At 38.7% G+C, this 60,948-nt stretch overlaps 4 protein-coding genes across 4 annotated transcripts; 3 read left to right on the top strand and 1 right to left on the bottom strand.

The window, feature by feature from the left end:
- The first annotated feature begins 1,155 nt into the window (after positions 1–1,155).
- Positions 1,156–18,462, top strand: HK2 (histidine kinase 2). The gene is made up of 15 exons (XM_088964330.1): positions 1,156–1,580; positions 1,721–2,129; positions 2,732–3,010; positions 4,617–5,102; positions 5,594–5,866; positions 9,723–9,892; positions 10,123–10,335; positions 10,425–10,611; positions 13,443–13,494; positions 13,623–13,852; positions 13,947–14,045; positions 14,374–15,038; positions 15,415–15,906; positions 17,001–17,409; positions 18,043–18,462. Exons 2-14 carry the CDS (start codon positions 1,734–1,736, stop codon positions 17,248–17,250), a joined length of 3,792 nt encoding a protein of 1,263 aa, XP_088820456.1. The 5' UTR covers positions 1,156–1,580; positions 1,721–1,733; the 3' UTR covers positions 17,251–17,409; positions 18,043–18,462.
- Positions 18,463–20,646: 2,184 nt separating this feature from the next.
- Positions 20,647–21,976, top strand: LOC148875096 (glucan endo-1,3-beta-glucosidase 4-like). Its single transcript, XM_088964162.1, has 4 exons — positions 20,647–20,719; positions 21,011–21,262; positions 21,638–21,679; positions 21,878–21,976. The coding sequence occupies exons 1-3, from the start codon at positions 20,653–20,655 to the stop codon at positions 21,670–21,672; spliced, it is 354 nt and encodes a 117-aa protein (XP_088820288.1). The 5' UTR covers positions 20,647–20,652; the 3' UTR covers positions 21,673–21,679; positions 21,878–21,976.
- A 5,224-nt stretch (positions 21,977–27,200) lies between these two features.
- Positions 27,201–30,546, bottom strand: LOC148875095 (uncharacterized). The gene is made up of 5 exons (XM_088964161.1): positions 30,366–30,546; positions 30,200–30,270; positions 29,918–29,998; positions 29,731–29,774; positions 27,201–27,697 (listed from the first exon to the last, which is right to left on the bottom strand). Exons 1-5 carry the CDS (start codon positions 30,403–30,405, stop codon positions 27,598–27,600), a joined length of 336 nt encoding a protein of 111 aa, XP_088820287.1. The 5' UTR covers positions 30,406–30,546; the 3' UTR covers positions 27,201–27,597.
- A 25,441-nt stretch (positions 30,547–55,987) lies between these two features.
- Positions 55,988–58,843, top strand: LOC148875094 (CASP-like protein 2B1). Its single transcript, XM_088984094.1, has 3 exons — positions 55,988–56,617; positions 56,835–56,967; positions 58,457–58,843. The coding sequence occupies exons 1-3, from the start codon at positions 56,391–56,393 to the stop codon at positions 58,706–58,708; spliced, it is 612 nt and encodes a 203-aa protein (XP_088840220.1). The 5' UTR covers positions 55,988–56,390; the 3' UTR covers positions 58,709–58,843.
- The last annotated feature ends 2,105 nt before the right edge of the window (positions 58,844–60,948 follow it).

The raw sequence follows: 60,948 nt of genomic DNA, 5'->3' as shown, positions 1-60,948 counted from the left end.
TTACAAGGATTGCTTGTGTTAGAGAGTAAGAGAAGTTCAATACAGAGAGATTAATATATGTATATGCTTACGTAGGTTTAATTACAAGTTGCATGTAGACATTGAGATTTGCGTTACAGAAACTAATAAATGCAGTAGCTTAGTTAGTAGTTACTACATTTTAACAATCATAATCAAGCAGTTCAGATCATTAATTAATTAAAACTACACGCTTATGCTTCTTGAATCTTGATCCATTATGGGTTATTATTTGGAACTAAAATTGTTTCCTGAAAAGAAAAGATTATATATGTAAACACATTAATTAGTTTATAATCAACCCATTTAATAATACTAAAGTAACAACCAACAAAAATTAATTAAGATCCAAATCACCTGGATGTGTAGTTTTTTCTTGATGCCGACCCATCAACCAACCCTCCTCTCTCTCTCTCTTTCTCTCTATCTATCTATTGTTATTGTTTCTGGGTTGAGGCTGCATGTGTTTTGCTGCCCCATTTGATAGGACAGCTGGGTTTGGCTTGATGCTTCTCGTTCTGAACGTTTGATCAATTTCGGTCCTAATTAAACCCTAGTAACCGTGTCCCAGCCGCGTTGCCCGCTCTCTATGAAGCTCAATTTTGTTTTATGCATCAACCAACCCTATTGTAGTGTGTTGATAAATTTGGAGAGTCAGCAGACTTAGTACCGTTTGAATTGGGCTCGTGTCTGGTTAAGAAACCGCCAGACAACTCGCAAATGCATGAAGGTTGAGGAAGACATATGGGTCGGGTCATGGGTCAAGCCCCATGTACCGATGAAATGGCGATGTTTTGCCGTAATGGTTTAGATGCAGCTGTGTCCCTTTTATTCACTGACTGCTGAACTGAATACTGCCCCTTCACGATACCTCTTCTTTTAACCTCTCTCCCCCTCTCTCTCTCTCCCCGTATTTCTGCACAGCAGACAGAAAACAAATAACCATCTTTAAACGCGAATGGTGCAGTCTCTTTCATGTCCTCAAAAGCAAAAGACGAAGAGGGAAGAAAAGATGAGAAAAATAATAATAAAAAGAAAGAATCGGGATTTTTGTTTTTTAAAAAATTCTAGCTTTCGTTCCTCGTTTTTGTTTTCTTTTCCTATAACCTTCCCCACCAGATGATGAGATAATGATGCAGCCACCCTCAAAAACAAATGCTCGACACCAAACAGAGAGAGAGAGAGGGTCAAAACCTCTCTTTTATCTCGCTCTGATCATTGATTCCAGTTGGGTTTGCAGAGAAACCAACTGGGTTTCGTCCAATATCTTTTGTTGATGCAGTTCACAAGTGGGTCTTTTATTTTATAAAAAAAAGTCTGGTCTTTGATGAGTTTTTTCGGGTGGTAGGAGGAGCGAAAGAAGCAGAAAAAAATAAAGTAGAGACCATTAGAGAAACAATCTCTTCTTCTTCCCATCAATATTTCAGTCCAGATTGCGTGGTATCAAGTGGGTCTTCTCCAGTTTCGCCCCTGCCAAGATTTATCTCAACTTCATTTCTTGTATGATCTGAAAGTTGGTGCTGTTTGTGAACTTGATTGCCAGACATACTGAGGAATAAAAAGTAAGAAAAATAGAAAACAAGACAACGGCAAGTGAAATTTAACTGTTCTACTTTTCGATGAATAATTCCTTTCCGTGTTGCTGAAATATCAGCTGGGCTATATGCAATTTCATTATTGAATTTCCATCTGGGTTTCGTAGTGGGGCGATCTTAATGAGTTTCTCGGCCATCGCTGGTGTTTTTCTCAAGCTTCCGAGGATCTTCTTGAAGATATGTCGCTGGGTTTTAGTTGGAATGGCTTTGAATTGCAAGTTCTCTGGCTTTAATTGCCGGCTTTCGGTTAATATAAAGCCAAGGAAAGTGAAGGGGCGACTGCTATGTTCTAATGGCGGTTGGAAGTGGAGGAGGAAGCTTCTCCTTCTCTGGGCTTTAGGGGGTATTTTAGGATCTATATGGTTTTTCTATGATATGAAACATGATAGCGTCTCAAAGAGGAACGCCAAGATTTCTGACATGTGGCAAGAGAAAGCCCAAATCTTGCAAGAGAGATTTAATGTCAGTAGAAATCATCTTCATGCTTTAGCTTCTTTGTCTTCAAAATCAGAAGAGGTACTGTCTTTTAAGTTCCTTTTTGTTATTTGTGATCTGGGTTGTAATACTGTTTTCATGTTTAGATGGAAATCGTGGCTATCAATTGATAGCTACTTTATTCTTTTTCTTGTTCTGATTTGAACGATTGCAAGTGATCACAAATGATGGACAGTGTTATAGAGTCGGTGGCTGGTCTCTGTTTACTGAACTTAATCTACACTCTAACTCAACAGAGCCTTTTTATTTGTTGTTAGCTACACCAATCCTGTTTCAACATCTCAGTTTATCAGGGGCCATATCCTGTGTAATTATGAGTCCTCAGGTCTTTCCCGACTACCTCAAACCACGTGCTTTTGGCCTTCCCCTACTTACGCCCTATCAGACCTTCTTACTGATGCATTTGGTGATCTTTCCCTCGCATACCCAAATCATCTCAGTCTACTTTCCCTCATTTTGACGATGCCTCATACTGATAGAATGATATGAGAAAGGAAAAACTAACAACATTAGCAAACAATAATAAAACAAGTCATTGGAAAACCGATGTGGATTATATTGGGAACAATTAACCTTCAATGTTTACTTTCCGTGCTGACTGCAATTAATGTTTTCTTTCACAGATATCACCTTCCAAATGTATGGGAGAACCAGGATTTGAAGAGCCAGCAAGCAATAATTTTGCTTGTCTGCAGAAAGAACTTTGTTCAGAGACGGAGAGGTTTCAAAAGCAGAATGGATGGATGTTGCATGGCATTGAAGTGAAATACCAATACCATGATCAACATGAATACACTCCCACAAAATTTAGCTTGACATCTTTGGGTGACAAACTTGTACCAGTTGTTTTATCTCAAGATACCATGTGCTCTGCTTCACCTGATGATCTAGTCTTTGGAAAGGTAAATTCCATGCAACTGACATCCATGTCTTTTTTTTATCTTTCCAATCTCCAAAAGATGTTTCATATTAGTTAAACCTTATTTTATGTCAATTGTTTCTCTTACCTGGGAGGAGGCATTGTCTAGCATGAAAATGCTAGTAATGTGCTATATCTATGTTCTAAAAATGGTATTTGTTATTTGGTGACTGATTCCAATCCTTATAATTGTTGTCTTTTTCCACTTTTATCCAATTTTAGGATATTCTGGACAAAAGGATCGTATATAATTGTATTGGTTGTACAAGGGACAATGCCCATTTACAGATTGTGCTGACATGCTGTACAATAAGTGTGACTAACCTAAGAATGAAATGCATTAATTTGTTATAGTCAAATAAGATAAAAACACTTTCCAAGTAAGGTTGCAAAAAATGCATTGTGGTTGATCTTAAATTTCTTAAGCACTATCATAGATATTATTACCTGAAGATAACAATGGTCACTATTATTCATCATACAATATTCTTGTCTTCTGCTCCTTCATTTTGATTTGTTCTAAACCGTTTAAATTATTTGGTTTCTTAGAACTTGCAACCTCATAAAAATCACATAGAAGGACATCTTTGCTGTGTGCCTTCCTATACAGAATATGAATATTAAGCCATTAGGAATTTTTTATGCCTTTTATGTGCAAACTCCAAAGCTATATTACACCTGGATGTTGGTTCCATATCTGGGTTAAATGGTTACCACCCTAATCTTCATGCTATCTTTCCAAGGAGTCAGAATCATTTGCCTATGAATTAATCTTAATGGCCTTCATCCCCTTCACGTGCAACTCTTCTGCAAGTCAGTTTAGTTACAGTTTCATTCCAAAAAATTATTAATATCATGTCATCCATGATTTGATTTATCCATTTATACCTCTGATTTCCAACCTCAGCAATTTCTATGCTCCAATGCTGATGTAGTTCTTCATAAATTCTTATATAGTAGTGACTTCCTCGGTTTCTCTCGATGACAGATGATGATATTAATTTTGTAGACTTGGAAGGTTAGATAACATGTGCCTGTGGCATATAGGATCAGAGTATTTGATTATACATCAATCAAACTTCAACATTATCGAGTAATGCTGTTTTCAGCATTATTATAAGAATTTTGCTGCTTGGTTCTCTTTCTTTCGCTATAACTTTATTTACTATAAGAAAGATATGTACTATTTTGAGAACCAACCATTGGTAACCTGAGCTCTATTAAGCAAATTGTTCAGTTTGCCACTTCTGTCTGGTTTACGGTGTAATTCAATTAGTTACTCAAGCAGAATTGCATAGGGGTCTGATGATTCTGTATGCCTGACTTTAAAAACATTGGTTTTTAGCCTTAAGTAATTAAAGAAAGATATAAAATTACTAGGCTGTCATACGCAACTTATTATATATATGCTCATTCTTAATAGACTTCAGAAATTGGCTATTTTGTTTTTAATAGCAAAAGTGAATCCCCCCATAGTTAAGAAAAACAAAACAGAGGATAAAGAACTTTGGAACAATGATCATTCAGTGGCTCCAGCGGGCATATCGAAGGTAGAAAATTTATGCTTTTGGTTGTTTTGACATTGACAGAGCATCTCACAGACAGAGGTATTTGGGAACTACAAACAAGAGAAATGTGTGAGCCAGTCCAGTTGTTTGTTGAAGATATGTTGGTTGGTCCTTGTTGGGATATTTGTGGGCTGGAAGATTTCCAGTTTTTGTGGGCAACTGTGGAGCAATATAAAGCAGGAGGTTCAGCAGCAGCAGCCACATGTTCAGTTACATCAGCGACAGAAGCAGCAACATCACTCCCATGGCTCTTCTAAATATGCCGGGATGTGGAGGAGGAAGCTCCTAGTTATTTTGGTCTTGGCTGGGATTGCTGGGTCTGTCTGGTTATTTTGGTACCTGAACAAGAATATCAATCTGAGGAGGGAAGAGATGCTTGCCAACATGTGTGATGAGCGTGCTCGTATGTTGCAGGACCAGTTCAATGTGAGCATGAATCATGTCCATGCCTTGGCAATCCTCATCTCAACATTTCATCATGGGAAGCAACCTTCTGCTATTGATCAAGTACACTTTCTTTAAAACTTGATGTCCATCTTGTTTTTCATTTGGTAATCTCAAATTTGTTAAAAGGAAATTCAGGATTGACATTTTGGTAGTATCTGATGATATATTGCCTTAATCTGTCCATGTAATTTGGAAATACTGATGTCAGGATCGGAACTTCATCTTTCCTACTCTGCAATGTGCATGTCATATTTGCTGGGTAGGGCTGATATTTTGGTTCTACTTATGATACTATCAAGGCCAAAAGTTGACTGGAGAATTACGATCCTTACTGTCCAATTTATTACATTCTTTCAGACTGTTAAAATAAAACATAGGAAGGAATTACAATGAAGTCCAGATTGTCAGGTTTATGTTTATCCATTTTAGTCAAATTTTAGTTCTAGTTGATCTTGTTGGCAGGGCCATCAAAAGCATGCTGGTAAGTTTGTACATGAAATATGTTTGGGCATGTTGTGGTGATGCTGACTTGATGTTTCTTTCCTTCCTAGAAAACATTTGCAGAATACGCAGAGAGAACATCTTTTGAAAGGCCGCTTACTAGTGGTGTTGCCTATGCTTTGAAAGTGTTGCATTCTGAGAGGGAGCAATTTGAGAAGCAGCATGGTTGGACAATAAAGAAAATGGAGGAAGACCAGGCCCTCGTTGAAGATTATATTCTTGAGAATCTAGACCCTGCTCCCATTCAAGATGAATATGCTCCTGTTATATTCTCCCAAGAATCTCTTTCCCATATCATCTCTATTGACATGATGTCTGGAAAGGTGTGGTTTGTTTGCCTTGTGGTGTTTATTTGTTTAGTTTATTTTTTCCTTTTCCTTATTTCTTTCTAATTCTTTCGGGTTGTAGAATGACTGAAAGTATATCAATGAGTAAATACAAAGGTAGAGATGGAGGATACAGTAGGTGGATTATAGCATTGTCTTTCCTCTTGTGTACTCATCTTTTTCTTGTTAATAGCAATAAACAAGTATCTTTCAGAAAAGGGAAAAGTAAAAAGATATATCCCCAACAATAGATAAGAGAGTTGTTGCTGCGAATTGCTAGGTGAGGCCTAATACATTTCATAGACTAAAAAGTTGAGTTAGTCAGATGTGGAATTCACCTCACCAAGGATTCCATCCCAGATTTCTTCTTCCATACATTGTTGCAATCAAGAATCAACTGCTTCCATAAGCTGCCATTTTGTTCGTTAAACCTCTAGAACCACTTCTTTTTATCGGTAAAACAGAGAGCTTTTATTGATATAGAAAAAAAATACAATGGAGAGCAGCCTCAGCTACCCTTGTAACAACATCAAGAAAAACAGTACACAACCCTAGAGTTTTCCTATTTGAAATTACAACCGTGCCCAAGAAGTCTGTTCTCTTCTAACCCCTTGTTTTGCAATTGATCTGCTAAATTGTTTACTGACCTTGGAATCCATTGGATTTAGGAATGGCAACGGGGTGGGGATCATATTCCCCATCCCTATCCCTGATCCCCAATGGGGATGGGTTCCCTGTGGGGATCCGAATCCCCGAAATGTTTTTAGATAATATTTTTTTTTGAAAAATAAATAAAAATTTTAAATTATAAATAATGTTTTAAATATGTTTTGATATATATATATATATATATAATATAAAATATATATTTAATATAAATAACATTTAATATATATATATACCCCATCGGGTCAGGGAAGTCGGGTCCCCGTCGGGGATAGGGAAATTTTCCATCCCTAATTGGATTGATATTTGCGTATCTTTTGACAGTTTTCTGAATTTTTTTATCTCATTTCTGAACCACCAAGGACTCTTTTCCTCTCTTTTCAACCAGCTTAGGATCACTTCAGAGTCCCCTTTGGTTATCAATTTCTGAATGCCCAAGTCCATTGCTTTTTGTAAGCCATTCGAAACTGCCTCCAACTCTGCTCTTGTGGAATTCCCTTCCCCCATTGGTCCTGAGAACAACCCCAAAATTTCTCCCTTATCATTTCTTATCACTCCTATTCTAGAAGGGCCTGGATTACCAACATTGTTACCGTTGACGTTCAGCTTAAGGAAATCAGGTATTGGTGGATCCCACTGTTGCACAAGTTTTTTCTTGGAAGAAGAGGAACCTGCAATCACCCTCCAGTTTTTGAGCAAGTCATCAACAGTAAATTCAGAGAACAAATTCTCTGTTTTTATGCAATGCACTACTTTCACCAGCATGCAGTCAAACGCAAGCTCTACACTTCTTTCCTTCTCTTTGAATATTCTTAGATTTCTTTCTTCCCAAATCGTCCATAGTACAACAGCCCTTGTACATCTCCACAGTATCCTCCCCCCTTTTCTTGGCCACCTAAAGGTAGATGACTCAAATAGCCTATCCAAACTTCCTGGAATATCCCAAACCTCTAGAACCACTTGCCTAGGAGGGCTATGTTCACTGCCTTCATCTTCCTTATACCCTAGCGTCCATCCTTCATTGACATGCCAATTCGCTAGATGTATCTTTAATTCTTGCTTCCAACTTTCCTATAAGAAATCTCTCAATTCTCTTTACAAGTCACCCAGCTACACTTGAAGGAATTGGAAAAAGAGATTCATAATAGGTTGGAAAAGTGTAATACACTTTGATAAGTGTGAGTTTACCTCCTTCAGAAAGATGGTTTGTCTTCCATTATGCCAGTCTTTTATCACACTGGTCCAAAATTTGGTCCCAAACAGTTTTGGAGATGCACCTCACCCCAAAGGTAATTCAAAATGCTTTGTTGGTAGTTTGCTCACCTTTCAGCCTACTTACTCCACCATCAGTTCGTTAACCCTAATTTTTATCACTGCCATCATCTCACTTTTATTTAGATTGATGTATAATCCCATCACCACCTCAAACTATCTCAGTATTCCTCTAAGATACTCCACTTGAGGAGAAAATGCATTGCAACAAAAGAGGGCGTTATATGCAAACTAAAGAATAGCAGCATCCCCATGTTCCTCTCTCACTTTAAACCTTCTAGGATGCCTCCTTCAACAGATTGAGCTACCATTCTACTAAGAACCTCCATAATTCATATAAATATGAAGGGTAATAGTGGGGCCTCTTGCCTTTTACCTCTGGAGCTAAAATATCTTCCATCAGACTCTCCATTTATGACAGAGAATGAAGGTGAGTTTATGTACGTTTTAATCCAACTTCTCTAGAGCTAAAAAAAAACCTTCCATATTACTGACTCTCCATTCATAATGACAGAAAATGAAGGTGAGGTAACAAATTAAACCAGACATCCAGCTGACCAGCTCATCCTTGAATCATTTAGTTCATTTACCACCAGTAGCCCATGAAGGATTTGTCTGCCTTCCTCAAATTCCACTTGAAACTCTGAGATTATAAAATTCGTAACTTTCCTAGTTTTTTCCATCACTTTGGACAAGATTTTGTAGATGCTTCCAATGAGGCTGATGGGCTTATAATCTTTTAGTTCCAACACATCCTTGTTTGGATCAAAGTAACAGAAGTAAAATAAAGGCTTATTGACCAAGCCCCATTAGCATGGAATTCCTCAAACACTTTAATCAGGTATTTAATCATGTGCCAAAATTTTTTATGACTTTGTAAAGCCATCAGAGCCCAGTGCTTTTTGTCACCAACCATCTTATTAATCACCTCATGAACTTCTGAAAGTAGCTTTCTTTGGCTGGACTGCAGCTTTGGAGAAATGTATAATAGTGGACACTAGACAGTCCAATGATTAGGGGTATTGTGCTGGAAACTACATGCATCATTTGCTCTTTTGAAGCTGAAATGGCAAACCATATTTTCTTGTATTGCTGTTATACCAGGGACATCTGGGCATTGGTATTGGGAGTTTTCAGCTGGAAAGTTTGCTTCATGGACACAACTGTGCAGGTCTGTCTTGCCTGGCAGCTGAAAGGCCTTAGTGAGAAAGGCAAAGTGATAGTTGGGATAATGCCATTGGCTACTTTTGGTGCCTTTGGTTAGAAAGAAATGGATGTATTCTTGAGAACAAAGCAAACTCTATGGAGGTGCCACAAAACAGAATCAAAGCACCTCGTGCTTTTTGCTTCTCAATTCACAGGCTATTTAGGGGAATACCTTCTAGCAGATTTTTTAATCAGGACATTTTGTTTACTTAGTGAAATCATACAAGAAAAAAGATGTTGGAAATCTTGAGGTGCTCCACTCCTGGTTGTGGTCTCCACCTCTCAGTGTGTAATGAGTTCTTTGATTTGTGGTCCATAAAGCCCTAGCATGGAGATTTGTTTTATGCAATATCTATGTTCACTACTTGTAATCTTTCTGTAGCATGAGATCTATTCTCAGATATCTCCTGCTACATGCATGTGCCCATGCAATTGTGCTGAAATGCCTATAGTTAAACTCTATACCAATGGAAATGATGGATGTTCTTCTCAAGACGTTGTGTAGAATTAAAATGGGACCTATATGTGCATTAAAGTGCAGCACAATGCTATGATGCCCGTACTTACATTCAAGTATACACGCTTATGTTTTATAGAATTTGGCTTGTCATATTTCTATTAATTAATATGTTGGAAGTTCTTTAGAGGGAGGGGCATGCTATCTATTCTAGGATCAAGATGCCCAGTTACAAATTTGACTGATGTGTAGGAAGACCGTGAAAACATACTGCGAGCAAGAGCATCTGGAAAAGGAGTCCTGACATCTCCCTTCAAGCTATTGAAATCCAATAACCTTGGGGTGGTGCTCACATTTGCTGTGTATAAAACTGAACTCCCATCCAATGCTACACCTCAGCAACGTATTGAAGCAACTGAGGGGTAAGTTGTTTGATGTATTTCAATCCATTATTCATCATCATCATCCATGCCTTATCCCAACTATATGGTGTTGGCTACATAAATCCTGTTTCACCAATCTTTTCTATTCAACGCCATATCTACTGTTAAGGTATTAGTGCATTCCAATCCATTATTACAGAATGTTTCATAGATAGAATGACTTGGATCAAGCCTTTGAGTTACAGACTAGGGTTTTACTTCTTGAACAGGTATCTGGGTGCATCTTATGATATTCAATCCTTGGTGGAAAAGCTTCTTCACCAGCTTGCCAGTAAACAAACCATTGAAGTTAATGTGTATGATACAACTAATACTTCAGCACCCATCAACATGTATGGTCCTAATGTCACTGAGACAGGCCTGTTTCATGTTAGCAACCTAGATTTTGGGGATCCATTTCGGAAGCACAAAATGCATTGCAGGTTAGCTGTTGTGGCTCATGGATTTTACATATGATGATTTTGTATGAAAAAAAAAAAAACTGCTGTAGTCTAAGTTGTTTCCATTGCAGATTTAAACAGAAACCGCCTCCACCTTGGACGGCAATAACATCATCAGTAGGAGCCCTGGTGATCACATTGCTTGTGGGTCATATATTTCATGCAGCAATAAACCGAATAGAGAAGGTGGAGGATGACTATCGTGAGATGATGGAGCTCAAAGTCCGAGCTGAAGCTGCTGATGTGGCAAAATCTCAGGTGACTTTCATTTCTACAAGGCCTTCAAAATCGGGCAATGATTCGAAATAGTGGGTTTAAAATTTTTAGTTATCAGATATTGGCTTAGAGCTCTCAAATATTAGTCTCATCCCCCTATCCCTGCATAATTTTGCTTCATGTCCTGAAAAGGAAAAAGGTATTTGAGGCATGAACCTTGAAATGTGCCTTCATGTGAGGCATGACTGAATCACATGAAGCCAACAGTCTGAAACACTAGGTATAAGTAAGGTGTTTAGGGTATAAGTGAGGTGTTCTTCTTCAGTGAGGTGCATGCCTTTCTTTAAATCAATAACAACTATAAAAAGGAATTTATTAATAGCAGAAATAAAAGATAAATAGGCTCCTACATCAAAGACATGCTTGGAATATAGGAGACCAACTGGCCCAATGAAATGATGCACTGAGATCAACAAGTTATCCACTTGCAACTTCGACCCCTTCTCAGGTAAGCTTGTCTGCTAAAACATTGCTGATCTAGGAATCTGCCTGAACAATTTGTTCATCCTGCAAGGCAATGTTCTAGCTTCCTTTATGAAGTGTGTCAAGACTTGGTAAGTCTTGACCTAGTTAAAACCTGGCAATCTCCTCCGCTTGCTGTCTCTTTGGTTGCAAAGAGAAACCAATCCTTAATCCTTGTAGTAGAGAGAAAACTTTTTCTCTAATGAGTTCCCTTATCTCTTAGCCCTGAAAAGGATGCTCATTAGCTCACTCAATTCTCCTCTGGGAGAACCTCCCATAATAGAGGGTCCTGAACCGTTTACCCCATGTAATTCTTATATGTTCAGAACTGGGTCTGGGCCAAAAACAGGTATTGTTTACCCCCCCCCAAATAATGGAATCTATAGAGACACTTTGAAATTCTCCTTATCAAGACCCAATTGGCACCTTTACTAGATCCATGAGTGTATTGGTGTCTTCTTTTTTCCCTTGAAGATTATTGAGTTCTTTTTATTTCAGTCCATAATAGTTCTCCTTTCTTGGTGCATGGCCTTTCTCACAACTGAAGTAGGGTGCCACAAATTTCAGATCTGGTGGTGGGCTTTGTGGGGGTTAAGGAAGAGCTTTAAATGATCAAGGATGAAGAGCAGAGATGAAAAAGCAAGTGGACAGCTTACTGTCCACCAAAAAATGAGCAAGATATTAGAAAGAAAAAAAAACACTTGTTGTAGGGTAAGTGGCAAAGAGATGGATCACTTAGATGAAAAAATGGGTAAGAGAGAGGAAAAGAAGAGAGAAAATTCCTGGCAACAATCAAAATTCAGTAAAAAAGACTTTATTTCCTGAAAACTTTTTTTAAGTTGGATATAGCACTGAACCGAATGGAACAGTGAAACAGGATTTATGTACCCAACCAATGATGATGATGATGATCAGATGATGATAAATCCATAGGTAACCCATAAGGACACTTAAATTAGATACTCCTAAAACAACTCTCATAACACTTTCCTAATCTTACTAAAATTGACTTTAAAGATACCAGGAATTATTAAAAATAGTAAATCTTGAATTTTGTATAAATAGTAAGTGCTAAAGCTACCATAAATATCAATTTCAAAATAACAATAAATTTCTGGAAAAATTAAACAACACCAATATCCTATCAACCAAAAATTCTAAAATTGACATTTCATCTAGGTGGTACGAATTAGAAAAGTGATGTATTTCCCTAGGGATTCTTTAATTGCTTCCCTATAAGCCTCATAAGCATGTCAAATGGATTTGAGACAAATATGAAAATTGAAAACCCCAAATTGCCTGTACTTGCTCTTAAATTTAAGTTGATTTTATTTAATAAATAAATAAGGGAAAAAGCACAGGACTTGTTTAATAAACAAATTAGGAGCACCATACTTCTATTGGACCATAATGCTAGCACTGCTTGTATAATTATTACTAGGGGTTTTTCAGTGAGGCTCATGCTTCATACTTTAGGCATTTAAAATGCCTAACCTCATGCTTTAGGCATTTTAGGGCATATCAATGGATTCTAACTGGGGCGTGGCAGGCGGTAGCAGGTCATGCAAAACAAAGAATATATTTTATTCAGGATTAGTTTTTTGATGGTTGTGCTATTTGCCTTTTTTTTTTCTTTATTCCTTGATAAAGCAGGAGGGGGGTAACTTTTAGAAATTATAATGGGAACATATCACCAAGTTTCTCAGGCCCTGTTGATGAAGGTAATGTGCAGAGCTGTTAGCTCTCTTACAAGGCGTAAAGCTAGTCCACTCTTCTGGTTGGACTGGACTGATAATCAAAGGAGACTTTTTTTTTTTTTTATCAATAACACTTTCATTAATTCATCAATAGAAGATTTACAAAAGGAAGACAAACACGCTTATCTTCCAAGAGCAACAAAGAACCTCAAGAAAAGGAAAAAAGAAAGAGAAAAGAAAGAAAACACACTAAAGTTACAGCTTGGCCCAAAAAAGTGAAGTTATAGATTGGACGTTTTCAGATGCTGGTCCATGTACTCTCAGATTCTTACTTTAGGAGGCAAGGGCATTAATTTCTTATGGTAGCTTTGTTCAGGTTGGTTCATAGATTAGCTAATATCTGATTACCATGCTAGAGGAGGATTTGAGAGATCAAATGTTGTTTTTAGGGGCACCAGGCCCAGGGGCTGAGCAGTAGATCTTAGAGCATCTTTATTCCAGCTGTTTATGTTCCCTACTTTTACTTTTCTTTATTAGCAGGTGTTTCATTTCCATCATTAACAAATTCATTTCTGATCATTGCTGATGAAGAATCACTTATTTGTTGTTTTCTGTCAATATCCTGCTGATCTAAACAGTGTCTTTGTATTGTAGTTCCTGGCAACTGTTTCTCACGAGATAAGGACTCCAATGGTTGGTGTTTTAGGTGTGTAAAGGATTTCAAGTTTCATAAAGGATTTCAAGATATAAATTTATAATGCAGTGCTCAGCTGTCTTTGAGTTGATTTAAACATGGAGAAAAGTTACAATTAGGGACATGTATTCGTATTTCAGGCATGCTGCAGATGCTGATAGACACAGAGCTTGATGCAACTCAGCTGGACTATGCACAGACTGCTCATGCCAGCGGGAAAGATCTAATATCATTAATTAATGAGGTCCTTGACCAGGCTAAGATAGAATCAGGCAGGCTTGAGCTTGAAGCTGTTCCATTTGATCTGCGTCCAATCCTTGATAGTGTAATGTCGCTTTTCTCTGACAAGTCACATGTCAAAGGCATTGAGGTCTCTCTCTCTCTCTCTCTCTCTCTCTCTCTCTCTCTCATACACATGATGATGCCTTTTCTAAAATAAACTTGATTTTTTTGGGCAAATGAAGTTGGCTGTTTACATCTCTAATCGGGTGCCTGAAGTTGTCAACGGGGACCCTAGAAGGCTTGGGCAGATAATTACAAATCTGGTTGGGAACTCAATCAAGGTTGGTAGCATTTTTTTGTTGTTTTAGTGAATGTTAAGAATAGTCTATATAAAATGTGAAAATGCTAGGATGCACCATAAGTAAAAGTTCCCGCATGATTGACCTGCACCAGAAATTAATCCAATCAGATGACACTAACAGTTTTGCCACCCACACCTACATATACGTTCCTTGTTTCCAATTGCTTTGTTGTCTGCCTACTTACATATACGATCCTTGTTTCTGATTGCTTTGTTGTCTGCCTACTTACATATGCAATCCCTGTATCTGATTGCTTTGTTGTCTGCCTACTTTTAGCACTCCATTTAAGTAACTATTTAATTTGCAGTTCACAGAGAAAGGGCATATATTTGTCTCGGTGCATCTAGCAGAAGAATTGAGAGAGCCACCAGAATTTATGGATGAAGTACTGAAGCAACAGTTGGGGCTGGATCAAAATGTTATAGACACATCTTATAATACATTGAGTGGATTTCCTGTAGTTGCCAGGTGGAAGAGCTGGGAGAATTTTAAGTCATTACGTGGCGTTAATTCAACAGAAGCAAGTGAGACAACCAGATTACTAATAACAGTAGAAGATACAGGTGTGGGAATCCCACAAGAGGCACAGAGCCGCATTTTCATGCCTTTCATGCAGGCTGACAGTTCCACCTCACGAACATATGGTGGGACAGGTATAGGCTTGAGCATTAGCAAGCGTTTGGTGGATATGATGGATGGCGAAATTGGATTTGTGAGTGAACCTAGGACTGGTAGTACATTTGCATTTACTGTGGCTTTGACAAAGGGACAGACAAGCTCCGTAGATACAAAACACCATCAGGTTGAATCAACCATCTCAGAATTACATGGACTGAGAGCATTGGTGGTTGATGGAAGAAGTATCCGTGCTGAGGTCACAAGGTATCATTTGCAGAGACTTGGAATATATGTGGATGTTGCTCTTAGTCTGGAATCTGCATGTTCCTATTTATCAAATTCTCGCAATGGAAGGTAATTTTTATTTGTCTTGGTTTACTTATTTAGAAGGAAAAGCTTTAATTTGGAACAAGTTTTCAATGAACCGGTTCAAGATGCAGGACCTTAACCTGCAGAGTAACCTGAAGCCAACTTTAAGCTGAGAGAGGGCTCGATTTAAATTCTCTTTAACCATTTATACAAGAGAATATTTCGTTATAGTCTTTCTGACATCACAATAGATTAAAATACTTAATTTGAAAATTTGACCAGTCTACATTATATTGTGTTTTCAATCTCAAAATAGAGATGATTGATGTACTTGTCAAATTTCATTGGTTGTATAGAACTTTTAGTATATCTTGCCTTGGGCTGATTTAGCTGATAATATTGTTAACTGTTTTGTGCTCAGTTGGTCAAGCCATTTAGACATGGTGCTTATTGATGAAGACGCTTGGGGTAAGGGGACAGGTTTTGCACTCCTTTGTTTGCTCAAAGAACTGAAGCAAAGCAAGAGACACAAGGCCCCAAAGATATTCTTGGCTACATCCACTAGTCCTACTGCACTTAATGAGTTTAAATTTGCCACTTGCGTAGATGGTGTGATAATAAAGCCCCTACGTTTAAGTATGATGACTGCATGTTTCCAACAAACCCTTGGAATAGGACACCGGAAGCAGCAGGATAGAGGGAAGGTTGATTCTCTTTGGAGCCTACTAAGTGGAAAGCAGATACTGGTTGTGGATGACAATATTGTTAACCGCAGGGTGGCAGAAGCTGCCCTTAAGAAGTATGGAGCTGTTGTTACATGTGTGGAGAGTGGGAAGGCTGCTCTAGGGATGCTTCAACCACCGCACAAGTTTGATGCTTGCTTCATGGATCTCCAAATGCCAGAGATGGATGGGTAATTAATTGCCATCACTTTCCAATTCCTTTTTTAAGTTCTGATTTCTGAATAGACTACTGCTAGGTAGACACACCCACCCACTTAACCCTCAGCCCCAAAAGAGGAAAAAAAATGCTGATGAGACAAAATGTGAGTTGTTCAGCAGGAATTGTATACTTGTTTTAACATATTCCCACCAACTTTAGTCTTCTTTATTTATTTTGGTTGGGCTCATATCTCTGTTATTTGACACAAATTAACCATGAAACCAACCAGGAACTAACCAATTGAGAGACAATTGAACAATTTCTTGTGATAATAGAATTTCTTTTACCAATCAAAGATTAGAAACAAAATATATACATGATACATGCACAACCATAATGATAACGTTGTTAGAAATACTCAATAACACCCCTCTCTTCCCATAAGAATGGTCATTACTCAATACAGGTCCCATTTATCTTGGGTCTAGGGATGGATGGATTAGATACTTACCTGATCTCAGGTATTTTAGCATGAAGTGGTCACTCTCAGACTGAACCTGTATTCTCACATTTGTCAGCCTGAGGTTTTGCCAATGTTGCATCAAGCAATGACTCCTACCGTTCTCCACATCTCTCACATATACATATATACAACACATACACATGCCAGTATATACAAGTGAAACATTGGGTTAAGGTGGGTTGGATTGCCTAAGGCATTAACTTCTCTTAAGTCTAACTCAATGTCTAATGCTCAGCTCTAACTCAATTTTTAATGCTCTTAGTCCAAACATTTTGGAATCAGAGGGCCAGGCATTCTTTTGAATATTTTGGTGATCTAATTTAAGTGGATCCCAACAATGCAAAATTGCACATTATTCATACACAAAGGGGAAACCTCTCTCTTGGTAAGCTCAGCTTGAAATATCTATGTCAAATAGTTGGCCCGATTGGTTTATCCCAACTATCCAACCCAGTGTACTTGTGGGACGATGGATAAACATGGCAAATAGTCTTGGTGGGGTAATTGGGGAGTCATGTATACATGGGTTCTTTTCTGTCTGATCTCTTTTAATTTGTATGTATATTCTTGCTTACTCCCCGCGCCCCCCATAATTTGTGCAGGTTTGAATCTACAAGGCAAATTCGCTGTATGGAGGACAAGGTCAATGAGCAGATTAAATCAGGGGATGCATCAATTGAGATGTTTGGGAATCTGGAACATTGGCACACACCAATACTAGCTATGACGGCTGATGTTATTCAAGCAACGCAAGAAGAGTGCATGAAATGTGGGATGGATGGCTATGTTTCAAAGCCATTTGAAGAAGAACAGCTTTACTCAGCAGTGACACGGTTCTTTGAATCTGGTTGATAGAGCAGGACTAACATGATGGCAGTTTTTCCATTGGTGGTCAGCACTGAAATGTCAGAACAACTGCAAATATAGTCAGGGTGTTTGCTGAGCAACATACCTCTCAGCTATGAGGTGCTGCCCTAAGTTGGACATTTTCTTGTGGTCCTCTCTGTTAGGGTAATGTCCTCTTATACTTTTGCTGATCTGCGTTAGAAAGTAGAAACTGACATTTATGAGGATAACTTTTCTGCCAAATCTTTCGTCTTCATTCCGAAAGTGCAAAATGTTTAGTTTTTCTTTTTTGCACCAACATTCCTTCCCTGCCATTTTCAGGTGAAGAGAAGAGGAATCCTAGTTTATAAACCCAGTTTCTGGCGTGTTTTTTCTAACGTATTTTGCAGTGTTCATTTATAGAGACAATATTTGAAGTTTCTTTTATATATGGAGCTACTTTTTTCATTTCTCTACATAACATTACAAAACCTGTTTCTTAAATCAATGTCTTACACAATCCCATGTTATTTGCTATTGTGTGTTCCATTGACGCTTTTCATTGTTATAGTATATTTGAATTCAACTACTTAGCTGTCCCCGTGTGTATGTTTATATTTCCTCTTTCAGTATTGGTTTTCCTTGCACTAAAAATGGTTAGCAGCACTTTCTTAATACACATTTGGATTGCTATTGGATGCTAAGATTAGATATTCATCCAAAATGTGCAAGACTTTCCCAAGTTTCAATTTTCTTCTTTAAGCTATGAAGACTGGGATGTATTTAGCTTGGTCTTGATGATTGATTATTCATTTACAGGAATGCTGCTCTAGTGACCGTAACTCCCAGGTTCTGTGATTATGAAGAAGAGATGCCTGTTTGCAAGGGGAGAATGATCAATAGATGGCTGCCCATTTCCTAGTGTATATAATTACGGCATACAACTGCACAGAAACAAAACAAAGAAGACAAACAGAGGACCAATGTGACTTGCTCGGTGGTGTGCCCAAGTCTGGCCCAAATATGCTTTTTGTTGGAAAATTGATACTCATTCTAATCTGCCTGCCTGAGTGGCTCTGTATTTAAGGAGAACGTTGAAGATTTTGTTGCTGATCTCTTTGTAATATGTCATGAATAAGATCTGGGTTAAATTCTTGTAAGCTTCTTTGCCAAATCACAATGTAACATATTTTTTGGGCATCAAATAATAGCTTCGCCAGTTCATATTTTTTGAAGAAATTCATTTGTTCGGTATATCATTTATGATATAAGATGGTGTTCTAAGTCAAATTACTTCCGTGTTCATATTGATAATCACTGTGCCCATCCACCAATCCACCATTGTGTTGGTGCGTTCTGGCACCTACCCCCAGTACAGCAGGTTTGGAGTGAATCACGGTGCTAGCTTGTATGATGGTGATCAAGACTCGAGAAAAGGAAACAAGACATTAATAGTTTTGAACAGCCAGTCTTTCAACTGCATTGTCAAGGTTGCCAGGAGCAGGAGGATCATCGGTAAACTTCTGCACCACGGTTTTTCTCACAGGTCACTTGAATATGGATATGGTTGCCTTCTTAGTGGGGGCTTCAAGGTAGAATTGTAGAAGAAATAGACAAGATTGGATGATCAATCTCAGGTTATCATTTGTCAAGCATGAATGAGGTTTCATCCAATTAATCACAATTCAATGGGATCATGCATCAAGCCCTGATTTTCACGAGCAAGGTTTAGCTGAACGTTTTAGCTGTGAAACCAATGATAAAGTTCTACGTCAGTATTAAATATATGGGGCCTGCATCTTTTAGAGTGGGGTCCATGAATTTATTACTGACGTGGAACCTCATCATTGGTTCCATAGCTTGCTGAACAGTTAAAGCGTTCAGCTAATCCGAATTAGATTTTCACCTTGTGAGCCTCTTGCTGAACAGTTAAAGCGTTCAGCTAACCCTTCCCCTGCATCTACAGTGTGAGAGTGCACCAGATTGGAGTTCAAATTGGTGGCCCACATGTACATCTCAGCATGTATTGGGAACATCTCCCATACTTGTCTTGTCATGATACACGGGCGTACGTGTGCCCCACATTACATCTCAATCATGTATTGAGAACATTTTATTCCTAATGATGGTGAGATGTGCAGGTGAGGCGCATTCGGTGGGGTGCCAATCTGAACTCTCCCGTGTGGGATGCACTCTTTAGGGTTTCCATGCAAATTCACCAGATTGTATTGCAATTTGCAACCATACGTGACATTTGTTGCATTCCTAAGGATGGTTTTGCCTTGCCTTGTCCGTGTCCCTAAAAATGCCTTGGTTAACTAAGCTTAGTCATCCCCATATAAAGACATCAAACAAATAGACTAGTTTAATATATAAAATTAAAAAGAGTTTGATTTAAGGTTGGTGGGATGGCCACCGGCGGTCTAGTCCTAATTTCCTATAATCCTGAGCACCTAACTCCTTTTGTTTTCTTCCCCTTTTTCTCATTGAATCCAGATTCTTCCATTAGTGAAACTATTATTTTTCTTTTTGTAAGGCTAGCTAAAAGTTAAGAAACTCCCTTCACTCATTTGATAAAATATGAAGAAATGAGCTGCTGCTGCTGATGATGGGTCACTTTGGACACCGAATATTTTTCTTTGTAACTTTTTTTCTCTTTTGGAGTTTTCTTCCTGTAGGGGGTGACTTTGATGCTTTCACAACTCACGTGCCATGACTTAATTGAGTCATGACAGAGTAACCTTCATCTTCATCTTCATCTTTTACTTGATATAACAGTGAAAGAAAAAAAGAAGATTCCTTCAGGAAGATGTTATTTGTCTGATGCTTTTTTTTTTAATCATGAAAAATAACTTCTCTGGAACTTAAAGTTGTTTTCTGGGCATTAATATCTTTTATCTGATCGCTTAACATTCTTATGTGTTGATTGATTGGAGCCATCTGTAGAACCTAGCTGATCAATTTACTTGCTCAATCAAGAAAAACAAACAGTTGAGATGTTGAAAGGCATCTGATAACTGCAACTTTCACAAACTGAGGTATTCAGTGTTGCTTTTCATTCATAACACTTTGGTGCAGCATCCTCTTTTTCATTTTCAGAAACCCAAAATGAAAATCAAAATCCTCTTCTTTAATTAGATATATGTATCAGTAAGGGCACTATGGTCACACAGAAAAACCAATCCTCCAATCCAAACGTTGTCTTAAAATGGAAGGAACACATATATATATATATATATATATATATATATATATATATATATATATATATATATATATATATATATATATATACCAAAACTTTTTCAAAAGCTGCAAAGTCCTCTTTATTTTCTTTTCCAACTTCATTTGTGGATTTATATATAACTGTTTGGGGTGGTGAGGGTGCACAATTAGAAAGAAGTTTCCAGGAAGTGACAAGGAAGAGCAATGTCCTCTGTTTTGCCAAGAATTTTGGTTGCTCTGCTATTTTTGGTGATAACTACACACAAATCAGGTATGGTATCTACCACCCATTGGAATTCTTTTTCATTCTCTTACTACCCATGAAGAATCTGGAGTTATAAGGCTTTATGCACACAACAAGAAATCTATATAATTCAATGTCGTTTCCCTATTTGATTGATATCAAAAGCCATCCTTTAAAATAAATTTGAATCATCAACATCATCATATAAGCCTGTACAACATACAACTGCAGAAATAATAATAACAGGAATACTTGTTCTATCAAACTGGATTACTTGTCAACTGTTTCAGTCACCCTGTTGTGTTTTGAGAATATCAGGTGCACAGTTTGAGCAATGGTGCATCGCTGACGAACAGACACCGGATGAAGAGCTGCAGAAGGCTCTTGATTGGGCCTGTGGGAAGGGTGGTGCTGACTGCAGAAAGATACAGCTGAATCAGCCATGCTATCTTCCAAACACTGTGAAGGACCATGCCTCCTATGCTTTCAATAACTACTACCAGAAGTTGAAGAACAAAGGGGGAACTTGCTACTTCAATGGTGCTGCCATGATCACAGAACTTGACCCAAGTAAGCAGGAAATTCACTCTCAGCTCTTTCCAGCTAGATTGGTAGCACCGATCTCATGTTTATTTCTTTCGTCAGAGAAGTGACGAAAAGAAATCTGACCCACTATACGTTAAACACAGAGTACAGACCCATGCATCTGGGACCCGCTATTTTACAGGTCCCACTTAGGATGCGAATCAGATGGTTACGACATCTTTTGGCTTAGATTATCAGTTAATGTGGGATCCATCTAGCTCGGATGTGTAGCAAGTAGTTGCTCTGCATATCACATAATGGGTTCTGGATGTAACGATCCGGAGATGATGACCGTTGATCTAACATGCAAACATCGTATGTGATGGACTGCAGATCGTAACTTTTTATCTTATTTTGCAGGTCATAAATCATGTCAGTTCGAGTACATTCCCTGATTCAGAGGTGAGCTGAGCTACGAAATTCTGTTTCGTCTTGATATATTGAGTTTCGATTTTCCCTTCTGGAGATATTCATTGCCATGTTACTCTTACGGAAATTCCTCTTTCTCTTTTTTTTTTTTCTTTTTCATTGTAATGAGTTTGGATGCTAACCTTATACAAATAATTTTATTCATACATCCTTTATTTTTTTTTTCTTTAGGTTTAAGGAAATTTTGTCTTAATCACCAGAGAGCAAAAGTTTGTTATCAAGGTTGCCTTGTGGTGGATAAATATGAATAAGATACAAATTTTGCATCTATATGTTTGTGACTATGATTTGTACTCCTATTCAGATACAAAATTTGTACTTTTTCTCTCTACTCTCTAATAGTGTTAATTTTGCATCTAAAAAATTGATGTAAAATTCGCATCACCTTCCTCTCATCTCAATTCTCCTTAATATGAAGTGGAGACCAGACCAGATCATCTTGCTTCCTACAGTACTCTCAATTCCCAAACAAATAACTCTCCTCCTACCTTCATTCTCTTACATATAAAAAGAGTGATTCAAGGTTTAAAATATCGATGCATATCATGCCAATAGCTTTCCGATATGCCTTTGCAAGAGCTGTTTCGGGTCAGACCATAGTTCAAAGGATAGCGGGAACTTAAACCAATTCCTCTAAACTAATTTTGAAAAAAATTAAATAAAACATATAAAAAAAATACCAATACAGATCGATACACCCTACCCTGAGTGGGAGGGATTACACCATTTTACTAAATATGTTACTTTTCAGTTTCACAAACAAACAAGAGAAGGTTAAGTCTTATTTTTTGGGGGGTAAGAGAAAAGGTGAAGTCTGAAGCAAAAGTGAACCGAAATTTACATTCAGCCTATTTTCACTCCCATGAGCCTAATAGAATATAGAACTATTAGAAATACAATAATAACCGAAACACCGCATGGAGAATACACTTGTCAATCAGGCTACAAGCTCCTTGATTCCCCTCTCTCTCTCTCTCTCGTGTTGATTCAAATTCATGCTATTCCTGTGGGATCAGTCTTAGTTGAAAGATTCAAACACACATCCTACCCGTCCTTCGTGCAAATATACAAGGAGCCTGTTTTGTTGGGAAAAACTAAGTTTATCCACAAATTATTTCTCTCAAAAAAAAAAAAAACTTGTAGATATTCAGCTATCATAATTCCAAGCAAGATATCGATAAAAACAATCATAAGCTAAGCAGAGAGACACACGATATTTAATGTGAAAAGCCCCTCCAATGTGAAGGGTAAAAAACCACGGGGCCAAGGAAAACCAATAAAAAATCTCCAATAATAACTTGAGGTAACAATTACAGTAACTCAAACACCACAATATGTTCACAAACTTATAACAAATACAGATTCTCAAACATACAAACGAGAATACCAAAAGCGATGAAAAAGAACAGTCAGAAAAACTCACAAACGCGACTACTATTCAGGCCACAACATGGAGACCTTCATTACTTCAAATCAGATCTCCACCGTTCAGGTCGTAGGTCTGTGAGTTGAACAATCCTACCAAATTTCAGCCAAATCGAACCACAAATGTCCCTTGATCAGAGTAATTGATGAAGACTGCCGCGAGATGTTTTCTTTTCCCGAACAACTACAAGTTGCTTCTGTTCGACCTCAAATAACCGGCGATTCAGAGTTCCGATCAAAGATCCGACCGTTCGGAATAAAGAAAAATGAGTCATCCACTTACTTTCCAAATTTCTGTTCGATCGGAAAGTTCTGGCCGTTTGATGAATTATTCGCACTGAGAAATTTGCACAGTATTTTGATTTCTCTCTTTTCCTCTCTCTCTTCAACACGTTGCGCACAAAAAAATCTAACCCTAGTTTTTGTTTTTCTTTTTGAAAAACGAAAAAAACAGTTGGCTGAAGGAGAGTGAGATATAATATAGGTCAATATCCCATAATGGGTTGGGCCCAACATGTTTGGGAGGGATGAGGTAAGATTCAGTTAAGTTGGTAAGCTGCTTTGAAGCATTCAAGGTACAAATGGACAGCCGATTTGGGCTCTCCAGACTTTTCACCAAAAAATTGCTTATAAGCTGCCTGTGTGAGAGCTACCTGAGAAAGCCAGATGCCACTGTGCTTCGGCCTTCAGCCCTCCCAAACTAGAACGCATTCTGTGCCTCTGGGAACTGATTTATTTTCCTTGCAAATCTATTGACATCTAAGTTAACCATACGGGAGGATGCTGGTTGCAACGACTCTGGTTCATTGTCTTTATTGATCAGATGCGGTGATACCTGCCTGCATATATAAACAGAGTGCTATTTCATGGAGATAAACCAAATCCCCTTCAGATTGTGTTGTACTCTGCTCAGGCTGGTTTATCGTCGATCTTCCATATTTTTACTTTGGTAGAAGCCTAGAAGATGATGAGATTTGGTGTCTGAGGTCGATCTGATTGCAAGTTGTTTGAAGCCGATAAAACTTCTTATGCAAGTTGTAAATGAGGTTGCTACATGTAAAGATTCTCATGCCTCGGTTTGGTCATAGCTAGAGTTCAACTCTTTAATGGCCACTTCTTAAAAAAAAAAAAAACAAAAAAAAAAACAAAAAGACTTGCCGCCGCCCAAGCCCAAGCCCAAGCCCGGCCCTAATATAAAGTCCAAAGCCTAGACCCAACGCAGAAGCCTGGTGTACATTATGCAATATTTTATTTTTAGGCTAAATTGCTAAAATCTTCACTGAAGTTTTCGAACGTTGTTGAAACTTTTCTGAAGTTTGGTAATTACAATTATCTCCCCCGAATTTTCTAGCACAGTTGCAAGTAGACCCCCTTCTCTTAGAATTCTCTAAGAGGCATGAAAATGCCCAAAATACCTATACAGTTACCTTTTGAATAAAATATTTATTTTTCAATTTTTTTTTTCATATCAATATTGCCACAAACCCTTCCAATCTTTTTTCTGAAATTGATTTATTTTCTAAATTTTTACTTGATATCAATCGATCAATAGATCAAAGGTAAAAGTGTTACGAACCCGGTTAGGGACGTAATGTGAATTTCGTCTGCTTCGAGGGAGACGAACCATGACACTCTCCCACTGCTAACTGACCCATAAATAAGGAACAAGCTACTAACAAATTTCACAGCCGGGCCACGTGGCTCTCCACTACATGCATAATCCAACAACTAACATAAAAAAAAAAAAAAAAAAAAAAAAACCCACTACTTAATTCTTTTAATTTAAACCACATTCAATAAGTGGGCCGACTAATGGCCCCATCAGTGGGTCCGTGACATTCCCACCCCCCTTAAAATGGACCTTGTCCTCAAGGTCAGAACCTTCAACAAGCCCAATGAAGCCCAGTAATATGTGCAGGCCTTCACCAGCTTGATATCAGCTTTTCTGGCAAGAAGAATGACTTTAAAAAACCCATTATCAGTTTTCATGTATGCGAGTAACTCAATAAAGATCGTGAGATCGAAGGAAACGCCTTTACGGATGGGCATTTTCGATGTAGGCTCCAGCTTAATCACTTGTGGGCCCCAGGGGGGGAAGATGACACTTGTTGTTCACGCAAGACTCATGGAACCACCACCTACTCAAAGTCCTTTCACCATTTTTAGCCTTCGTCAACAAGTAATGGACTATGTGCGCTTCATCATTCAAACTGGATCTGAACTCAGGAAGGTAGTTGAAGGGACCGGTGTTAAATCCTATACGCTTCAGACTTAGACTGCAAGTAACGGAAGTAGCATTGAGGACATTATGCTCACCACCAGTGAAGGTGACGTTGGAAGCACCAACCAATTTTACATGAGAGTACGCCTCTGCATCCTGTTTCTCACTCTCTGCTATGCAATCAAGCACAACGTCAATGGTGGCATTGGAGGAAACCGGTGTACAAATGAATGGAGATTGAACCGTTTCCCATTGTCCAAGGTGGGTCCCAGGGAATGCTCCCCTCCTCCATCATCTTTGCTTGATAGCGTAGAACTAAGTTTCTGTCCCTTGAAGCTTCTACCAACTTCATTCCTTTCCCTGTCTCGAAAGTTTTGGAGATGATCACGCCAGCTCTATGTTCATTTTCGTCTCCGGCAATGATGTCGGCATTCAAGAATTTGATAAGCTCTCGTTGTAGATCAATGCCTTGGTTCATGTGGTAATGAGAGGTGATGTCGAACCCGGTTGTGACTTCATAAGGGTCGGTTCCTTTAGAGGACTGAGCTGAAACCCAAGCAGTATTCTCCAACTCACAGAGCTTACTGCTCCCTTGGGATTTTTCTTCAGATAAGAAGGGAGAGAGAGGAGGTGAACGATCTGGTTTTGAGCTCCACTGATTGCTGGTAATCGTTGTAGTAGCATCTTCTTTAGTTGCCATGGCAGAAACAAACTGTTCACTATTGCAGCAATGGTGTGTGACTTCGCCCTTCTCCTTTGAGTGCAAAGACTCCAAGTGGTCCAATCTTACTGACAAGCCTTCGAACATGTGATTCATCAGCTCCATCATCCGTTGTTGGTTAATGGCCAACAATCGGATTTTTCCTTACAGTTGTGCAAGCCGGTGCTCAAAACTGGGATACATGCCTAGCTCTGATACCAATTGTTACCAACCCGGTTAGGGGCGTAAAGTGAGTTTCGTCTGCTTCGAGGGAGACGAGAAACTTCCAATAAAAACCAAATGGTTCTAAGGAAAATTCTTCAATTGATATCCTTTCAAAGAGCAAAAGGAAGTTTAAATACAGACTTCTCTAACAGACTCATACAAGTACCCATAACCCATTTCACAGCCGGGCCACGTGGCTCTCCACTACATGCATAACCCAACAACTAACATAAAAAAAAAAAAAAAAACCCACTACTTAATTCTTCTAATTTAAACCACATTCAATAAGTGGGCCTACTAATAACCCATTAATGGGTCCGTGACAAGCTACAACCTTAAACTCTCTTTTTTGTTTTTATTTTTATTTTTTGTTATTTATAAAGTAAGTATTGTATTTTATAAAAACCAGCTTAGATAGTAAATGCATGGGTATTTTATACATTTTTGTGCCTCTTATTATATGGTTTTAACTAAGGGGACCTAATTGCAACTATTTCAAAAAGTTCAGGAGAGGTGCCTGCCTGTGATTGTTTCAAGAATTTGGGCAGGAAGGTGATGCCCTGCAGATTATGAAGCTTCTTTGTGCTCCTATTGATTCACCGTGGGTATTTATAGTATTATCATGGATGATGGGACCCTTTCGCCCCAGTTCAGTTCCTATTCTGTCTCTTTTGTTAGAACGTCAAGAAATGTTTTTGCTCACTTGGTTGCAGAGACACCTATTTGATGGTTCATGATTATGTTTGGGATTCAATCCCCAATTTCCTTATGAACCCTGTTGGTGAGGACTTGTACTGAGACTGGATGAATGAAATAACCAAAAATCAAAATAAGTAAACAAAGAAACTTAGGCATATTTTACTCATAGGCTTGCAACTTTATACATCAAAATGGGTCCTGAATAGAGAATTTGTTGGACGCTATTTATCAAACTCAACGCGATTTTACTAGTTGTGATTATTCCGATGTGATTTACATTAGAACTGGAAGTTCCATAATGAAACCTACCAAATATTAATAATAACTTGAACATGTTCCTAGTACCTTGTATAACTCTTTTTCTTTTTAACATAGGATCTTGGACTCAAATATCCACTCTTTACCATGTAATGACTCTTCCCACCAATCAATACAGATAAGAATTTCTGTAGTTTCTGGTCAAAGTGAGATATACACATTACATTGTATGTCCTTTATAACACAAAAGGGATCTATCAAATAAAGTTGCATGAACAACCGTCTCACTCCAAATCCAATATGAAGAGCTTACACTGTAAGACTTGACCCAGTTGATTATCTTCTGTATCCAGCACTAAAGCCTTAGAAAAGCAGACTTGCCCAACCACCTATAAATGCAAATCCACCAAATGGAGCTAACGTTGAGTACTTTCTGTCTTCAAGAAACGCTACAGTGTAACATCTGCAAAATCTCAACAAAGTTATGGTACATCCTTGTTTGTTTCTCTATCTTTGTGCCTTGAGCAAATAAATAGTGTCAAAAACAAATGACTAGAACGAAAAAAGTGAAGCTTTGATTTACTTTGTTAAGAAATTCCACCCCATTTGGTTCGCAGGAATAGGGGTCTGGAATCGTTATCGGAATGGGCTCCAGCTGTTTGGTTGGGCAGAATCGGAATCGCATTCCCATTCCTACTGGAATGGCAATCCCCCATTTGAGGGAATGGTCATTCCTTGCCCCCTTGGGAATGAAATCTCATTCCTGTTGATTCCAATTCCCATTCTCATTCCTGTCTGAACCAAACAGACTATGGTAATAGGCCATTCTGATTCCAATCCCGAAGGATTTTGATTCCGATTCCAACTTTGAACCAATTCTATGGATTTTATTGACTTTTTGGGAAAAATAAAACTGAAAGGAAACAAAGACAATTTAGGTGAACACTCGGTTTTCTGGAGCTGAAGCTACTTCTAAATCAGAACTCTGTATTGGGACCTTAAATTTGATAGCATGAAAAGAGATAGAAGTTTCTTTCTAAGCTAGAATTATTGAGTGGAAAGTTATGCAACATTAAGAAAATAAAATAGATAAATGGCATAACACAATTATTAATACCATGGTTTAAAACATCAACACGTTTTCTACTATTTCCACAACATATTTCCATTTCAATGGATACCAACATGAAATATTATTTGAAACAACATATTCCCCAGTGCTTTAATATCTTTTATATTATTTTCAACATATTTTAGCTTTTCAATTTAAATGTACATAGACATTATCTAGAGATTTTGATTCAATATGATCCTTTTATCTTAAACCCATTCTTCACTTAAGTTTATCTCATTTGGGATCAAATTGGTGTACTGGTAAAAAAAAAGATCCAAAGGTTAGGTTTGTATCCAATCCATCCCTCCCAATACCCTAGATAGCTGGGACAAATATTGTGTAACAGCCACTTTTATTATAGTTGAGTCATTCCTTCTCATTTTCCATTATGAAATATTTCTAACCATACAACATACGAAGTATATATTCATATGTAAATCGTAACTTTTAATTAAATAAAACATAATAAAATAATATTTTAACTAAACTTGAATAAAAAGATACTATATAATAATTTTGAACCCTTAAAATTAATTCTACATAAACGAATAATAGCCCATCTTGAAAAGGTAGAATCATTTTAAAAAGGGAACTTGATATTAACCTGCAAGCAACGGGAAACTAAGCCAGAAGAATAGTCAAAACACCTATTACTTAAAGTAAGCAAAGGCTAGTTTAGATTAGAAAACAAACCATGTTGGTGGCAATTTTAGTAGATGGAGACTAAGGCAATATTTTGAATATGGCCTTGAGGGGTTATCAAACATGCATGCCATACAATCAAAAGATCTTTCTAGAAGATCTCTTAGACTGATTAGGTGATTTGAACATTCCATTTCCTTTTGTAGAAACAAGCTCTCAAGAAAAATCTCTGTTCATGGCATGCATAGGATTGTTTGATGAGGTTACATCGGTTTAATCTTCCAATTGAGGCACAATGAAGAGCAAAAGCCTAAAGAACTCGCATAAAAATACTACATTTCTATTTGGCGCACAAGCTGTTTATAGCCATAAGAGAACTCGGAAAGGAAGTCTCCCACTAAACACCAGAAAAAGAGCTCCAAGGAGAGCAATTAATACTCAACCACCATTTACCAGAAGAAGCTTGAAAACTAAACAGAAGTGGCAACAGAGAACAAGAGGAACTTGAGCTAAGAAAACAAGTTTGTGAGACACGCATCAATTAAAAGTATGGCAGCCTTAATATCCAAGTTTAAAAAGCGAGTAAGCTTATCGAATTTGTTTATGTTAAAATTCAATTTTTACCTTCGGTCATCACAAATCCAAAGGATCAGACAATCGCAAATTTGCAAGAGAAAAAAACAGTGAAAACTAAACTTGTTTACTGATGCATTTAGAAAGAAGGAAAAATTGGCACTTACGTCCCCGAAAAAGCTAGGATTCCAGAGGTCAAAAGTCCTCCAAACTGCATAACAGGATGAGGGAAAGAGCTTAAGAGAAATGAAAACACGGATTTGCCATTTCTACATAACCTATGGTTAAAATGTTGCCGGGATTTCACAAACTATTGAAGAAAATTAGGCAGTAAAATGAAAGGGTACTACTCACAATGTTGGGGTGTTTGGTGATAGGAGCTGCAACTAAGGCCGCTGTGTGAACCAAGTGGTACAGAGATGCCGTATGCCAAACCTTCCATTATTAACAATAAAAATGTTATCAAACAAAAAAAAAAGAAGGAGAAATCATATTTCGAATTTGAGATAAGTTTGATATTAGTTCAAGGGAAATCTAATTTCACGGGATTTAACTATTGCTTTTTTGCAAGCAAACGAATTCAGCAAGGGAATAATTAAACAAAGAATTGAAAAAAGAAAAGAAAATAAACAGTACTTCCTTGTAAGCTGGGTTTTGGGGCTTGAAGACATGGGATCCATAGGTACCGAGACCAAGAGCTGCAACTCCTGCAATTACATCTTGGGTGGTAAAAGGAATTCTGAAAGATCAAAAGCAAGAAGAACGACATAATAGAGAGAGAGAGAGAGAGAGAGAGAGGAACCAGAGAGAGCAGCAACTTTGTGCCAAAGACGAGGATCCATTGTTCGACCACTCTGATACGATCGATGCAGGATAGCAGATTGATGAGCTTGTTGGCTTAGTCATGAGACCGAAATAAGGGGCATTCATGTTAGCGTAAATTACATCTCAATCCCTGTAGTTCCGATCAATCTCTAAAACTCCCCTGGGTTTCTTTGTTAATTTATTCACCCCTTTAAGTTGGGGGTATGTTTGGTATCATGGCCTTTTCTCAGCCATGTTTATACCTTGAAAATTGTAGAAAAAATTGTGATGGTTTCTATATTCACGGGTTAGAGGTTCAACTGGGTTGAATAGGAGGTCGAACCGTTGATGTAATAATATATACATATATATAATAAAAGTTAAAAATAATAGTGAATATGAAGGAAAATTAATCCAAAATAGGGTAAATTTCTTAAACTACCGTTACTATTTAGATAATTGACAAACTATACCCTTACTTTTTAACAATTGTCTTAAACCACTCCTATTTTTGACAATTGTTATTGTCGTTAAATCATAACGAAAAAGATGAAATGTCCTTTTAGCCCTTGGTCTCTTTCACATTTAACCTAATTCGAAAAACCTATTGTTCATTCTCCCCTTCCTCTTTACATACAGTGGCAAACCGAAAGAGACGGGTGGCAAGGCTCTCTCTCTCTCTCTCTCTCTCTCTCTCTCTCTCTCCTTTGTTCTCTTTCATTCCCTTCCCTGTTTCATCACCACCACTACAACTCGTTGCAACAATAGATTTAAACTCAACAACAGAAAAGGCCAATTGATTGATGGGGATTGGTCCATGCATTATAAGGCCTATTCTCGTAAGAAGAAGGCCAACAAACATGTTCTGATTTGGCATGTAGACTCTTAGAACTTGGACTGATATGGTCAGGGGCATTTTCATCATTTTGACCAGCCCAATGTGGACTTGGGATATAGCATCTTGTTCCTATAGATTAGTAGTGCTTGTCTTTCAATTTTTAGTTTATTTGCATTAGTAAATAGAAAGTGATTGTGTTTCTTGATGCACAAGACAAAGAGTGGCACATTTTGTAATTATGGTGAACAGTGTTTTGGGCCGCACAAGTCACTCTATAAATAGATGTATTCTCTTCCTTTTGAAGCTAATGAATGAATGAAGATTTCTTAAGAGCTCTCTTGTTGTATGGAGTGATTCCTACAAACCCTAGAGTGATTCTATGACCCCTTGAAGTGATTCCTTGGAATTTCTCTCTTTTCTCTTTCTCTATCCTTTCTATCATCTCTTCCTATCTCGTGTTAGCTTGTTCCAGTCCTGTTGCATCAGTTTTGGTATCAAAGCATCAGGTTTCAAATGGCTCATTACCATGGTAGAAATATGAGAGGAAGGTTATGTGAACAAGCTAAAGAAGAGTTATTGCTTGCACTTATTAATTGAGTGGACACCCTAGAAGCTCAAGTCAAAGTGTTGATGGAAGAACAAGAAGAGAAAAACAACACCAGTGTTCCACAAGGAGGAGCTGAAGCAGAGGGTTCTAACACCAATAACTCTACCGGTTCACATGTGAACCACCCACTAAGAACTACCATCAAGCCACTAAGGTCTCGAACTCTACAAACTCAAGGTACTTTAAATGATTTATATGATGATTTGGTGGAACATTCTAAGACTAATATAGATGACTATCAGGATGATATTACTAGTAAAGTGAAGATAGAAGTTCCTAGTTTTAGAGGTGATATCAATCCACGAGTTTTCTACAATTGGTTTGTAGAATTAAAGGAATAATTTGATTGGTTTGATATGTCAAATGAAATACAGGTTAGATTTGCTAAACTTAAACTTGTAGACCATGCAAAAGTATGGTGGAGTGTGGAGAGTAGATTACAAAATATGGGTAAGTGTCCTATCACAAGTTGGGAAGATATGAAGCTTACTTGGAAGAGAAATATTTGCCTAATGACTTCCAAGATGCTCTCCATGATGAGATGATGACATTGAGGCAAAGCAGCTTATCTGTGTCTAAGTACATGCAAAAGTTTGATGAGCTTACTATTAGATGTCAGTCTACAGAAAGTGAGAAGCAAAAATTAGCCCGATTTCGAAATGGTTTAAGAGTTGATATTCAAAGGGAAATGATGACTGCACGAGTTTATGATGTAGATGATGCTTTTCAGATGGCTCTTAAAATAGAGAAGAGCTTGAAGCAAGTGAATAGTAGGAGGTTTGGTGTTCAAGCTAGGGAGGTAGAAGCGCATAAGAGTTTAGATGAGGGTAGGGTCACTAGACCTACATCTCATAATGCAGTTCTAGTAAGGTCTAATGGTTCCAAGTATCAAGGAGTTGATAATAAGGGAAAGAACATCATGATTGATGCTAATAAAAGAGGAACAATAGAAAATACTTGTTTCAAGTGTGGTGGAAAGGGCCACTATGCATTTCAATGCCCTAATAAAAATCTACACATAGAGTGTGAGAAGGAAGGGCAAGTGGAAGACGATGAAGGAGGCCTTGGTGAGGAGGTGTACACTGGGTCTGAACATGAAGAATAAGATGACAACAATTTTGTTGGAGTTGTTAGACGCATTTTAGCATCCTCTAAAGAAGAAAAGAAGGAATATTGGCTTCGTACAATGATCTTCCTCACCTTTGTCAAGAGCAGAGACAAGCTTTGCAAGCTAATAATTTATGATGGTAGTAGCATGAATGTGATTTTTACAACAATTGTTGAAAGGCTCAATCTAATTGCACAACCTCATCCTCAACCATACAAGATTGCTTTGTTAAAAAGATGACACTTTAGGTAGAACAAAGAACTCTTGTTTCTATTTCCGGTGGGTCTTATGTTGATGAATGTTACACATATCTTATTAAGCCAACCATGGCTTTACGATAGGGATGTATATCATTGCGGGAGAGAGAATGCATATTACTTTCTATTTAATGGAAAGAGAATTGTTATGAAACCTATGTCACCTGATGAAATCAAGAAGCGAATTAAGACCCCTCAAAATGCAGCTCTAGCCCGGAAACAAGTAGTTGAACAAAAGAAGCAACCTCTCTTGTTGTCCAAGAAGCAATTTGAGGAAAGCAAAGAACCAGACCTTGTTTATGCCCTAATAGTGAAGGAAGTGAATAAACCAGCACATGCCCCTATTTCAAAGATGTCAAAAGAGGTTGAAGACTTGATTTTTCAGATTTGATACTAGAAGTGTTGCCTGATGAATTACCACCTTTATGTGGTTTCCAACATGCAATAGACATGATTCCCGGGTCTCAACTACCTAATTTGCCTGCACACCGGATGAATCCCATAGAACATGCTGATTTGAAGAGGCAAGTGGATGATCTATTGAAGAAGGGCTTTATTAGAGAGAGTCTCAGCCCATGTGTTGTACCGGCTCTACTCACTCCCAAGAAGGATGGCTCATGGAGGATGTGCTTTGATAGTAGAACAATCAACAAGATTACAATCAAGTATCGGTTCCCTATTCCACGCTTAGATGGCATGTTGGATATGATGAGCGGAGCTACAATTTTCTCTAAGATTGATCTTAGAAGCGGATATCACCAAATTAGGATTCAATTTGGAGATGAATGGAAAACCTCTTTCAAGACAAATGGTGGCCTCTATGAGTGGCTGGTTATGCCTTTTGTCTTAACTAATGCTCCTAGCACTTTCATGAGAGTTATGACTTAGGTACTTCGTCCTTTTATTGGTCGTTTCTTGGTTGTTTACTTTGATGACATTCTTATATACAGTCATACTCCTGAGGATCATCTTGACCATTTACGTCAAGTGATGAGAGTTTTATGCCAGGAAAAACTCTACATCAACTTAAAGAAGTGCTCTTTTATGATACCCACTGTTATCTTTTTAGGATTTGTTATATCCTTTGAAGGTGTCAAGGCTGATCCTAACAAGGTGAATTCTATACTTGATTGACCCACTCCGACTAGCATCCATGAAGTGAGAAGCTTTCATGGATTGGCTATTTTTTATAGACATTTCATAAGGAATTTCAGCACTATTATGGCACCAATTACAAAAGCTATGAAAAAGGGGGATTGGAGCGATATCGCCGGGTTAGCTACCTTGAGTTCTCTAATAGATTGTTTTGCAGACTGACCTAGCTCGCCGTCCACCTGGAGTCCAGATTGCCCTCCAGCTAGGAGTAGTCAGATCGCGCACCATCAATTGGCGCCGTTTGTGGGAATTTGATCGAAAGGTCATTCCTACCTCTTTGCAGCTTCAGCTCAACTTCAACTTCAATGGCATCCTCCAGCCACACCGAGAAAAGAGTCAAGATGAACACCACCGGGGGCCAAGCCCAGCAACCAACCTTTCCCCAAGCTCCTACGGTGTGCATTGGACAATTCACCATTCCGCTCACAACGTCTGGAGTCCGATTGCTAACTGCACCATAGAGCACCGCACAGGTGAGCGCCCCGCTTCCCCCAGTGGTAGGCACGACTTTCTTTGAGCCCTCTGTGGTTCCTCCCGGAATGGGGAGTTCCCAGTTCCACGACCTCGTTCAGTGCGTCCGAGCCATTCAGATCCAGATGCAGCAAGTCCAGCAGTTTTAGCAGTACTAGCATTATTACTTCTACCAGCAATTTCAACACCAGTTCCCCCCACTACAGCCAAACCAGTAGCCGATCCCACCTCGGCACCTAGGGCCCCATCATGGTCAAAACCCAAATCGCCTTAGGATTAGCCAGAACATCAACCGATCCCCTCATCGGGGCGACCTCACAAGCATTGATTCCTCTTAGGAGTCAAGTTTCACCCTGAGGGAGGAGAGACGGTCAACACACTCCACCGGCCTCGCAAGGAAATCTCAAAAATAGGTTTGGGGATAGTCAACGGAATCCGCTTCGGCACTCACAGCAAGAGAATGATGGCTCGCGAGCAGATAACTAGTTCGAGGTTCGAGGTGTGAACTCGAGACAGGACCTCTCCGTCCCCCGTGGTAGTCAGCCCTAGAATCCCTCGAGAAACTAGGATCTGCCTCGCGACAGGGCCGCAGTACTAGATCGAACTGAAGTCAGTAGCACCAATGCTGAGCTAGTGAAGAAGCAGTAGGGGAAATGTCGCAATACATGCCGTACCTCGGTCAAGAACAGCCCGCCAGCAAAGCCAAGCCAATGAGAAGAGCAAACCAAAGGGAAGGAAGAAGTGAGCTCGGTGGCTACAAAGACCACTCCTCCACTACTTTGCAAGTCATCTCCTCTGTCTCCCAAGCTCTTGGCGGCCCCGATGCCAAAAGACTTCAAGATGCCCCCATTAGACAAGTACAAGGGGTCCTTCGATCCTAACGACCATGTGGACTCTTTCCAGTCCCAAATGCACCTAGTTGGGGCTTATGAGTCTTGCATGTGTGTAGCCATCTCTACTACCTTTAAAGGGGTAGTTCGAACTTGTTACCGGAACCTCACGCCGGGTTCAATCAAAAGCTGGTCGCAGTTTGCTGACTTGTTCATTGCACATTTCATCACCAACAAAAAGTGTCTGAAGTCCCAGGAAAGCCATCTCAATGTGATTCAGAGGGAAGGGGAATCGATCAGGAGCTATATCAAATGCTTCAATGACACTTGCCTGTAGATACCGGACCTCGACACGGTAGTGATACTCACTGCAGCCAAGAAGGGAATTACCCACAAGGAGTTTTAAATGGTATGTTGTAGCAAACAAATCGAAGGATGTTACCGAGTTCCTTAAGCTCGCATGTCAATTCATTGGCACTGAGGAGAAGATCAATCAAAAGGTCGATAACCCACCACCGGAGAAGAGGAAGAGAGAAAGTGAATAAACAAGCAGTGGTGGACAGAAGAGGAAGAAAAGCAAGTCACCGAGCAGGGAAAGAAACAACTCTAGAAGTCGATCCCCCTCACGATCTTGTAAATCAAGTCGGCGCTCCAGGACCCCCCTTGTGGAGAAAACGAACTACACACCCTTGAATGCTAAAAGATGAGAGGTCCTAATGGCCATTAAGGATTCCTCCTTTGTCAAATGGCCTATCAGGTTAAGGGAAGACCCAGCAGCAAGAAACCCAAACGTTTATTGCCACTTTCATCGAGATCACGGGCACATTATAGAGAACTGTAGGAACGTTCGCGATGAGATCGAGGAACTCATCCAACGCGGATACCTGAAGAATTTCATCTTACGCGAAGAAAGGAGACAGACAAATCGACAGGCAAACCAATAGGGAAATTAGAGGAATGCCCCAGAAGCCAACAGGCAAACCAATAGGGAAATTAGAGGAATGCCCCAGAAGCCAACAGGCAGAATGAGCAACTGCCACAACAGTTACCAGAAGAGAGACCGATCTGCGGGGTAATTAACATGATTACCGGCGGGTCCATCATCATGGGGTGTACATCGGCAGCTGAGAGGACCTCGGTGCGCGACCTAGAAAACAAAGAGGAAAACCCGCCTAAACGACCTTGACTTGAAGGACCGATGTACTTCACTGAGGATGATGCACGCGGGATCCAATATTCTCACGACAATGCCCTGGTAGTAAAGCTGCAGATCAATGACTTCGAAGTAAAGCGGATATTGGTAGACTTAGGCAGCTCAGCCGACATACTCTTCAATGAGATGTTCGATAAATTATAGCTACAGCAGAGCGACCTGAAATCGGCAATTACCCCTTTAGTAGGGTTCAACGGCAAAGAGGTCAGACCTCTTGGGCAAGTCACAGTACCTGTAGAAGCCAGCACGTGGCCAAACATCGTACGGTTTTAGCACACCTTCCTAGTAGTCGCGACTCCCTCCCCCTACAACGCCATAGTAGGTCAGCCCATCAAACATGTTCTATGTGTGATAGTATCCAGTTACTATTTGACAATGAAGTTCCCAACTAATTATGGGGTGGGATTCGTGCGAGGTGACCAACTCAAATCGTGCAAATGCTACATAGCTGCTCTTAAAAAGAAGGCAAAGCTAGTAGAAGATGTCGAGCTCGAGCAACCTACAGAGTACACCGACGAGCGAGCTGCCCCGATAGAGGAGACAGTCCGCATACCGGTCTTTGTTGATGAACCGGCCAAGACTCTCTAGATTAGTGCCTCGATCAACGAACCACTCCAATCCCAGCTAGTAAGTTTCTTACTCGAAAACTTGGATATTTTTGCTTGGTCCGCTACAGAATTGCCCGGAATTGATTCAATGTTATAACTCACAAATTGAACACTGACCCTTTAGTCAAGCCAGTAAGGCAGAAGAAGCACAACCTCGCCCCAGAATGTTGGAGGGTAGTCGATGAAGAGGTTGGGAAGCTCCTAGCGGCAGACTTCATCAGGGAAGTTCATTACCCAAGCTGGGTGGCTAACCCAGTTCTGGTGAAAAAGGCCAATGGCAAGTGGTGCATGTGCGTCGATTACACTGACCTGAATAGAGTCTGCCCGAAAGATTGCTTCCCGCTACCCAAGATCGACCACCTAGTAGACGCGACCTCAAGGCATGAGTTGTTGAGCTTCTAGGACGCTTATTCCGGTTACAACCAGATTAGGATGGACCCTGCTGACGAAGAGAAGACCGCCTTCATAACCAAGCTCGGATTATACTATTACAAGGTCATGTAAATAAGATTTTTCAGCGCCTTGTAAATAAGATTTGTGTGCCGTTAATTAGCAATAAAATAGAGTGTTATGTTGATGACATGGTCGTGAAGACCCAGTTTTCAAATTTTTTATTGAATGATTTAAAATGTGTTTTCCAAATTTTGCGAAAATATAACATGAAGTTAAATCCAAACAAGTGTGTCTTTGGAGTCACCTCGGGAAAATTCCTATGCTATATAGTCAACCGACGTGGCATCGAGGCCAACCTGGATAAAATAAAAGCCATCCCAGATATGAGACCACCCCGCAAAATAAAAGAGGTTCAGAAGCTGACCGACTGGATAGCCACCCTGAGTCGCTTCATGTCCAAGTCGGCGGATCGCTACCTACCCTTTTTTAAAGCCATTAAAAAGAGTAAAGACTTCAAATGGACTGAAGAATGGCAGCTCACCTTCGACGAGTTGAAAAGATACTTAAGTACCGCCCCAGTTTTAACTCGACCCGAGCAAGGGGACGTATTAAAGCTATACCTCTCTGCGAGTGATGAGGTGGTTACCTCGATACTAATCAAAGAAGTAGATCGGGTCCAATGACCCATCTACTATGTTAGTAAAATTTTGCAAGATGCAAAAACCAGGTACCCGGAGATCAAAAAATTAGCATATGCACTAATCATAGTAGCTCGCAAGCTTTGTCTGTACTTCCAGGCCCACACTATCGCCGTTCTCACCAACAAACATTTGAGGCAGATTCTGCTTAAACCCGAGGTGTCTAGCAAATTGACGAAGTGGTCTATCGAACTGAGCGAGTAGGATATCCAGTATGAGCATCGGACGACAATCAAAGCCCAAGCCTTGGGCCAATTTTGTAGCATAATGCACGTTCAACACCGTAACCCCCGAGATGGTCAAGCTCGAACACACGACGGGAGCTTCAACCAGTGCGGCGCCAGTCCCGGTTAGAGCAGGACCAACCTGAGACGAGGAGCCCAAGATCCTCCACGTCGACGGCTTGTCCAACCAGTAGGGAAGCGGTGCATGACTGATTCTATACGGCCCAAGCGAGGTGAAGCTGGAATATGCACTATGGTTTGAATTCGCGACATCAAACAACGAGGCAGAATATGAAGCATTGGTCACCAGGTTAACCCTAGCAAGGGAAATGAAGGCAAAACACCTCGTCATATGCAGCGACTCGCAACTAGTGGTCAACCAAGTTACTGGTGAGTACGAAGCCCGTGACTCCACTATGGCAGCTTATTTGGCCAAAGTCAGAGAGATCATGTGTGGCTTCATCTCCTACTTCATCAGACAAATCCCGAGGTCCGAGAACGCTGATGTCGATGCCTTGTCTTGACTAGCCAGTACAAGCAATAACACCATTCGAGCCATGTACATAGAGGATTTACCTCAGCTTAGCATTCTCGGGGGGAGGGGCAGAAGAGGTCTCTCCCGTATCGCAAGCGGAACCGAGCTAGATCAACCCACTCATAAGTTATCTGCTTCATGGGGCCCTACCTACAAAACACAATGCAACCTGAAGGGTATAGCGCCAGTCAGCTAAGTATATCCTTATATACGGACAACTGTATAGAAGATCTTTCGCGCTCCCCTATCTGCGCTACCTGCGACCCTTAGAAGCTGAGCATGTACTCTGCGACATCCATGAAGGCTTGTGCGGCAGACACTTGGGGGCAGAGCTCTCGCATAGAAAGCATTACGGCAAGGCTATTACTGGACCACAATGAAGGCATATGCACTCGAGCTCGTCAAGAAGTGTGACAGATGTCAGAGGCATGCCAACATTCACCATCGACCTGCTGCCGATCTAAAATACCTCACTAGCCCATGGCCCTTTGCACAATGGGGAATCTACATCCTTGGCCATTTTCTGCCAGCAATAGGACAGAAGAGCTTCCTGGGTGGAAGTCGAACCTTTGGTAACGATCACAGCCTGCAACATACAAAATTTCTTCTAGAAAAACATAGTATGTCGTTTCGAGCTGCCTCGGGTGCTAATATTTGACAATGGGAAGCAGTTCGAGGATATCACGTTTCAAAACTGGTGTGCCGAAATGGGAATTCAACAAAGTTTCACATCGGTGGCACACCCCCAGGCGAACGGGCAAGCAGAAGTGACTAATAGGGCGATACTTCGTAGATTAAAGGCTCGCTTAGCCCAAGCCAAGGGATTATGGGTGGACGAACTACCCAGTGTCCTTTGGGCCTACCAAACCACTATCAAAACTGATACAAGTGAAACCCCCTTCAACCTTACATATGGCATAGAGGCGGTGATCCCGGCAGAAATCGAGGTGCCCACGTTACGATTGGGGGCCTACGATGAGGAGGCGAATGATGACGAGCTCTGTACCAACCTAGACTTGGTAGAAGAGGTATGAGACCTATCTTACATCTGAACCGCAGCTTACCAACAAAAAGTAGCTCGGTACTATAATGCTCGGGTCATAAAACGACACTTCCGCGTGGGCGACCTAGTTCTTCGGAAGGTTATAGTACCTAAGCCCAGCATTGGTAAGCTCGGACCGAATTGGGAAGATTTGTACTGAATAAGATGGGTGTTTGAGGAAGGCACATATGAGCTCGAGACTTTGTAAGGAAAGTATGTACCTCGAGCATAGAATATCGACAACCTGAGAAGGTACTACTTGTGACTACCAAACTGGTCAAAAAGGACAACCGAACTGGAGAGAGGACTGCGAGTCACTCCTAGAAGCCTAAAGGCCATGGCGCCGAGCTGACATAAGACCTCGGCACTACGATAAGTCCTAGTCGCCTCTTCGGCATAGGCAAGCAAGTCCTAGTCGCCTCTTTGGCATAGGTAGACAAGTCCTAGTCGTCTCTTCGGCATAGGCAAACCAATTTTAGACGCCTATGAGGCATAGACACTCGGGTGCAAACCCTACAATGTCTAATTCACCTCAGCGTACAACAACAGGTTAATCCCACTTGGGGTCAGGCCCGTTAGCTCGGCACTAAGGGATAACCAACACCTAAGTGAGTAGCCCGTGTGCAGACAGGTCTAGTGTATACCCTATAGTGTCCACCCACCTCGGCGTACAATGTTACGAGGTTATTCCTACTCGGAGTCTAGCTTGTTAGCTCGACAATTCGGGGGTAATCTACACTTTAAAAAAATTTTGCACACAAAGATTTCAAAAACACTTGTATTTCATTAATATGGAATTTTGAGTACAAAAAAAAAAAGTATAATGGGTCGAGCTCGGAGGCTCAGAGTATTGAGTATTACAAAGGGGGTCCAAAAAAGAGGCATTTAGTCACTTCGGAGCTCCTCATCCTTACTAGAGGCTTCGGTAAGAGGATCTGTCTCCATGTAGTCCTCGCCAGCACCGGTCTCCTCATCCTCGTTGAGCAGGTCGTCGTCACTTTCTGCTTCGGAGTTCGGATCTTGGGCAGCTTCGACGACTATCTCCTCTGTGATCTTCGATTTGGTTATGGCACTAAGGTCGAGTTGGGGAAATTCACGTCAGGTCAGCCACTTACTGAGTTTGAATCCTTTGCGGTAACCTGTTGTCCCTACCTCGATCAGCCTTTACCAAAGCTCCACTGAGGACTTGTACTCCTCGACAACCTTAGCCTTAGCCTACTCAATCGCCTGAAGAAGTAACTTGGCCCGTTCCTTCACATGGGCCTCGAGGTTCTCCACCTCCCTCTTCAATGTCGCCTCATGCTCATCGAGCTCTTGCTTCTTTGACATCAATAGAGTGAGCAGCTCCTTCTTAGCTCGCGTGTCGTTCTTCAGTTGGTTATTTTCGTTGCGAGCTAAGTTCAGTTCGGCGTGGGCTTTCTAGGAAGACTTCTCGGCTCCGACGGCCCGCTTCAAGTTCATATCGGACTGATAAGCCAAGGCGTGGATGGAGGTATTCACCTGCCAAGAGAAGGAAACAAGCATCAGTATACAAAAAATCCAAGAACAAAATAGTTTGAAAAGACAAATCCAAGAACTTACCACCATATAGTGAGTAGTCGCTCGGGTCCCAAGCTGAGCAATTAGCAATTCGGCCCAACAAGCGACCTCCTCAACACCAGCTTCCGTTCCTGAGCCCGAGCAGCCATCAACTACCAAGAGAAGGAAACAAGCATCAGTATACAAAAAATCCAAGAACAAAAAGTTTGGAAAGACAAATCCAAGAACTTATCACCATACAATGAATAGTCACTCGGGCCCCAAGCTGAGCAACTGGCAATTCGGCCCAACAAGCGACCTCCTCAGTGAATACCACGTTCTTGCTCTTGAGAAGGCCGAATTTTGGGGTCAAAATACTTCAAACTGCGTCGCCGCTGCTAGAAGAAGTGGTGGCTGTAGGGACGGGCTCCGAAGACGTAGCCTCCTCAGGCATGCAGGGTGGGGAGGGCCTGCCTGAGTCCTCCTTGACCAGGTCTATCACAGGAAGCTGATTGGCAGTTGATGGCTACTCAGGCTCAGGAACGAAAGCTGGTGGGTGCTCAACACGAGCCTTCTTGGAGGCTCTCTTCTTCTTCTTCCCCCTCTTCATGCTCCCGAATAGCTCATTGGCAGGGATGTCGTCCATTACATCTGCGATAAAAAATGAGTTGTCAGATACAATACCAAAGTAAAACTAATAGGAAAAGTGCAGCAAACAACGACCTCCATTGTCTTCAAGTCCAACCTAGCGTCGGGGTCCTGGATGGCTGCCCTCCAATGAGTCGGGAAAGGCCACCCCTCGGTGTTGTGGACCACGAAATAGCACATCTTCTAGGTCGGGACCTTGTTAGGGAGCTCGTGCAAAAGTTTGAAACTAGGGCGTGGTGACAGATAGTAAGTTTGCATGTGCTCGAGCAAAACACAAAATGAATTCTTCTTAATGGAAAGAATAGAAGAAAAGACATCGAGGTCAAGGGGAAGGTTGTAATCGTGGAAAAGTGAAATGGTCCCTACAATGTCGCAGATAGAGTTCGGGTGTAACTGATCTATGGTGATGTTGAAAAATTTTACGATCTCGACTATAAGAGGGTGAAGTGGAAGGCGAAGGCCAACTGCAAGTTGTTCCTCGAAGATCGTGATCTCGTTGTGATCATGATCCCAAGGGAAGTTGCCTAAGGGAATGCTATACACAAAGTCGTTGGGATGTCTGTACCAGGCTACTAAGGTTAGGAGCCCGTCCATTGTCATTGTCAACGGGACAAAGTTGTCTTGCAGCTGACCTCGATGTGAGGTGGAAGCCAGGATACTTGAAGCCTCTCGCTCCTACCGAGGTGAGTTCGCCTCGGGGGGACCGCGGCGCATCCTGACCCAAAATAACCACCTCGGTAGGACGAGGATCCATGGCCTGAGCCGAGGTACCCACTTCGGCTCTAGTAGACTCACCTCCCTTCTAAGAGACTATCAAAACTAAAGCTGGACATACTAAAAAGACACAGAATCAAAAAGAAAAGGCAAAGGGCGACTTACCAAAAGGAAGACCGAAGAAATGAAGGCGACCTCAGAAAGACACCGAATTGAAAGACTTGAACGCGACCTCAAAGATTGCGGATTTGCGGACTTGTGGCGAGGAAAATGAACCCCTTGGCCCCTATTTATAGCCAGTATATCCGATGATCAACAGTTGAGATCCACACGATTCGATGGCTTCTAGGGAAATCGTTTTAATGACCCTCGAGGTTGAAATCGATTTAGCGTGTGTTTTGACATCCACTGAGCTTATAAGACAGTGTGACGTCCGTACGTAACTCAAACGCGACCTAGGTTATTCCTAAGTTGAGTCGGGTGGTTGAACAGGTCTGACCAACAATTTGCCCGTCAAGTCGCCTAGACCTTGTGCCAAATCCACCTAGACTCATCATGAACTCCCCACACCGGGTTGAGACCCCTAGCTCGAGGAGTGGCGGGCAATTGATGAAGGGTGATTTGGCTGGACCTAGCAAGAAGGGGACACGTGGGGCTCGAAGAGTGGCGGGCAATTGATGAAGGGTGATTTGGCTGGACCTAGCAAGAAGGGGACACGTGGGCGCGATCTGATCAAGGGATGACAGCTCAATCTGGCAAGCTCGGGTATTCAGCCACCTCGGCCCAAAACCCACATCGGTGTAGAGGCACCTCGGCATCCAATTCAGTTCAAAACTAAAGAATCAAAGTACCAGATCGGAGCTAATGACCCGAATCACCATGTAACCGTTTCCAGAGGTCTCTCCAACAAATCCCAAGTTACTCAAGATCACGATGAGCTAACAGATCCTGACTTTTCCGAGATCATGATGAAAACTCGTACCAGTCCGCAAGAGTTGGAGATGAAACAATAAGCCTTATCTACATACCGCTCCTCCAAAAGCGGAACAAGCCTAATCTCCACACCTCGGAGATTCTGGAGTTCTTTCGTGAGACCCACGACTACTCTAGTATATAAAGACAGAAACCTCAAGGCAAAGGTACACGTGATTACTCTACTCTCTAACACTCAAGCTCTCAAGCATTCAGCTCGCATTTACAGTATACTTACCGATTTAAACATCGGAACGACCTCACTGGGTTAGCTACCCTGTGTTCTCTGATAAATTGTTTTGCAAACCGATCCAGCTCGTTGTCCACCTGAAGTTCAAATCACCCTCCAGCTAAGAATAGTCAAATCGCACACCATCATGGTTCAAATTGAAATCCCCACGAGAGAGGCATCCAAATGCAACATTCCACAAGCTGTATAAATTGGTAAGAGAAACCACATAAGACAGTGTGACGTCCGTACATCAAAGGACTAATGTTACGTTAAATAATGTGTTGCTCTTAACTTGAGAAATAGTAAGAAGCATACAAAGGTGGATATTTTCGTCCATAGTGATATCACAAGGGGCTCAATCAAGAGGGAAATCAGCCAAATTAAGAAAGGTGAAACGGTAGTACATAACTGAATATGATAGGCGTGGACGGTATCTTCAATTGTCTATTGATCAGACGTCCATACATACCTTAGAATCAAATTAATATTATTCTTTCGGCGTCGATGAGATGCAAATTTGTGAAAGAATCCTGTGTATCTATCACCATAGTCCAACCAATTGCGACGGGACCTTAGTTTCTAATAGACCTCCTCTAACAGCGTACACCTATCTAGTTCTGCCCCTTGTATAATTGATGAACTAGGTGTACATGGGTTGCTTTGTAGATCTGTAATTTGTTTGTTGTAGAGTGTTAATTTGGCCATGGAAATCACCTTGACATCTCTTACCCCAATCAACGATAAGTTTTACTGTAGCATTGTATTAATTTGTCAAGAAATGACAACCCCAAATTAAGAGAAGACCAAACATTTTGTACGTCATGCTCAAGAAGCCATGTTGCTCCAAATTGGAATGGGCGCACGGCGACCCTTGTGCCAAATGTTGAATCCAATCTGAAGAGAAAAACTCAATCCATGCAAGTGTACAGATAAAAGATGTCAGTCATCAATTAAGTCTCTCTCAAACTCTTGCATTAAGCTCACGCCCATTAGACCAATTAAGTAAACCTAATTGGCCCCTGAAAACCAAGATCCATCACACCAAATGTCTGCATGAAATGTACTAATTCGTTTGCTTTTGAGGAGCATGAAACTACATACCACCCTCCTTCTCTGAACTAGATAGAATAGAGTTCGGGTTAATTACCCACCAATAACCTTGGGCGTGACAGTTGAGAGCATACTTGGGTAACCTCTCCTCTTGTCATATCCGATACTCTTAGAAGGGTGTCCATACGTACAAATTAACCAACTCCCAACAAAACGTAGTGGACTACTTCGACGGGGCAGCGGGATTTGATCCAGGTGTCTACTTCATGGGGCTACACAACAGGGGGTGGCCCATCCCCTTTCCCTTGTAGGGAAAGATGCATGTGCCGTAGAAATCAGTATTCTCATGCTGGAACTTCTCAAAGGAAAGAGCTAACAACGATGAATTTGTGAAACTACAGATTAGTCCGACTCAAGTGAGCTAAATCACACGCAGAGCCAGTGCGAATGCAAATATTTGGGAAGGGTACAAATACAAATATATTCAGTGCAAATGTATACAAAATAATTGAAAATATAAGGTTTCGTACTCCTTCCAAACTGAGCCTAAGGTGAAAGTAATTGGTGCGAGCTCGGGAGTATTCACCATCTCACATCCCCTGTAGTAGCATACATGTCAGCAACATTGTATCTTCATCATTTATAAAAATGAGGATGGTAACAATGTTTCATCAAAAAATCCTAATATTCACTTTCTATTTCTACCCTTTATCATGTTATTTATTTTAAAGCTTGATTTTCACTTTTCATTTTTACCATTTGTTATGTTTTTTATTTTTTCAATTTTATTTAATTAATGGTTAACACTTGTAATTGGATAAAGTAAATAAAATAATAATAATAATAATAATAATAATAATAATAATAATAATAATAATAATAATAATAATGTTGTGGAACCTATTCCTCACCTTATCTGATCTTCTCTAACAAACATCTTCATTGATTAGAGCCAATATGTGTCAAGTATTGAATGGTTTGACCAAATCATGAATTTGAATTGAAGGGAGGAATGGATTTTTTCAACCTCTCTCTTTTCATCATGGAACAATCAATGAGATGATTAAATGAAGCTTTTTTTTTTCTCCCTGTTTTTTTTTTTTCAATTATCTCTATTAACGTAATAAGTTGTATTGGATCAAAAAATGCTCTTAGGTTCATTACATTGATTCGTTTTAGGTTGTTTTTTTTCTTGACAATCATCAGGCCAATCTCGTAATTTAACACCCTACCAATGCAATACCGTAGGGGTTGCACTTGTTAGGGCCATAGGGGTTTAGAATGCATTTTATTGACAGGAAATCCGAACTCTTCTATATAATTTGGACGGATGTTTGATTTGAATCTGAATATCAATGAATTAGGATCAACTGATATCCTAATGCTAGCCATTAGATATAGAAATAACTGCCCCACCATTGATGAGCAAAACAGCAAGAGGCAAAAGGTCAATTGTCATCATTCACACATGAAGCCAAGACATAAATTCTAAACCCCAATTCTCTCCTTTAAACCCCCTCTCTGCATAGTGTATATCTTATCCATTCCCCCTACTTTACAATAGGAAGGAAGAAGCAAAAATGGCGTCTCTCTTATCCTATGCACCTTTCTCCTCAAAATGAAGAAAACAATATGAATTACCAAAAAAAAAAAAGGAATACACAAAAAATTTACAAAAAAATATAGAAAATCATAAAAATTTCTATACCATACTAAAAAATGAGAATGTTGCAATTGGTTTGGTCAAAACACCCTAATTTTGCTTTTCAACTTTATCCTCAACTTTCTATTTTTTCCCCATTGCATATATTGTCATTGAAAAATAATTATGAAAAACATAAAATGAAGAAAATAATATAAATTACAAAAAAGCAAAGAAGTACATAGAAAATTTACAAAAAATATAGAAAATCATAAAAACTTCTATACCATACTAAAAAATGAGAAAGTTGCAATTGGTTTGGTCAAAACACCTTGATTTTACTTTTCAACTTTACCCTCAACGTTCTATTTTTCCCATTGTATATGTGTCATTGCAAAATCATTATGAAAAAGCACATAAAATGAAGGAAAAATATAAATTACAAAAAAAAATTAAAGAAACTAAGAGAAAATTTACAAAAAAAGAATAGAAAATCATAAAATTGAAGAAAAAACATAAATTACAAAAAAGAAAGAAACACCATAAATTATAGAAAAATGAACAAAAAATGTAGAATAAAATAAAAAATTATATCTACTACCATATATAAAATTTGAGAATGATTTAATTAGTGTGGTCGAAAAACCCTAATTTTCCATACTAATTCTACCCCTTAGTTTTTTGGTTATTCTGGCATATCCCAATTCTATACGAAGGTGCATGATAATTGTTGGCAAAAAATTCTAAAAAGAAATTGGGTGGGTTAGGTACTTAGGTTTGGGTTGAGCTTCAACCCAACCCACCTGACTCATCAACCCGCTAGTGACCCATTTTGGGTTCAACCCAAACCTACCATAACTCAACCCAACCTGCCCAACCCATTAATTTTTCACATAATACATAAATTCTAGAAAAATATAACTATAAAAATACATAATATAAATAAAGATATAAAATTTAGAAAATAACATAAATTAAAGAAAAAATAAAAATTACAAAATAATTATGAAAAAAAACACATTAAATGAAGAAAATGATATAAGTTACAAAAAATAATGAAATATATAAAAAATTTACAAAAAATGTAGAAAATCATAAAAATTGATGAGAAATAACAAAAATTACAAAAAACAAAGAAAACCATAAATTACAAAAAAAACGAAAATATAGAAATTTCATTCCATGGGCCCTAGACATGTTTGCCAATTAGGCCCAAGTTTTATAAGGGCATTTGGCCATTAGGACTGTATGTTATCATGTGTGTGGTTGTTATATAGGACCTATTACTAATGTCCTCAATGTATGCAACATTGTGACACATTATGAATTGTTTGGTTATTTTATTATTGGACAAATGTGCGGAGGTGCTCAACATGCTTAGAAGGTGTTTGTATACATGTTACTTTAGTGGTTGGTTGATAAATTTTGATTCCAACTAATTTCTTTATCTCCTATTAGTTAAAAAGTATGAAGAAAATGTTTTTAGTTTTAAATGCAAGTCATTTAATAGTCATCTTAGATAATGACTTTTGTTATTCAATGGTTAGTTGTGTAAATTAACATTATAGCTTTGTTTACTTTTAACCATTAACAGTAATTATTTTCATAGGTTTTAGGTTATTACAAAGCAGGAGACCAGTTAAGAGTAGCATCTCCTATTCTCCATAAATTTTGTGTTTCATTGGGATGAACTGTATGTATTACATTATATGCATATTATAAAATTTGGATCTTGGCATTTTGTGAGGATAGTCTTTTTTATGTATTACATAATTGTCTTAAGATTTAAACGGTATGTGAACTTTCATCTATGCCTGAGATATAAAAGCATAGTCATACATCACCATTAATATTAAATATCTATAAAAGCATAGTCATACATCACCATCGATATTAAATATCTATAAAAGCACAGTCATACATCACCATCAATATTAAATATCTATAAAAGCATAGTCATACATCACCATCAATATTAAATATGCATGCATTGCACCAGCCATTACACTAATCATTAGTAAAATTTGAATTAATGATAGAGGGCATTAATCGGTAGACACTCGCCTAATTTGGCGTAGGATTAGATGTTAACCCTCCTTCCTTAATTAGTAGAGTTCTTCAATGCTCACATCAAGCCTATGTCAAACCCAACTAGCAGAAATTTCATGCCCCATACGACAACAGAAGGTACAATAGCGAGGTAGGCGTTCATATTGAACCTGCAGCTTTATTGTACGCCCGTTGAGTAGCTGATATGGGACTTCTTGCGGAAGAAGGTCATTAACATCAACCTCCACACGAATTTGAGCAAATTGAGTACTCCATTTGACTACACCTTTCGGATCTGGTTGATATGACCGACCAATTTGCGTAGCAATCTGCTGCACAGCATTAACATTTGAATATTCCATAGGGAGCCCATATAAATGTAGTCAAACTAATAGTAAACTTACTTAAATCTATTAGTACCCGGTGTAAATTCCATTATGAAAGATGGACCAACCCTCCAATATTGTTTCAGCATTTCGTTGAGAGTTTGAGACCAATCAATTCGATTATATGGGAAGCAATGGTAGGCATGTAATATGAGTAAGGTCATGCTTGAGATTTGGGAGTGCTTATATTAAAAATAAGTACTTATTTGTATTTGGTATCCAGTTTTTTAAAGTGCTTATTTTTTAAAATAAGCATTTATTTTATATTGGGCGTTTGGTGGTCTTCTTCTCCAATAGGCACTTAAATAAGCAATTGTGACTTTTTTATCCTTCATTTTCTTTCAAATTTTCAAAATACCCAATCTAAAGTGAATGAATAAAAGTACTTTGATAGAAGTGCTCTTATAAAAAAGTTTTCATAAAAGTATTTTTGTAAAAGTGTTTTAATGTAAAAGTACTTTTTTAAAAGTGTTTTTATAAAATTACTTTCCTAAAACATAAAATAATCACTTAATTACAAAAAGAAGGTATCATGCTCAACCTAAGACCCTGAAATCCTAGTGTATGGATTACTCAAAAAAAAAAGAAGAAGAAGAAGAAGAAACCCCAGTGTATGGATAGCTAGGATGTAATTATCCCAATAGTGTTTCTCAATACTAACTCTGTTGATTGGCTTTTGTCCTTGAAAATTCTGCTATTGCTTCATTTTCTGATAAAAATAAATAAAAAATTCTGCTAATGCTTTCTTGCCACATGGTCCATGTGACTGTCAAGGGGGAAGTCCTCTTGAAAATGGATACCCTTCTGCTTAGGCCTTTTAATTTCCAGTACTTGAAATGATCCATGATAGAGTATGAGAAACACCAAGAGACCCCAAAAAGTTTTATGTAGTGGGACCATATTTGTGTAGAAAATCTTCAGTGGAGCAGCAAAGGATTTATCATTTCTTCCCTCCATAGAGTCACAAGAGTCACAACTCACAAAGGGTGCAGGTAGTGGAATCTAGGGGCATGCCTCTTCTAACCAGGCTGTTCCTAATAGGACATTTGCCCATATGGCACTTCATATGAAGAAAGCAATTTCGGATGCAGCTGCAGTTTTCCAGATGGATTTTGTGGGGAAACCATTTATGATTTATCACTGGGCCTTGGATCGTGTTGAGAAATGAGAAAGCACCAAATGGGCCACCAGTCTAGATTCCCCTGTCAGGGGTATTTGGATCCACAGTACCTAAAGCTCTCACTTTAAGCGATCCACAAAACACCAAGGAGCAATAGCCTAGCCTTGAGCCTTCAACCAAGAAAATTTGCACTGGAGTGTGGATTTTGACTACCTTAAGCAAACAAAATAGAAATTAGTTAGGTCCATATGACCTGGCTTGGGCCTACAATAAGTGACAGAGATCAAGTTAGACATTCAAGTAGTGTTGGGGCTTGATCTGTGGCTATGGCCCAAACCTGTTAATAATTAATCTCCTTGACGTGACACTATGGCAAGACTAAAATGAAGACATGATCTCCAAATTTACAAATCATACACAACAATTAAGCAAAAGAAATTGCAGGCTACATTGCATTTGCACGCTCTTCACTAGGGGAACTTGAAGATAAGTTGGTTGGTGGAAAAACCATAGAAGGCGTCAAAGTCTCAAACCTCAACACTTGCAATAATTTTCAACTAAGGGCATAACAATAATAAATATCCTTCTTATGTGGTTAGCACATCTCATTGCACTCCAATCTCCAATATTATGTAAAGCATAGACATCATGATTTAAAATAAAAATCCCCTAAAACTCCAATATCATATAAAACATATAAAAATCAATCAATCAATAAATCGGATTCTTGTAACCCGCTAAAACTCCTGCACATTCCAAATATTAAAAAAGATGGACAAAAACTAAACAGATAAAACTAATAAATAAACAATAGATGAATGGGTTTTTTCTGTGCCTGAAACAGAATAGCTACCACCTTATTATGGTTATAAATGAAGGTGCAAGGAAAGGCCATTTGACAAGCGAAATCCTCTAGATTTTAGACGATCCAGAGTAAGAATACTATCAACAGCAACCGGCATAGGGCTTTTTTCTTTTTGTTTGGTAGAGAGACTAAAGGAGAAATCTCTTCTTCTTCACCAAGTTAAAGTTAGACCCTACCTGTTAATTAATATTATTGAGCTAAATTTTGGGTAATGCTAGGTTATTTGTCTTTTCTGGTTGCAGCTTGACCATCCAAAGCATTCATCAGAAGAGGAATGAGGTTATGGCAGATGATTTCCTTGGGCTACAAGCTCTATCAAATACTTCAATCGAATTATACAGGGAAATGCAGGAGAATTCATTTAGAATGTAAGCATTCACATAAATCAATGAGAGGGAGATCAGAGAGGGGGTGAGAGCAGGGGCGGAGTTAGGAGTTTTTATTAAGGGGGCAAAACCTAAAAAACATAGATAGGGGGGCCAAAAGCTAGGAAACATGGGTAGAGAGGCTAAAATATAAGTGGAACTTAAATAGATTTTATGGAAATTTTGAAGGTATTGGGAGGGGCCATGGCTCCCCTCAGACACCCCCTGGCTCTGCCCCTGTGTGTGTGTGAGTGAGAGGGAGAACTGAAAGGGGGTGAGAGAGAGAGAGAGATTGAGTGAGTGAGATTACCGGATGTTCAGCAGAGAAGCAACGGCACCAGCGAGAGAGCTAACAGAATAGACGAAGAACGGAGCAAAGAGACACGCAAGACAGCCAGGGTGGAGTGAGAGGAGTTTACCTCAATGATAGAACCGATGAATTTTACATTGATAATTTTAATGTATAATTTACATCGATTCTTGGTGTAAAGAAAAATGAAAGTGGAATTTTACACTGATTTTTGGTGTAAAATTATGTGCCTAGCAAACGTATGTAAAATCAAACCGGGATATAAAGTTTACGCTGGTTCAATTTTCCACCCCAAACAAACGCAGCGTTAATTGCTTTTTTTCTGTTTATGGTTAAACTTTACTGTTATTCTGTTAATATGAAATCGACCACTCTTTCACGTGGGAATTTGAATGGGATGGTGAATATATGAGAAAATACCATAATAGCGTAGGAACCAAAGTGAATTCATGCCAAATTGCCAGCTGGCCCAACAGATTAGGACTCACATATCGAACAACATACCAAATAAAGGCATGAGAAAGGAGACAAATCTTCCGTTGTCTAGTTATTAGTTGAAAGGTATTTCTGTTTCTCGAAAAGAAAACAAATACTTGAGGGAAACTATAGCGATTGAAATGAAATGAAACCATGGCTATAGTGGGAATTAAGTAATTAAGTTTGTATATGTATTGTGAAACACACATGTGGCATGTAGTTGCAGTTGCATTGGTATGAGCATGTAAATAATTTGACACGTCTGTTAGAGACATGAATGTGTAGGATTCATGCATGCACGAGACATTAATTGAAATGGATAAGAGAAATGCATTATGATGTCTTTATAATTTTATCCTTATCGCATGCATGTTTTCCACTTGGAACTTGGAAAGGGGAGGGAGGTCATACCAATGCCGCAGCCCGCAGTTATTCTCGCAGGTAGCCTTCACTATATCAATGTGCACTTTTTTTTTTTCTTTATTAATATTCTTTTTTCCCTTTTATCTTAATTTAGCTAGGGAATCCCACCTTATGCAATTATCCTTATAACTAATATTAGCCACTTATATTCTTAATTTCAATTCAAATTTAGATATAAATCTTAAAACTTGAATCCTAAATTCAAAAATCTAAACCCTAAACCATTAAACTCTAAAAATCCTAACCCTAAACCTTAAACCGTCTAAACTCTTAAACCATTAAACCCTTAAGTCGTAAATCCTAAAATCTAAAATTTAAATCCTTATATTTTAAAATCAAAATCTTTAAATCCTAATTTTGAAGTTATTGTCAAGGTTTTTGAACCGCCATTGACCCAGATGGTCAGATCATTTGGCCCAAGAACCGTGTAGGCAATTGGTTCTATTTTATCCCAAACCGTATATTTAGCCAAAACCATTAAAAAGGTCAACAATTCATTAACTTAGGAGATCAAACTGTCAATCCATTGACCGGCTCAACGGTTTTGACCATTTTTTATTTTTTAATTATTTTTTATATTTTTATAATTTATTTGTTAGAACAGGTTATCTATTCGAAACGAATGTCAGACCATCAACTCAGAAACTGGCTGCCAAAATGGTTCCGTTTTCGAGTCTTTTTTTTTTAAACGTTGGTTATTGTATAAAATGATTTTGGAACATGTCCTCCAATGGATTAAGAGCCAAATATTTTCTTACTATGGGCAATTAATTACTGTTTTAAGCCATTTCTTTAAGGTAAAAAAAAAAAAAAATTAGAAACTCCTTTGAACTTCAAACCTGAAAGATTCCTTCATAATTTAAGGAATCTCATTAAAAGACCTGAGTGGCAATAATCCTTCTCTGGAACCTGCTTCTCATTATCTCTTCATCAAATCAATTAAAGTACTTTAAAAAAAATTTGTTTTATGTATCTTGTTGAAAGAGAATGTAGACCCCATTGTGATTGCAAGGAAAGAAAGAAAATGAAAATATTATGAAGACTACATGCAAGTATGGAGGTCAGACACTTGTCCTATACGAGGATTAACATCTACCACACCGGATGAGTTCCACCTGAAAATCAGAAACTTTGTACCACACCATAGTTTTTTGGGCTTTTGAAATAAACTATTGTTTCTTCACTCTCCCATTAAAGTTCAGTAAAATACAATTTCTAGATATTGCCCCTGCCATTCTCTCCTGAAACGATCAGTTGTATCCTACATGTAATAAATTTGAAAGAGGAAAGAAAAAAGGATAAAAAAACAAATTAATCTACTCCAAGATAGAAAACATATTGAGGTTCTCTCAATATTAGTCATTACAATTCAAAGCAGGAATCTGATCAAATTGGTCATGTTTGAGCTAGGATGCCAAATTAGTATTATAAACACCAATTAGAGAGGCCCTGCAAATAAAATTGCTATTGACTAGTAAAGTTTAAAAAGTATAATCCCCACGACCTGTTAATGGATCAGGTCTGGCTCAGGATAGGGTGTCTCAATCCTGTTTCGATTATTGATTATGTTGGAATCAAAATCAATTTGAATGGATTTAAATTAATAAGACATATTGAATTGGACCATTTTAGATTTAATAGTCCAAATCAATTTGAATGGATTAGATAAATTAATAAGACATTGAATTGGACCATTTTACACTTCATAGTCCAAAGTATTTGTTATTGGATTGGATTGGACCTGATCCATTTGTAATACATGCATTTATATTGAACTGGGTGGATTGAACCAATATACAATCTGTTAACATAAGATAAGAGTATGGATGTCAATGAACCAGGTTTGGATCGGATCCAATCTAAATTAAAATCAATTTGAACATTTTGGATATCCCATACATTGAATTGGAGCAGTCTACAATGTACCAAATTATTCATCAGACTGTATTGGACCTGGTCCATTTGTAGTGGACTCATATTGGAGAATGAACCAAACTATTCATCAGACTGGACTGGGCCTGGTCCATTTGTAATGCACTCATATTGGACCAGTCTAGAATGAATCAAACTATTCATTAGACTGGATTGGGCTTGGTCATTTGTAATGTACTCATATTAAACCAGATCGGATTTGATCAATATCCGGTACATTGACAGTACTCCCCAGGACCGAAGACCAATTAGTTATTCGGGACAATTGGGCTGCGCAATTATACCTGATTATATTTGGCTATGATAATTATCAATATTATTATAATAATAACAATTTTGAATTTTATTTTATTAATATAAACTTGATAAAACAAAATTAAAAGATAAAATATGTATTTTTAATCATAATTATCTTATTTATCAAACCTACTCGTTTAATTTAGATATAAATATAACAAAGATACAAAAAAAAAACTAAAAAAAATCTCTATAATTAATATTATTATGTAATTGGCTTCGGGTCTGAAACTCTGAATTGGTTCGGAATAGCAACAACCGATCCCAACAAAAATCTCATGAGAACCAGAACAAAGATAATCGGTTTGATCGGTTCGTTTCAGTTAGGTAGACCCGACCCATTGACAGCCCCGCTGCTAATAGCATGTCGAATTTTTCTTCTGTTTTATTATTATTATTATTTTTTTTTAATCTCATTAGAGAAAAAGGAGAGTAGCATGTGGATTGCGGAGGGATGATTCCAAGCTTAAAGTTAAAGGCTTTAAACCATTGAAATGTCACTTTTGAGTTCAGTCACATTTACCATTTTCTTATGTCTTCTTCCTGGGAATCATCTTCTCAGAAACAAAACCAAGAAAATATCATCTCTTTGGTACCGAAGAAGATGACAGTATGAGCATCGGAAACTCCCTCCACCCATTCTCAAGGGAGATTTTCGAAACACTCGTTCATCTCAACTCTGAGAAGAAATTCTCAATATCATGCTGTAGTCCTTTAAATGCACACGCAGAAGCAAGATTCGGTCTCCAACCTCATAAATTAATGCTCTTAAACGATAGGATAAGCTGTCCTTCACCCATTCCAGAACAGCTAGCCCTTGCCTTTACGGCTTTGGTGATTCTGGAACCCAGTAGATTAGGCACTTGGCAAGAGCTGCATCCAAGTTCCATTAATACTACAACACAGTCATCAGTAAACTTCTCTTGAGGTGGTGCCTATAAAATATCGTGGTTTCATGCTGGAGTGGCTGGTCTTGACTAATTTTCTCTCTCCGGCCTCTGAGATTCTTGTGCTTCTGCATTTTGAAGATCTCCGTTCGCAAAGATGACTTCCGGTGGTGATATCACCGTTAGTCCTGGAAATGTTCCGGTATATCATAAGAACAATTTGGAGGTGATTGACAGAAGGGTGAAAGTTGCGGAGGTGGTCTTAAGGTGTATGATATGTGGGTTAGGAATTCTGACAGCTGTTCTTGTAGGATCTGATACACAGGTCAGGGAGATCTTCACCATTCGAAAGAAAGCAAAGTTCACAGACATGAAAGCTCTTGTGTAAGTTCTCTACACTCTCTCCCCTCTTGGAGCCCCGGTCAGAAAATGAAAAGTTGGGTAAAGAATTACTTATGCCAACAAATCTATACGTGGTGATTTACGTTTGCTCGATTAAAATTAAAACTGTCACAAATTTGTTAAAACTCCTATATGCTTTTTAGCAAAACTAAGAAGTTTTACTGTAAGTTGATTGTGATTTTTGTTCTGAACTGAGCAGGTTTCTGTTGATAGCTAATGGGATAGCTGCTGGTTATTCCCTCATCCAGAGTCTGCGTTGTGTTGTGAGTGTAATTAGGGGCAGTTTACTCGTCAACAAGCCGTTGGCTTGGGCTATTTTCTCTGGTGATCAGGTAAGCCATCTTTGCCTTAGACTACGTCTTTCGTGCTTCACTCTCAGAGTTTTGACAAGCACAACCTACGCCGGTGGCTGGTGCCTTACAAACGGCATACATCATATTGACACATGGAAGGTCTTGGGTCTCACCATATGTAGGGTAAGCAATAGAGAGGCAAAAGATTCGGCCCGCTCTGTTACCAGATTTTGACCACATAAAGGATCCATTCCTTTTTTAATGTATGAAAGACGAAACTACTTTGACTGTTTTGGGAGCCAGCGGTGAATGACACCGTGTGGGTAAAACAATATTTACATTCAATATTTTTTAGTTGAAAAGACAAATGTGGACTGTATTATCATTAATTAAAAACACAGTATGGCAAGTCTTTTTTAAAAGATTTTTAGAAGATTTAATAGACAAAAGATAATACGAAATTTTGTATCAAAATCTAGAGCATCTTTTTGGAACTGTGATTATATTTTTTTCTCAACCAAATGATAAAATACCAAAATACAAATTGTCGGGCTTCTAAAAAATGATAATTTGCACAAAAAGATACACCAAATGGGGCTAAGGTATCATGTGCAGCAACTCCCAAAACAGTCTACCTGTTTTTTTTTTTTTTTTTCAAACAGCCAAAGTAATTTCATGATGCCAATTTTCTCCTTTTCATGCATTATTCACTCTTGAATCTATCAAGGTCCTGTTTGTTTTTTTAGAAGTTATTTATTTAGGTAAATGCACTCAAGGCTCAGTTTGGAAGGAGTATAAATGCAAATGTGTAGAATGCAAAACCTTTTATTTTGTCTGCATTTGTGTTGTACATATTTGAATTTGTATTCTTTTCAAACTGAGGCTAAGTGTTTTCTTGTAGTTGTATTTATCCATATTCTTTTATTTCCTAGAAAAATAAGACAATGATCATTTTAGCCATAAAAAAATAATTATTAAAAGGGATAATTTTATCCCATGCAAGTGATGACAATTTTCTCAAGGTTATTTATCCACGTGGGATACCCAAAGAAAATAAAATTTTCATGAATCCCACATAAATATTAAAAAAAAAAAAAGTTATGGGTATCTTGGTCAATGGAAATAAAATTCCATTGATCAACTTTTCATTCTCTAAAAATCAAAAAAAAAAAAAAAAGAACAGGCCCCAAGAATATATTCCTGACCAGTTTAAGCTTAACTCAGGCCAAACCCTAAGATGTGGGCTAAGGCTTGAGTCAAAATTGAGCCCGAGGTCAAGCCCAATTTGCCTATTTGCCCAATATCAGACCTAGCCCAAACTGAAATTTGGGTTGGGCTGAAAGCTATGTCGAGCTTAACCGCTTAAGTTGGTTAAACGGGCTCAAGTGGAGCTTATTAGTTATGAGACAATAAAATTTCTATGATGCACGAAACATGGCCTGTGGTTCGGTGGCACCAAATCCGATGGGTGATGGAAGGGTCTAACCTTCAGATTCTGATAAAGGAACGATAACTGCTAATGTGGCAGGTGATGGCTTATGTGCTGATGGCTGCGTTTGCAGCGGCGGCACAATCGTCGGTGATAGCTGAAATGGGGCAACCGGAGTGGCAGTGGATGAAGGTGTGCAATCTCTATGAAAAGTTCTGCACCCAAGCAGGGGAAGGAATAGTGATTGCGCTTGTGGTTAGCCTTAGCATGGTAACACTCTCTTTTATATCCGCCTTCAACCTCTTCCGCTTGTATGGAGAAACTGAAGCTCAATACAGAGGAGGATGGTAGCTAGGTCGGTGTGGTTGCGCATTTGCATTTTTCAAGTGGGTTCTGTCTTCTATGTGAGTGGTCATCTTATTTTCTGTTTGAATGTAATACTAATGTTTATAATTAATAAACGAAAGCAAAGAGTTCGAGACAAAAGGTTGGAGCCCTTTTAATCCATGAACGATTCAAGAAGAGTAGGGTCACTCGCTGGAAAGTGGAAACCCTTTTACCACCTGGCTTGGTCATTGGACCGGTTAAGGCTGGGACTGGTATCTCAGGTCTCAACGTCAAAACCTCATTGTAACGTCTGGTTTTTCTGTCGATCAAATTTAGATGTTTGGTTCCGTGTATATTTATTAAATAAACGTTTTGTATTTGTGCGATTGTAAAATCAAGAAAAGCAATTAATGAGGGCATTTATGATACATAGGCGTCATTAGCTATCACATCAACAAAGTTTCAATAAACGCCTACTCATTTCATGAAATTTCCTGAAACGGGGAGGCGCACATAAATCAATGTCTGCAAAAGTAAACATTGATATGTAGGAATGCAATTAATGAGGTATTTGCTGATGGGGTAAACGGAATCAAACACATACCTAATTTAAGCCATATTGAATTGATTCATGTTTGTGTTTGTTGAGCAAGTGCGGAGAACTATTTACGAGTCAGGCTGGGTAATGTCTTTTTATAAATAGAAAATCATGAGGTCTAAGCTCGAATTCGATCTGACCATCAAGCCTAAATTTTGAGCCCCAGTCCAACCCTATATAAAACATGAAGTCTGATTTTGAAAGGTATTTTATAATTTATAATACATTAATTAAATATTATATATTATATATCATTCTATATATTTAATATATATAATACTTTTTTCACAATTAATTTTACTATTATATAATATATATTATATATTATTAACATATATGTTATATTTTATTATATATAATATTATCGAATCGGGCTTCTGACCCAAGGTCTTGAGCCAGACTAGTTGGAAAATAATTGGGTCAACACAAATTTCGTGTATAAATCCAAATACAAAAAAAAATGAAGACAATTCAAATAAATTGTTTTTTATATATTTAAAACGAATGGGATACAAACTCTTTGGATTTAAGTTCTCTTACAAAAGAGATAGAACCTCTATTTCTCTCTTGGTGGCTCTTCTTACAACTTGAGATTTGGATTTAAGTTACAGACGAGGGTTGGATGACATACTCTCATACTTCATACAATGATGGAGATTGTTTTCTTCAAATGGGCTTTGAAAAGCTTGATGAAAAGAATGATTGTGTAAGAACTCCGACAATGTTGTAGCTTTGCTCTTCAAAAAGTCATGGTCCTTGTGGATGTGTTTCCTTCTTCTCTTAGAGCTTTCTAACTTAGGGCCTATTCATTTGCTCTAAAGTCTTATATCTAAAAGTGCAATAATTACGTTAAGTGGTATATTGTTATTAGTGAATTTTTCTTTCCTCTAAACTTTGAATGATGAGAATGTTGTTTTGAATTCTAAATTCTGAAAATTATCAAATATCCATTTTGACCCCACATATGAGAGTTTTTGTTTGTTTTTTTGAGGGTATCAATAAAAAACAAAAAGTTGTATAAATGTACTTTAAGAAATAAGAGATAAGAGGAACCAAACAACCATTTTTCTCTTAAAGTTAAAAGATTCATCGTAAGTGATAAAGGCTAAGAGGAAACGATCTGGCCCTTAGTTTCTTGTTGACTCCCAAAAAAAATCCCCTCCCTCTTGATGGGGACCCCTATTTAGAAGTCTCTTGATCTCATCTCTTAGCCTCCTCAATTAAAGATTTGATTAACTCTTCTTACCCATTTTAGAGAGTGAAAGGTTGTAACTATTGTCATTATTGGAGAGAATAATTTATCATCCATCATTATCTCTTTCAATCATTGACTAGTTTTCATATATGGGAAGACATACTTTGATTAACTAGAGATTTGATTGGCTGTAGTTACCTTTCATAAAGAAGAGGGCTGATAATTTACAATTTATAAAGATAATGATTTTTAATCAATTATTCTCTCTTTAATTATTAACTAGATTTTCATTTTTAGGACTTGAGATGAATTCTAATTGGATTATTTCCATAAACCAATAAGATTTGTAATTCACATTTGAGTTTGAACTTGACTTCGTAGTGGTCTCACATGGACCATTCTTTTGTGCTAATAGATTTATAACAGTAAAGCCCAAATATTAAGGCCCATGCACATATATTTGAGAGTATG

Source organism: Nelumbo lutea, chromosome 1, assembly GCF_056320005.1.
Source record: "Nelumbo lutea isolate HS-2025 chromosome 1, American lotus-T2T, whole genome shotgun sequence".
Lineage (NCBI taxonomy): Eukaryota > Viridiplantae > Streptophyta > Magnoliopsida > Proteales > Nelumbonaceae > Nelumbo > Nelumbo lutea.
Note: the sequence above shows the minus strand (reverse complement) of the source record. Positions and strands in the feature narration are given on the sequence as shown.

Coding starts and splice junctions, on each gene's coding strand:
- LOC148875094 (XM_088984094.1), top strand. CDS start 56,391: ATGACTTCCGGTGGTGATATCACCGTTAGTCCTGGAAATGTTCCGGTA. Junction 56,618..56,834: donor ACAGACATGAAAGCTCTTGT/GTAAGTTCTCTA, acceptor TGAACTGAGCAG/GTTTCTGTTGATAGCTAATG. Junction 56,968..58,456: donor CTATTTTCTCTGGTGATCAG/GTAAGCCATCTT, acceptor CTAATGTGGCAG/GTGATGGCTTATGTGCTGAT.
- LOC148875095 (XM_088964161.1), bottom strand. CDS start 30,405: ATGGATCCTCGTCTTTGGCACAAAGTTGCTGCTCTCTCTG. Junction 30,271..30,365: donor CAAAGTTGCTGCTCTCTCTG/GTTCCTCTCTCT, acceptor ATGTAATTGCAG/GAGTTGCAGCTCTTGGTCTC. Junction 27,698..29,730: donor ATCCTAGCTTTTTCGGGGAC/GTAAGTGCCAAT, acceptor GAGATTTTGCAG/ATGTTACACTGTAGCGTTTC.
- HK2 (XM_088964330.1), top strand. CDS start 1,734: ATGAGTTTCTCGGCCATCGCTGGTGTTTTTCTCAAGCTTCCGAGGATC. Junction 13,495..13,622: donor TCCAATGGTTGGTGTTTTAG/GTGTGTAAAGGA, acceptor TTCGTATTTCAG/GCATGCTGCAGATGCTGATA. Junction 13,853..13,946: donor CACATGTCAAAGGCATTGAG/GTCTCTCTCTCT, acceptor GGGCAAATGAAG/TTGGCTGTTTACATCTCTAA.
- LOC148875096 (XM_088964162.1), top strand. CDS start 20,653: ATGTCCTCTGTTTTGCCAAGAATTTTGGTTGCTCTGCTATTTTTGGTG. Junction 20,720..21,010: donor GATAACTACACACAAATCAG/GTATGGTATCTA, acceptor TGAGAATATCAG/GTGCACAGTTTGAGCAATGG. Junction 21,263..21,637: donor GATCACAGAACTTGACCCAA/GTAAGCAGGAAA, acceptor CTTATTTTGCAG/GTCATAAATCATGTCAGTTC.